The following is a 69,442-nucleotide window of genomic DNA, read 5'->3' on the forward strand; positions in this document are numbered from 1 at the left end:
TGTTTGTTTGACGTAACTTCTGCAACACAGCCTGTAATGTCCTAAAAGGTAAAAGTGACATAACGTGTGTGGGGTGGAGGAGGAAAATGACGTTACATCACTTCCACTGGCTTTCTATTGTCCCCCCGTTGTGCTGTTCAAACGGGCTCTTTCACTGCCTCCTTTCCTGGACTGGACCGCACGCTGGACCCTGCAGTGGCCTGTTCATTCCCGTCAAACACAAGCATGAGTCACACAGGGCAGGGACAAGACAGGAACAATCCAATGGTTTATTTATTTGAGGAGCAATTCTCGAAGACAGCGTCATTTCATTATCATCATAGTAACGGATATGAGGTAGTTGAGAAAGATGCGTGTCAAAGTGATGAAAAGGGGCAGTTACGCACAATAGGTAACTGAGGAAGCTACTGTAAGTGGCGAAACGTATTCACTCTTACGTTTGATCAGTTGACACAATTCTTTTTTTTTTTTTTTAAATGTCATTAAAAGTTAAATGTACAATTCTGTGCTAAAATACAAATACAGGTCTATTGAGATTAAAGGGACAAACGTTTGACTTGAAATGGCTGGGGAATGCTGTTAATTGTATAGCAACTGTTCCCGTAAACAATAAAAATTGTCTGTTCATCGACTGTGTTTGTCAAATACTCAAATTAAGTTTGATAATAATTTTAAGTGTCAAATGCAAACTTTTTTAAAACAGACACATTTTGCAGACAATGGTACAGGCACAAAAGGGGATATATCATATGCTAAACTGACATTATACAAACTACTGTTTTTCTTTATGTCTTTTCACTCTCTGTATCTTGTTCTGTTTGTTTTTATTTTGTTCAGTATTATATGTCGAGAAGATGAAAAAAAAGTAAACATCTGCTATATGCCTTGGCATTGAAAGTCTTATTGTTTTTGACATTGCAGTCCCTGTAAATTCTAGAACTTTGCATCTGGGCCTCAAAACCCCCATGGACACAATCAACAAACTGCACCAGTGATCAAGGACTGGACTGACATCAGACCAATGTAAAAAACAAAACATGAATTTGGAAATATTTCTGCTTAGTTGATGTCTGCTTGTGTTATTATTTTTTATTTAAACTCTCTGGTCGTTTTAAAAAGAAAAAAAAAGAAGGCAAGGCAAGTTTATTTGTAGAGCACATTTCATACACAAGGCAATTCAAAGTGCTTCACACAGCAGGAAAAATGCATTAAAATCACAAAGAAATTACAGAAACAGAAATACAATAAAATTAACTAAATAAAGAATAAAGAAAAAAGAAAATAAGAAAATAAGTAAATATCTAGAAAATAAATTAGGCCTGTAATACTTTTTATTGTTAATATTAGGCAGTTAATGAATGATACAAATATTCTGTTTATTATCTTCAGAAAATATCTAGCTAGCCTAATGTCTGTGTTGTTTATCTTGTCGTCTTCAAAAGCCGCAAAAGCACTTCCGCTTTCAGAAGTTTCACACCCTGGCTACTTGACTCAACTCAAGATTCAATACAAGGCCTATTGCTTATTATTTTTAAACTTGCAATTGAATTTACATTTTGAGCTTGGTTTTGAGGTATATGTTTGCACACATCTTTTTTTATTCGGCTGTTGAGTAAAACGTCAATTGGTTTCCTTGACAACACTTAATGGTCATTAGCCCCGCGCGCGCGCTCCCGGCCAGTGCGCGCACGCGCCTCTGTGTAGGTGTTGTGGGGGATGTTGTGTTGTGGGCGGGGCCTGGTGACGTCCGCTCGTTTGCAGCGTAGCGAGTGTTGAATGCAGACGGAGCGGCGAAGGATGGAGCAGAGGCGCACGGAGAGAACAAGATCTTATCCCACACTCACCCCAGACACATTTCCAGCTCAATAACTCATTTGAGACATTTGATTTGATTTAAAATTCCCTGACGTTGACATCCGCCCACCGGTCCACTTGAGCACAGCCTGTCAAAGCTGCCACACCGGGATAGAAGGGAGGAAAATCATCCAAACACGCGTGGTTTTTGAACGGATACATCTTCTGCTGGGATTTTCCTGTCACTGCCTTGGCCGAGATGGACGAAGACAATCACGGTAAGGCTGTTTTGCGTCTCACCTCCTGTTTGGTACTTGTGAGATCTGCATGGCACTGAGCAGGAGGATGGGTGGAGGAAGCGAATTGGATGTGTGAGTCAGAAACTGGAGGTATCAGTGTCTTCAGGCTTTCACACACCTCTCATGAAAAAGCAAACCCAGCTGTTATGGTCAAATTCTCCAGAAGACAGACTGTAAACCATTGTATGCATGCTTCTCATTTCTAACGTTTCATTGGTACTTCTTATCTCCCATTTATTGCCAGGCTGCCTGACTCCAAAGTTGGTGTCTGGTCTCTCTGAGCTGTTTGAAGGCTGGATAAGATAACTAGAGGCCATTTTTTTGAGACAAGTAACATCTACACTCCATATCTTATCTTATCTTATATATTGTACATTACCACATCTGATTGGGTGCAACAGGACAAGGAACCCAGTAGAATCCAAAAATCTAAATTGTTTAGATCAATTTACTGGTAATATGCATTTTGTTGTTTGCAGCTACATGTGGGATTAAAGAATCCATGCCAGCTGCAGAGTGCCTTATCTGCCATTTATGGTGGTGAAACGTATTTGCTTTAAGCCTAAAGAATGATAATGCAAACTACCCTTAAGCCTTGAAGCCAGGCTATAGTGTAAACAACAAGTGGCCAGTATCTGATAACTGTTTGTCGGTTAAACTGTGGTGGATCAGTGAAGCCAAGAAGACGCTCACCTCAAGTTCCTCTTCTAACTTCCTTAGAGCTTAGAGTCTTTGCATAAATAACACTTCATTTTCCTTAACATTTTAGTGGTTATATTTTTTTAGCCCACTAACCTTTTACTTGTGGTAGTGTTGTGGTTATGCCGTCATATTTTCTGCGGAAGTCAAATTGGGTGTTTTCTATGTCATTGTCTTTGTCATTGTATATATCGGTTTCACTTTTTGCAATCACCGATATAGTGTAACCACGATATATATTTTCAGATTCCTGCCTCATTGGACTGAGGTAGCGCCAGTGACAGGACCCTGCCGGTCACTGTGGGTCATGTGACAGGATATCAAAGAGAGCACAGATGAGAGAGCTATATCAGCATATCTGTACTCGAGTGCTTTTATAACGGTGTGACAAATTAAAATAACTTACCGTAAATGTGCATACAATCGTGCACGCCGATTGCTTGGTGACACGCAAATAACACCTCACTTAACATACTTGACACGAGCACACCTCGATAGGCAGGCACATATCCACACAGGCAGTTAAAATCAGTCACATACAGCAGCTGTAGTCAGAGTCACAACCCGGAGGAGCAGATTTAACCTGGTTAAAGCGATCATTCTCCTCATTGCTTTTCATCGCATTTCGAGACGAGATGTGCATTGTAACTTTAGAGTGCCTCAGTGGGCTCCGAATGCATGTAATATCTTCATGCATGTAGAAAATGTATTATTATGTCGTGTATATATATGCCTGGCTCAGTGCACATTGAGAGCACATTGGAATTAGTTGTGTGTCAGTGCGTAAAGTAGAACAATGAAGATTTTAGTACTCATGTCAATGAGTAGGTGTTTTAATTGTTAAGAAGATCTTGAAAAACATGCTTTCTTACTGTGAGCGGGTTCACCTCTCCAAAGATCTTACCTGTCATACCGCGTCACCTGCTTGTCTCCATAGAGTTTGTTGTGTCATCAAAAAGTCATTATTAGGCTTGTAAATCCTTTGTCTTTTTTGTAATCAAATGGATTTAAATTGGCTAGAACTGTATCAAACTGTCTGTAAAATAGTATTATTGCCAAAGTCAAGACAGTTGCAATCAAAGATCACATTTTTCTCCTATCATGGGTTCCTTATCTATCTCTGTATCTACCTGCGTTGCATCAATGGAATTTCCCCATGTGGGACAATAAAGGATTATCTTATCTTATCTTATTCTGTCATAACTCTTTTGTTATGATCGAAATAAAAACCTCTGTAAATTCTAGCTGACATATTGCCCGAAATTTGCAAACTCCAGTCTAAATTTAACAGCCAAGTGAGTGTGAATTGAGTATACGTATGTAAAAATATTCCCATGTCAAACCCACTAAAACTCAGTATGCTGCTGACTGGCGGAAAAGCGCATATGTCCGAGAATAACATTCCTCGCGTAGGGCTCTACACGTCTGAATTCAGCTGTAACTTCTCTGTCTGTCGCACTGCTCTGGTATGGCATTCATTAAATTGTGTTTGCGGCGTCACCTAATCAGAGTTGGCGCGTCCCGGTACAGTTTACATGCCACGGAACAGGCAAGGCTCGACCTCGGAGTGCGGCAGAAAATAAGCAACAGGGTAAAAAGCCAAGTGTTTTCATTAGTCATGCCTATTTTTAGCATCTTTCTATAGCTGGACGAAGAAGTGGAAAAAACACAGCAGCAGTGATCGCTTCATTGGACGTCTGGATGGCGGCCACAAAGTGCTGGGCTTTCTTGTGTTCTGTGTGACGGAATTAGTTAATGTATGTGTACCGAGTTGTGCATGCAAGGTCTTGTTTAAAAAGAAAATGTGATGACAGAAATACAAACTATTATCCAATCAGATGCAAGAACAGCATGTCTGTCTAATTTAGGTTTGTTGCCATATTGTATATATATTCTTCCATTATCTTATTGTAATAACTACTGTCGTGTTTACATTAATCAAGCAAGACAATAAAAAGTCTTCTAAAATTTACTAAAGTTTCACCACGTAACTGTTATGGAAGAGTTTATGCCACTTGCTTGTTTCTATGAAAGTGTGTAATGCTATATGGCATTAAACGTTTCTATCTTAAGCGTCTTAAGTGTCCATAAAGTGTCCATAAAATCAAATACATCATTATTTTCATTTGTGTTATAAGCTTGCATTTATTTAGTTACAAGTGTTTTAATTGGTAAAATATACTTTTACATGAATTCTACTGTGAGCGGGCTCACCTTTCCACAGATCTGGGGTCTCATTTTTAAAACTCTACATAGATTTCTTACTAAAAATGTACGTACGGACAAAACACAAACTTTCCCAAACCTCCTAAAATACAGATCGCCTTTTTCCTCATCTCTGAAAGCCCATACGTGCAAAGTTCAGCGCTCATTTTCTCGTCAAGTTCCATGTCTTTTTATACATCACAAACTTAACGTAGAAAGTCAGGCAGGTAATTTTTTGGTTTGATTTTGTATTTTTATTTAGGTGCATAAATGAAACCACTGACCTTTAACTTCACCTGGTGGCAAGAGGGCACCTTTAAAAAGTCTGTTGAAAGTCATGCTGCTTCACTACATATGTGATTTTCCAAGCGTGTTACCCAACAAAATTAGGTCAATAAATGTTAGCCATACACTTTTTAAACATGTCACAAAATGTCCCCTTACTGCCCCCTTCCGTGAATATGATTAAGATGAAAATAGCTCCTACACTGGCATGGCGTAGGTGTGCTGTGAGACAGTGGTCAGGTTCAGATTTGGTTCCGTTGCAAGAGAAAGTGGAAGGGTTAGTCCCTTATCAGCTGCCATTTGTACAGCCTCTTCATTAAGTCATAGCTAAATGTTTCCTGTGTCTATAATGTCTATAACCTCTCTCACTCTGTGTCGATTCACACTTGAGTTTTGGTGTGACTATGGGAAATGCCAAATCTGTTTCCTTCCATTCTTCTTTGCAATCAAGCATTTTCGATCCGACTTTATTCATTGTGCCACTTGAATACTGCTTGTACCTATATATCCGCCTCACATCCAAAGCCATTTACCTATAATTACCCTCCGCCGACCTTATAGACATCTAATTGTTGTGTAATTATTTGATATTACCTTTCTCACTGGCAGGCATGAAACACGAGCTGAGGTGGCGATTTGGAAAAGCTGAAGGCGTTCTGTGTAATTTCTTTCCTGGCCTTTACCGCAGTAAACGTGAAAGGGATTAGTTGGGTAGAGGAGGAAGTTTAGAGTGATTAGAATACGCTCTTTGTTGTGGCGGCAGGATGGGTGCGTGGGTGGACATCAGACAGTCACTGGGGGCGAGCTGGGAGGCTGAGTTAAGTGGCTGGTGCTAAATGACTCGACACACTGAGCTCACACATCTCTTTCTCAAGCCTACAGTCTGCAATGTTAAAATATATAGATTTGGATTTAGCTTCATAATGTGCATATCAGAATGGAAACACTGGCTCAGTTAAATTGCCAATATTGGTCTATTGATTGGAGGCGCTGGCTATATAGCTTTGTCACATCATATGTGAACAGAAGGGTCCTGGGTAGATTCACATCTATGCTTGACCATGAGTCTCACCCCCTGCAGGAGACTGATCCACCCTCGCTGTGTGAAGGAAAGGTTTCGCAGGTCTTTCCTTCCTGCTGCTGTCAGACTTTATAACAAACACTGTTAGTCCTGAACACTCGCAATACTCTCATATTCATGTGCAATTACTGTCGTGATTCATGTGCAATTACTGTGAAATTCATCTGCAATCCATGAGCCGTCGTGAACTATATTCATGTGCAATTACTGTCGTGATCACATGCAATGGTATTTATGTATTTATTTATTTATTTTTATCTTTATTATTTTTCCCCCTCCATCCCTTGTTGGGAAATGGGAGGTTTTGTCTATGGGAGTTTTTGTTTATAGGAGATCTTCTACTGAAAGTGTTTTTTCAAACTTCCTATAAGTGATCTGTTCTTCTGTATCTACCTCTGTATCTACCTGTGTTGCATCAATGAAATTTCCCCATGTGGGACAATAAAGGAATATCTTATCTTATCTTATCTTATCTTATCTTATGAATAGGTCTGACAGCATGGCGACAAATGACAAACAGAATACTGTATATTTCACAAATTAGATTACATGCCATATGCTAGAAAATATTTACCAAATTAGCAGTAACATATCCAATCTCCTAGGTCTTATATCTTCACTGGTCCTATTTTAAAGGTTGAAACCTGACCAGAAAACAATAAAATGCTCATTCAGTAACAAAGCCACATTTTTATTGCTCCTGTGCCCCACGGCTGCTAACCTTTGACTGTTAACCCCATTTGGCCTTAGCATGACACTCTCTGTAATGATAAGCCCATGTCAAACCAGGAAGTAAATAATTGGGCAATAAACTTTTCAAACTAAAGGGCAGACTTGTCAAGATTTTTAGCAACATCCTAAACATAATTATGTCAAAGGGACTGGACATGATTTCTTTAATGTTATCATTTTTCGCCCCAAACAGTACAGATTTATTGTAAAACAGCTCTTAAGGGGAAAAGGAAAACGCTGTGTGATGTTTGCGTCTAATTATAAAGCGTTGTTTTTCTCCACAAAGCAAAAAATCAGGTACAGCATCTTTAAATATGTTTTAGTGAAGTGTCATCTCATATGCACTTTGGTTTAAGACCTGGTTTGAATCCTCTTTGATTACTTTTGGTTCGGTCCTGGTTTGATCCTTTAAATTCTCTATAAACTTGCAAGAGAATACTGGCGTTTAGACCTCAAACACCTCTTATACCATGTGCTACTCTGCATTTGACTTCTCATTTATATTCCGACACCTGGCTTTCGTTTGTTCAAGCTTGTAGTCACTGCTTTAGCCAAAACACCTACTGCTTCCACACAGATTGCCAGAATTTGTGTTAAAATTTACCCAGTTGACCCTGCTGGTTGCTTGTGCGGGGCTTAAGAAGAGATTTGGAACATGCACGGGAATCCATTTTTCCTGCCAAGATTATGTGTTTGCGGTACAACATTAGAGGATTAAACATGTAGTGTGTTATTCAAAAAGACAATGTTGACTCATCATCATGCTAGGATTAGAACTCTGCGTTAAGAAGACAACTAGCCGACATATGGATCTGATTAGGAGACATTCTGGGGAGTTTTACCGGCATGGTCTCATCCCCATGGCTCTGAGCTTGGGTGCATCTGTGGGAAAGGCACTGTCTGTTGCAAATGGAGTTAGCGTTTGTTGCCTGGAATTATTGCCTGAAGCTGTCGAGAAGGGAGTCTCTTAAAACGTGGGACACAGAGCAGATGGGGGACTAACAGGACGGCAAATGAAATCAGAGGCAGTTTGGGAGGAATCAGGAAGGCTATTAAGACCAGAAGTGTGCTTGGTACTGCACACCTGGAAAAGCAAGGAGCTTGAAACAGACAGGAAATATGGTGTTTATAGAAGCAGTGAGGTAGCTGGGTTGTGTGTATTGGCATCTGCTTGAATGGACTTGGACAATTCTCTGGCTTCCATCTTGTTCTCACCTAAAATGTGTACGTTTTGTTTCATTTCCAGCTTTGCCCGTTTTTCCTATTCGTTTTGAATAGAACTCAAGTTACCAAGTTAGTTAATTAACGTGCTATGAAAAGAAGCGCAATCCTCACAGTATATATGTATATATGGTGGTTTCTTGGTTTCTGCACAAGGGTTGTTCTGGCAAAACCTTATCTTTTGCCGGCACACTACACTGTAGGATCCTGACAGCAAATCTTCCTGTCCACACACACACTTGAAGTAACTGCCTCTGATTTTGTCCCCCAGTCCTTTATATCATTTCCCTGCTGACGTCTGCAGACTGTCAGCTTCTCCAAGTTCCTCATTTGTGTTGTTTGTGTACCAGCACCAGTACCAGGGTGGAAAATTGCTCCCAAGCGGCAATATTTGTCCTCATAGCGGTGGCTGTGTCGGTATCAGAGAATATCGAGGGTACACAGTATTACATTCATCCGTGTGTCTGTCAATCAAGATGAAGCCTGCAGGATGCTTCCAACGTCCCTGACAGGAAATAATGCTTCAACAATGTCACCTGTAATATTATTTTATAGACTTCCATCCAGTGCACCTGGGAACCGTGTTAATAAAGCTGGGATTCAGAGTGTTAACTTTGATCACAGTCAAAACATATAGGCCATCCCATGTCAACATAAGAGGAAATCAAAACACACAAAGCTTTGAGATGTATTATCAGTATATGTAAATGTGTTCTAAATTGTATCTAAATTGGCCATAATGAATGAAAGAGAATTATAGCAATTGCAATCTAGCTGTATAAAACAAGCTTGAAAATATTTACAATTACATTACAAACATGCTTAAATCTATGTGACGCTGGTATGAATTTAGCAATTCAGATTAGGGGGGCGATATTGGCAAAAAATATTATCTTGATATTTATTTGGAGTATTGGAGTAATTGTGTCAATCCAGAAATGGGTTAAAATGTGTTAAGTTGAGGTTGAAGTATTAGACAAACATGAAATAACACTTTATACCATGAAAGTTTCCTTTTATTTTATCTTTTTGCTGCAGCTTTTTTATATAAAAAAAAAAAACACTTTACTCGATGTCAAATTTTGCCTACCTTCAGTATATTTCAATTATCTGCCATCTAATTTTGGCATACTTTCAAATATTGATACTAGTTGAGTTTAAAATGTGCACTGCAAGCATAATCCTAAAGTAGATTTTTACATATTGATATAAACATTTAAAAAGATTTATACAAACGTAGACTAAAAATGCCACCCTATAGCATGAACTCATCACTTTTATGCTGTGAGAGAGCACGGTCGGTTTGCTTTAAAACATCTTCATGCAAGACTCTTCTCATCCCCTGAAAAGCCCCTCATCCTGCCTTTGCGCCAGAAGAAACAATTTCCCTGTGATTCCTGCTCAGTCCGATCACATCACAGATTACCCTGCGTTTGGCCGCTGGCATATGGCCGCACAGGACGTCCAATCCTCCATCGAATCAACTATTGAAATAGTAGATGTGATGCCCAACAGATTTGTGATAAGAGGACACTGTACACAGAGACCACCCCCTTTGCACACTCGGAGCTCCACAAATGCACCACAGCAGGAGGTTGTATACCCGAAAACTGCAGCTTAACACAGCAATCAGCGTCCCCTAAAATCCAGATTTCCTACTGACGAGCTGGTTCTACAACCCCAAATCTTTCCTCTCCCGCAAAGGGGCTACAACTGAATAATTACTGAGCACAGGCTTCAGTGCTCTGAGTAATGAACCATTTCACTGTCATATGGATGTTTAGACATGCACCACTTACACTTGCTGTACTTGTTTCAGCCAGTTTGTGACTTAAATAATTTAGTCTAATAATGCACTCGCAGCTTTGCAGTGCGCTAACATGTGGGTTAGTTTGAGCTCAATCTCTTTCATACTTTAGGTTAAGTCTGTTATATCTGCTAATCGGTGGGATTTCCATTTACAGATGCCAGGGCAGATGTTAAAATCACTTGCTGTATGTAATGGTAGAGATTAGTTGCATATGTGCTCAGGCATAGGATCAAAACAGTGCCAGTGTTTCTCATGTTGATCCCAATTTTGATTAGTTTTAATGTTTTTGCATTTAAACAAGACAGGCTAGTTGTCCTCCAAACCACATGCTTTTACTGATTCAATTCAAAACACACAAGCGGATCACAGTAGTAAACATGATTAAGATGGACACAGTCAATAGTCCTCTTAAGAACAATAGACAATTTTGTTAAGTGACCCATTGATTAGAAAATGTCCCCTCTCGCCCACATGATTTAGGCCTATTTATATCAGTAGTCAGTCAACATCTCCATTAGTATACAGCGTTTTATCCTTTACGAGCTGAAGGATTTTTGAGCTTGTCCATGTCCAACCCGCAACTAATACCATCAGGATTGAGAACGGCGGGCGGCTTTGTAGATTAAGTAAACTTTTCCTCTGTTTTAGCTTTCTTACAGTGCATGTGTCACAGCATGGGGGCCACCCGGGGTAAAGGGGTTATGTGTTTTTAAGCTTGTCCACTTTAAAAAGACAGTACAGTGATTTAAGTCTGTATTGCACAAATCCTTAGTAACACATGTACAGTCAAGTTGGTTAAAACCTGGAGCCCCGACGGTCTTAAGTGAGCATGAGATTTTCCACCACCTACAGCCTAAGGTACCTCGCTGTATGTTTTTCTGTATGAATGCTGCCTTTGGGAAGTATTTGAATCACTTTTTCTTACTTTAACATGTATGCAAAGTAAACAGAGTTATAAAATGGAGGCTTTCTTGGGCCCGTTGTGTGTCCGTAGCCTGTAAAGTGTGGCAGCATTAGCCGTAGCGCAGTTAAAGCCGTTTTGCAGTGGGTGGCCCAGGGACGGTTGTTGGTTTTGGGTGCGAGGAGGGTGCAGTAAGGGATTTGACTTAAACTAGATTTTGAGGGATGTATTTTCAAGGGGCAAAGGACTAGTGCGTTTTTACTCCCAAGTCCTATAAACCGTTTGCACCCGATCAACTGGAGCAGCTTTATATAGATCACAGAGATAACCTACTTTGGATTTATTAGGATTTCTATTTTTGGGAATAAAAGTTTTAAAGCTTAAATTTAATCTTTGCTGTCAATAATTTCCACTTCTATATTGTTGTACAAAATGACATCACCTTAACCGGTTGCTTTTGTATGTGTGATGCCTCTGAGGCCCTTCCTAAACCTGTGAGATGACACAAAATGACATTTATCAGCCACCTATTATTAACACTGTTAATATTTTCTTGAAGGTGTTACTGCATATTTTATAACAGAACCATCGTCATGTTTCCCACATATTGGCACAAGTGATCCATTTTATTTAATGTAATTTATGGAATATGTCACTTATTGCCTCTCATAATAAAAAAAAACAGTGATTACAGAATACATTGTCACTAAATGTTCATGGAAATACCACAACCATAAAGTGTAATTTGTATTACCAATTAATGTTTAGTTGTTTTTTGGATTATGGGGACAAAAGTTAGACAATGGGGCCAGCATTGTCTCCTCTGTTAATGGGAAACACTGCCTGTCACAGAAGGACACTGGTGATTATTAATAATGTCATTGGGGGACCACCTCTAAGATTTCTCACTAAACACAATATGCACCTTTTATGTGGTATTAGATTTGACAGAAGAAGCCTTCATTTGTGGATAATTGCAAAACCCAACCATTAGCAGTGATAGGATTCTACTAAGGGCACATCATCATCTTTATAATGAATCTAGATTGTGATCATCCAGTCACTCCATTAGCTAATGCACTGCCTCGGGCTAACAGCATTATAATCATGACGTTATGAAAGTATCCAGAGCAGCTAAAACCCATGACATATCAGGCTATATTGTCCATATTTGTACAGAGCTATTGTAAATGTGGCTACATGTAAAACGTGAAAGACAAAAAGGTCACTAAAGGTTAAAAGTCTGAACAGAAAATCAATAGCTTTGTCAATGAAGACTCAATAAAAATGTTTATGGTGCTACGCAAATTAGGATGGGTCTACGCACTTTTGACATTTGAACCTTTGTATTGGTCGTTTGTTAAAATGGTGTGCGCCTTTTGTTAGACACTGTATCCGTCAAAGCAAACAATAAATTAAATGGTACATCAAATCTAAAACATCAAATTTGTTCTACAATGGCAAAAGTGACTTTGCACCATCATGTGTTCATAATTAATGAATTCACCACGAGTTTTTAGTTGTTGTTGAGCACATTGCTCAATAGTCCTCTTCCGTCTCCACTACATGCTGCTTTGCTAATTTCATTTCCTTACCATAGATGTCCCTCTTTCCAAGCAATCCAATGATTTTATCTCTCTTCAGGGCGTAAGATAATTGTAGACACTGCTTCTTTCCAAAAATATAGGATAATATAATAACACGAAAAAACAACCCAAATGAGAAAGATTTAACCAGTAGAAATGAACTAAGCACTAACTTACCGTTAGCTACGGTAAGCTAGGCAGAAGCTAACCCAGCACTAGCAGTATACTGTATCTATTTTTATAGTTGCTCCTAGTATATTTTCTATACTTTTTAATTATGCCTAACTTTTTTACATTTAGGTCTCCACTTGTCCTGGTTTGGTCCTGATTTAGCGCACTTTGAGTCCTGGTTTAGACTTCATTTTGGCACTGTTCAAATCATTGTCTTTGATCCATATTTTGATGTGGTGATTGTGTATTGATTAAATTCCCGAAACAAAACGGGCACCATTTTAAGAACTATTGACTATTGAAAAGGTAGATTATTGTGTTTTGAATTGTTATTTTTTTGTGCCTATAGTGCACATTTTTGGAAACAGTATAAATGTGAAAAAGATTGGGAAAAGCAGCATACAGTACATTTCTCCTCCAAACAGAGATGACTGAAGGCTGTGTCCAATTACCAAATGCGCATTTAATGAAGGAACGCTTAATCAGGATCGGTTTTATTAATAGATTTTCCCCTAGGGCTAATGCAGAAGGAGGCAAGGGGCAAAACACTTTCAAGTGGAATACTCTACCTCCTACTTGACTTCACCAGTTAATTAAGACGTTGGTTCTAACTACTAGCAGTTGCACTTAGCCTAAGTACGCTGTTCAAACAGAAGATTTACATCCTTGTCTCTTCTTTTCTGTAAACTATAACGATTTTTTTTTTAATTGATTTTTTTCTATTGTCTATTGCAGTTCCTGAAGATTTGTCCTTAGAGGAGCGAGATGAGCTATCAAACATCCGACGACGGAAAAGAGAACTACTAGACGATATTGAGGTAGGCTTTTGCAAGTGTTTGTTATCATTTTTCCTATAAACCTTTTACTGCTGTAGCGATTTGCATGTGGAAGTTATGCAAACGATTCCTCTGCGCTGCTGTTCAAAGGCACGTTCAGTTGTTGCTGTTATGTGCATATGAGGTCGCTTATCTATGCTCATTTTTCAAAGATACAACAAAATAGTGAATTGAGTAACGCTTTTTATGACCTTACAGAGGCTGAAGTTTGAGATCGCTGAAGTGATGACGGAGATCGAGCAGCTTACATGTGTGGGAGAGAGGTAAGGCAATGAGAATATTCGATTTCTTAAAGAACAATATACTAGCATGTTTATTTTGTTATTATCAGTAGCTTGCACTTTATTGCTGATGTTTCTGCTGAATTTGGAGTAAAACATTAGGGCTGACGATGCATGCAGAGTCTGATAACACTTGTACTTGTTTTGCAGTTGTTTTATTATAAATTAGAATGGTCTAGGCCATAGATTATATTCAAGTTTAGAAGATTTAGATTTAAATATTGTACTTATTTTACATTTACTATCTGTGGTTATGATGATGGCAGCAAAGTTCTATATAGCGAGACATCAGACATTGCTAGTAAGGATATTTTTGGTATGTTTTATACATAATTTGGCGAACAAATTACAAACATGTTCGCTACCACAATGAAACAAATAAAAATAAACTGTATTGTAACTCCTGCGACAAGTTGGCCACTGTCCAGGGTGTACCCCGCCTAAGGCCCGAAGTCACTGGGATAGGCTCCAGTCACCCGCGACCCCGAAAGGGAACAAGCGGTAGAAAATGGATGGATGGATGTATTGTAACTGAATTTGTCTATTTACACTCAATATACAATGTTTGATGAGTCAGTGAGTCTGCCAGCGAGACTAGTTCTATTGTTGGATTCACCCGAATATCAAAACTATGAATATGATGTGACTGGAAATGACCAGCTTGGTGCTCTCGATTTGTATTTACACCATCATTAAAATGAGGGGAAAAAAACACATTGTTAACACATACTTAATACAATGATGAACGAGTTTTAATAATGCCTTGACTCATCGCTATTTTCTATGTTCTAGCAAAACCACACAGAGAAACAAACAAATCGCCATGGGCAGAAAGAAATTCAACATGGATCCCAAAAAGGTAGAGACAATTACAATTACTCTGATAAAAGCTTGTACATTTTACATACGCTGCAGTAGCAATCTCGCTATAAGCCTCTGTCCTTGTTATAGCCATTTTCATGATTGAGATGAACATGCCATTAACTGTCTCCTCCTCTGTTCTCTCCAGGGAATCCAGTTCTTATTGGAGAACGACCTCCTTCAGCACACGCCAGAAGACATCGCCCAGTTTCTGTACAAAGGAGAGGGCCTCAACAAGACTGTCATAGGAGACTACTTAGGAGAGAGGTAAGAGAAGGAGAAGTCTTGCTTAAAAGGGATTTAGTCCCGGTAAGTCATTAGAGAAGAACATTATGGGCTGGCTTTATGGGATAAAGAGGGCAACTGACCTTCTCCGAACATGAATCTTTGAGGGCTCAGGTCAGAAGGCTGTATAAGGAAGAGGGAGGAGCAGTTTATACATATAATCTGCTGTTATATGAAGGTGATTTGTGGAAGTATAATGTATTTACAAGGTGAACTTGGGACAGACGCAAGGGGTAAATCGAAAATAAATAAATGGAAGCACACAGCAATTTGCATGAAAAGGTTTATTGTCCAACTGTCAGTGTTGGACAATGAGTAGGCATACTAAATAAGGCGTTGGTGGGAGCTGCTGTCAACCTGGAAACCTGGAGCTGAGCTGAATGATTTGTTGGGAGGAATATCAATTTCAATGTTTTTCTGAAGTATTTAGATTAGCTCAGTTCACAGTGCATATATTTGAAATGGGTATTAACATTTGAGAGAAGATATGGACTGCTAGACTTGTACAATATTCACATGCATGTTGGAACATTAAACTACAGCATTATCAGCAGGTTTTATATATAGTTTCACAACATGGAGACAGGATATTTGGTCTGTAGATAACTTTGCATTACTTAAATAATTGCTGCCTTTATGGTGTTAAATATTCAAATAGTGACTTAATCTTGTAGCTCTATTGGAAAGCAAGCTTCATAACTTTATTGTTTTCATGGGGACATCATAGTAAACAGGTGTAATATGTGGGAAACTTAAGGTCAAAGGGTCAAATACCAAGCCAACTTATTCCTGGTCCGAAACCCATTTAATCCTAGAAAAATAAACGCATCCGTGGTAACTGCTCTTAATGCGTTTTGCGATTTTCATCTCACAATATGCCTCTGTTGTACTCAAATCAAAATGAATCAAGTTGATGCAAGCGTTACTGGCCTATTTAAGAGTGAAGTTGCCTTTGTAAACATAATATCAGAGAGACAGAAGCTGAGAGCACCAAAGTCTGTGAATGGATCTAACAGTTGGGAGGAGGAGCACCCCGGGGACTCATGCTCTGCAATAGGCTTTATTCACGGAGGATCATCAAAGGGGCCACCTACCCTGTGGAAATCACACTAAACACGGGCTCGGTCTTCACTTCAAGTAATTACCACTAATTGAGCTTATGTAAGGAAAAGAGAACCCATCATTACGTGGCCGGCGGAGAGTGAGATGAAGAGAGAGAAAACAGGAGGCAGGCACACTCAGAGGAGATAGTGAAGTTTAAAAAAGTGCTTGACTCTTAAATTACCTCAGCAGACGTAGGCCACATGGGGAACATCTGTTTGTCGCTTCCTGTTTAATACAAGCAGAAGAGCACAACATCACCAAAGCCTGCAGAAGTGAGAAGTGTACGTGTATCTCCCGTGCATTTGTTTGAAAAAATATATACTACAGTACAAATACATCACGATTATTATTAGTAAAATATAGTTTGAGCTTGTTTTGTTTCTTTACATCTAGAGACACCGTTAATATGTAAATATGTGTTAATATTTGATGAAATTCATACATAATAATGCCCTTTAAAGTTATAAATATATAAAATGGAAACATGCCGACTAAATTGCACAAATGGAAACTAGTAGTTGCTCACAGCTTGCTCCCTCCAACCTAAAACATGTATGTAATTGAATTGGTCAGACTTAAATGCCTCTAATGGATAATTGTGAATGGTTGTCTGTTTGCCCCTAATCCTGCAACAAAATGACAATTGTCTTTTGAATACCTGTAGCCTCAGGCCCATAGTTTCTAGACCAATAGAGTTAGTGCATGGTTTTGAATTTGTGTCAAAGTCTTTCGTATAACACAAAAAACATTGGCCTTTATAATGTATACAGCCTTGATAATGTATACAATCCACAATGGAGCGTCGCTGTTGAATTAGCTGCATACTGTAGACAAGAAAAAGCAAAAGAATATGAGGAAAATCCCCCAGTGTTCGGCCAGATAATCAAAAGAATGTTATTGCAACTAGAGTCTGCGTTCTGTTTGTAGTAAAAAAAAAAAAAAGAAGCACACTTTGTACTTTTTCCTAAGACTCCTCCAAGTCTTTCCACAAAAAAACAAAACTCTAGGATTGAAAAGTTGTTTTGACAGCAAAAAACTAAAAGGTTTCAGTTTTTTTTGCATACGCCAAACATGTGACAGTCAGTGGAAGCGTGCGTGGGTCTGGTCAGGATGGTTTTGATCAGTCACTCGGGCCTTTGGGTGGAGAAACGCTGGCCAGCTGTTTAAATGTCTTCCAGGCTGCTCTCCTCGGTGTCCGTCCGGTATGAATAAGAGCAAAAACATGAGAGGAATGCTGGGGAAGAGGAATTCAAGTTGCGGAATAGTTGGGATGAAAGGAAACATGGTCTTTAACCTGCACTTTCCACAAATTCACGCTGAGTCTCGAGTCATATTTCTTTGTATTTTGCCATTTCAGTGTCTCCTAGATGAGCTATTGCTTCCCTATCCTAGAATAACAACAATTACTTTTACTTGAAATGAAACAAATTGAACATTAAGTAGATCCCACACATCCGGATTACATTTGTTCGCTAATATGCAGAAACGTTTCAGACCACCAGGACCATCATGTGCTACTAACCATAGTTGTCCTCTGCATCTTAAAACCTGTTTCACAATGTTATCGTTTGAGGATTTGGTCTAAAATGCTTTATTGTCAATGGTCAAAACGACAAAGAATAATAGGTTTGATTGATGAAATGTAACCAGGTTATTTTAAGAGTGGTGCAAGAACAAAGAGAAGTGATTCAATACCACTTCCAGTTTTGGTTATACTTTGCACCATCATCTCCTGGAAACCTGATAAACATATTTCTACTGAACCATCATTTTCGAAAGAACCAAAATTAGATAAGCAAGAAGATACGGACATCTTTGATTAACCAATTATTTTAACTTTTCTTATTTAACAGGGATGACTTCAACATCAAGGTGCTTCAGGCTTTTGTTGAGCTGCACGAATTTGCCGACCTCAACCTCGTCCAGGCGTTACGGTAAGAGCCATACAGTTGAATGCAGTAGAGTCTGACTTCATGGGGAACGTCAAGCAAACAAGCCTTTATATGAAAATAAAAACATCTGCATCCGCTTTTTGCACAAAGGAAAGTTTCACTTCTATTTCTCGCTTCTAGACAGTTCCTGTGGAGCTTCCGTCTTCCCGGAGAGGCCCAGAAGATCGACCGAATGATGGAGGCATTCGCTTCCCGCTACTGCCAGTGTAACCTCGGGGTCTTCCAGTCCACAGGTCCGACACGCTGTAGTTAACAGTAATCGGTTATTCATATGAGCTGGCCCATTATGTCGGGGCTGAGTCAATATGTTCACTGACTGGAAAACTGATGGCTTGTTTTAATGCGCCCCAATCATTAAACCATTAGTGTAGAGTGTAACTAAGTCTCAACCAGGATTAACCGGATTACAACGCACTACAGTGGATCATAGGAAACTTAAGAACCGTCAACAAACAACATAAATACATTATTTAGTAAAGACTCAACAAGGATGGGATGTACACAAACTAGAGAGGAACAAGACAAACAATGACAATATATCTCAATTATTTATATGGGCTGTGTAGGATTGTGTTATGGGCCAGTGGATAAATGGGCTTTCGATTTGATACATATAAACGTATAAATTATGTAAATTACAGTTACACACAAATTCACTTGAAGGCCTATTTTCTGTGTTTTATTGTGGGGAGTACATAAACATCCCTCTACAATGTTTGATTCCTGTATAAGAAGTTGCAGACTGGCAGTGACGCTGTGTACATTTATGTGATTTGATTTTATTTTGGTTGTGTGCCACCATCCAAGCGCCACTCCCTTATATAAACTTCTATTGAGGAGTTTAATGCAAGCTCGCTTTATTGTGGTCTTGTCGGGCGCTGTGCACAATCTGCTTTTTTGTCAACTTGATGGTTTGTGTGGCAAGTGGGTGGAAGACTGTGCAATAACTGTCAACTATAAAAAACACAGAATAGCGAAGGGGCTTTAATTATTGCTGCATATCCGTGGACATTATTTGCTCATCACTTCTTGACTGCGCCGTCGTTCCTCCCACAGCCTCAGCGTAGTCTCTTTTTATAGCCCGTGCAAGTTAGGCGGCAGACAATAGGCGGCGCAGGACGGCCCGTGGTAAGTGTGTCAGTGAGACGAGACAGACAGAGCAGAATGAATGATTCATTCACTGGCAGCCACTGAGCCGTGTGTGTTAGCATTAGCACACAACGCAGAGTTCCACCCCACCCCCACCGTCACAGACCCACCATCGTCGTGCTTTTATTATAATTACAGGAGTAGATAGAAACATGCAATCCAGATGACATTATACAGTGATTTCCCTAAGTTAAGTTAAATATTTATGTGAGTATGAATACGTTTAATTATGATACTGCACATTATGATCTGTCTATGCTATGCCCAGTTTTTGCACTTACATTTTCACGAACACAAACAAAACTACAAATGCTATTTATTCAGTCAAATGTAAGATAAACAGATTTATATTGTCTTCCAAGTGTTGAGTAGCAAAAATATGATACAAATGTAAGTCAAAGCTTTAAGGAGATTTAAAATGACTTAAACTAACTTCCATAATGACACTTCAATGATCAACCAACAAATTGACAAACCTATAGTCTTCACTGCAATCTTTAGAATCTGATTAAACAGCTCTAGCATTTAGAAAAAGCGTAATGTTTTTTAACCACGTTAGAGGCTTTTGGAATTTTTATGTTTTTTCTGGTGTTGGCTGGTTGTTTTGTTGTTGATCGTCCCAATAGCAGCTCAGAAAGAAATGAGCCGATTCAGAACAGAGAGTCGATTTAGTAAAATTATAGAGCCCTGTTCTTTGCTACTTGTACTGCCTGGATTGGATGTGTTTTAGCTTGGAGAATGTCCCCGTTGACCCTTGATTACAATCATTTTACCGCAGCAATTTCTGTAAATTATAATGTGTTTCCTTCTCAGATACATGCTACGTACTGTCATTTGCCGTCATCATGCTGAACACCAGTCTGCATAACCCAAATGTCCGGGACAAACCCCCCGTAGAGCGATTTATCTCCATGAACCGAGGCATCAACGAAGGGGGAGACCTGCCGGAGGAGCTGCTCAGGGTGAGTGCCCATTGGCTTGTGTGTTTGTTTTCCCTGGCCTGTATGTCACACCTACAGCATTACCAATGATGTATTCCCCCCACTGTCCTCCCTGTTGATTAATAGTGTCTCTCTCTCCCCGAGTGCAGAACCTTTACGACAGCATCAAAAACGAGCCGTTCAAAATCCCAGAGGATGATGGGAACGATCTGACGCACACATTTTTTAACCCCGACAGAGAGGGCTGGCTCCTGAAGCTAGGTATGTCACACAAGTAACATTTACTATATTGATTTATGATAAACTCCTTTTGACAGTGCGAAAAGACAATCTGTTTGTTTGTGTAAGACTTTTCAATGGAGTGAAATATTTTTGTAAGTTCTATTAGTTATTATTGTAGAGTAGGAATTAACACCATAATACTTACGAATTATGACCAACATGGCCCCAGTTTGCCTTAGCTGGATTAGGCTATGACTTTTGGCTTTTGAACAAGACAGACATTATGAGCACAAGTGAATATCTTCAGAAAATATAAAATAAAATGTTAAAAACGTCATTGTTGGGGAGATTCATTCCAAATTGAAAGTCACGTATTGTGCTGAATCCTGATCAATTTATGATTATGTGGAGGGACAAAGAATTCTCAAAAAAAATGAAATTATACAGTAATAAAAATGTGGATGCTTATAATATAAGCATATAATAAGCATAATATATATTGTTCTAATGGCTGTAGAAAGCAGCTTTCATTCAGTAAAATGTAGGACGTGATAGAATAATTACAACTAAACCCCCCCAACAGTCAAAAATCCCTGGTGTACATTAGTGCTGACTAGCCCTAAGACAAGCCTGTAATACAGTCTAATTTGGTTTTCCTTTTTTAAAACACTCCGCATTCCCCTGATAGCTAATTAGCGATCACCAAATGTTATCATAGATGCTTTCTGGAGATTTTCTGTCTCACCAGATGTGCATTAGCTGGAGCAGTCATAATCATCTGTAGCGTTAAATCAAATTATACATGTGTTGAGTGGTGTCTATTTTTGACCCAGAAAATTGCCAGCTCTCAGAAATGTTGCCAAATTCGGTTGCTAGGAGACTTGTGGCACAATAACAGCCTCTTTCTTCTCGCTGCGCTTCATTTGTGTAACCTGGTTTTATTTGTTGTATGTGATTTTGGTGCTTGTTGTTTGTGTTGTTTTTTTTTTTGTTTCGTTCCTGGCGCTGTGTCTAACTTTTCATACTGTCACCCTTTGTTCTGTTCTGTGATGGCTGTTCCTCCTTATATCTCGCTTTATTAGGAGGTAGGTAACGCAGCTTCTTCCGCATCAGAGTGCTTTCATATTGCACTGGCTGACATTCCTGTACTGAGCATATCATCATCAGCCTCCACATGCAGCTAGCCAGTTTACCGCAAGGTCGTTTTGAGTTGGATATTCAAGATATTCTGTTTCTCTAAACAAGGCGTCCCGTGCAAGGTATCACTAGGCACGGCTGTGTACAAATCCGCGCGCACTTATACATATTGCAGTTTAAAGCAGATAGAGCATAAACAACATTACGTTTCTTGAAACTCAACTTCAAGTCCAGCTTTTAACACACATTTAAACACGTGTTTCTCACCACACACATCGACTGGACTTTGGGGTGACGGGTCTTGCCCAAGGATACAATGACAGCGTGTGCTTGCGGGAGATTTGCACCAGCACATAAATCAGCGCAAAATACGTCCTCAAGAAAACCCATATCCTAAAACGTCAGGTCATTTTTGGCTGTTCCATCTCGGGTTACTGTATGTTGTTTATGTTCTATCGTCTGTTTTGCGGTTGCTCTGTGGATTTTAGGTGGTCCGCTCGCCTTCACGCTGGGTCCAATCAAAAGACCAGTTGTGGCCACAGCCCCCGACACGCTGTCACACTCCAGCTCCCCTCAATGCCCGGCTTTACTCTGCTTTGTGCGAATGTGAATGGGCTGTACCTACTGTAGCCGCGTCCTGGCTATCGCTGGGGCCCATAGCTTTCTTTCATTTGATCACCTCCTGATGCTTTTCACTCACCTTCCCGCATCCTTCTTGCCAGATCAAGTGAGGCCCTAAATCTTGATGATAACAAAAATTGCAACTCTAGCTTGAGTACAGGCAACTTAACAAGGGAAGATTTTTACATTCATTAGTACTGGGCACTCAGCTGGCCGGTCAGGTAATCGATACGGGGATGGGAAAGTCATTACACAGCATCGCTAACAGCAAGGCTTCTGCTACGACTGCAGTATTAACAATGACCAAGCAGGCATATTAGAACAGTACAGATAGGATTTTCTACCTTTCTAGTGTCTCCATGGAGATGTTCTTGCTTTGCCTGGGATGTTCCACACAATGGCATTAACCTGATCTATTTTGCATGTATTCAATTTCATGTTTTCATATTGCTATGCTTGAGTTGTGGCAACCAGACTGATATAGATCTGTATGAAAAATTCAAATATATATCATTATGGAATATTCCAGGCAAAGCAATGTCCATGAGACAGATTCTCCACCAGAAACATTACACAATGTTTAAGCTGTGTCAAACTTTAAGCTGTGTAATATTTTGCACTTTGACATAACTCGTATAATGAGAGTTTACATAATATATAAATGGACTTTGGCATGTGAAAAATGCAGGAGTGAGAGCCAGCGTCTTTATGGAGGGTTTATCTTCTCGAATGATTTCCATTGTGCTTTAGGACCTGAAAGACAACATTATTTTACATGAAAATGTCCAGTGTCCATATAAATAATGAATATGCCAGACATACAGTGCATGGTATAGCACAAAAATATGGGTCAAGTAAACATTACATATTGATTACATCAGTAACGGCCTCTGCTTGGTGCACTGTCAGCAGCATGCTCTCATCCAGAACATAATGAGCACTTTTGAAGATTTGATTACACTTACTGGATGTTCATTCAAGCACTTACAGTTGAATTAACCCACCCCACTAATCCTAATAATCTACTTTTATCTGTTGATGAAGTCATAAGAAGATTTCATGGAGACAATTCTTCATGTGTCATTACAGATGCAATTTGATTATTCACAAAAAGACTAATAAGAGTTATAGTATTTCTAGTAAATAGATGTATTTGAATGAATATGACTGAAGTTCTTCTGACAGAACTATTGATTATTTTAGTTGTCTCATTGGCGTTCTAATGTGGTTTTCCCCCAACACTCGTTGATATTTCTTTACAACCTTCACAGTTCTACGTCAATTGATATTTTATGTGAACCAATATCTAAATTCATAAAAGATATAGAAATTCTTAGCATTTTGGTTCAATACTTAGATAACAGGAGATGGCAGACGACCCTCCCCCATTGGACAGTCCAGCGGAGTGTGTCTTGCTTCACTGAACCATACCATACTAATACATGTGCTGGAATTATAAACCCAATTCCTCTGTTTTTTCAAACCGTACGTCTCCCCCAACCCAGTCCCCTCTACCCAGATGGGGTCAGGCTCCCAGGGGACAGCCGGAGAGGGAGGCTGGTATTGAGGTCTAATATCACACTGGGCTGATGATCAGGTCCAGATGTGGCACGTGGGACGGGGGAACTGGGGTCTCCTACAGGTCCAAAGTACTTGAAATATGCCGTACCATTAATGTGTTTAGCTCAATGTACTGCGTGCGTGTGTGCGTGTGTGCGTGTGTGCGTGTGTGTGTGTGTGTGTGTGTGTGTGTGTGTGTGCAGGTGGCCGGGTCAAAACGTGGAAGAGGAGGTGGTTTATTCTCACAGACAACTGCCTCTACTACTTTGAATACACCACAGTAAGTAAAAAACCTATTAGCGTTGTAATATAAATACTGGTGCCTGTTGCTGCTATTTGAGGTTTTTTGTTTTAAATTAAGTACGATTTTTAGAATTCTTACTGAATTGAAAATACGGGATTTGTGGCTCAGGAAATTTAACCTTGAACTAAACTTGCTCTTTGCACTTATTATTGTAACACTGTGACAAAGGCCCAATGTCTTGATTTTAAAGTGCATATGACAGGTTCATGTTCATGTTTTTCTAATTATGACTTAGTTTGGTGGGATAATCACTGTGGTAAATATTTATTAACGTTTCTAAAGAAGAAACCCCAATAAGTAACATTTCATGAAAAAACAGGGAAAATGTACTCATAACTAGCAGATTTAAACCAAATAAAGCTGTTATCAGGTATTATTATTTATCAAATCATAACTATTATGTAATTTATATAGATTACAATATGGTTGCTAACTAACAGTCCAGTCTGTAGTAGATTAGTTTCTGCCTCTCCTTAAATGTTTGACCCTTCTCAAACCACTTCACTGTGGTTAAATCAAGCTGTCATTCAGAAAACATGGTGGAAAAAATGGAAAGAGTGGAATGGGAAAAGTATTTTAGCGTGTTTTAGCATAGAGCTGCATTTAACAGAACAGCACTAAATCACAATGTTAGTTTCACCAAAATAGCAACTCACTGGGATGATATTACATTTGATTATTATTGCCATCTCTAGTTCCACATAAAGTATTTCAAACAGTTTTTTTTAACATTACTTCCAGACCAACAGCCAGTAGTTGCTCCCCTGTTCGTGGATTAGAGTGTAAATGGGGACCAGAGATGTTCCCTGCAGCAGCTCTCTTCACCAGACAAAGCCCCTTTGACCCAAATGAACCTCACTCGAGCAATTAACATGCGGCACCATCATGGGAAACATCTGTAAAATCTGCCGCTCACATCTGGCGGCACTAAGCCATAAGCCAAGTGCCTTCACCGAACCGACACGCGGCATCCCAATTCAACAAGGGCCCCTCCCCCCTTTGCCCCCATGCAGGCAGACAGGCAGCTATCCTGGGGCATTTCCTCCCCCCGTTGTGCCTCCTCATTAGGATGAAGATGGCAGGCAGGACAACACCTCTGGAAGGGGCAGACAGCGGAGCGCACACTGCAGGATAGAGAGGGTAGAGTTACGCTTCCCTCGGGCTGCGCCTCTGATGTGACCACCGCTGACACACGGACACAAAGGGCCATTATCAGTGCAAATCATTCTGTTTGCAACACACACTGACTTTACAATCATTTTAGGTCATCTTTTAGACTTTGATATTGTTGAATTGTTAGATGGAGGGCAGAGGTCAATCTATAAGTGAGACTAAACTGAAATTGGTTGGGATTGAGTCCAGAACTTTGTGTCTTAAAATCGTATCATCTGTCAATAATCACAAAGCCTAACCTTTTAATGCCATAGTGAATACATCATTTATCTTGTTGTGTTTGGGAATGCAGCTCTTTGATTTCTGTGCTTATTGCCATTTTTAGTTGTTTCTCGTTTTTAGATAGTTTTAGATAGTTTATAGTCCTATTAAGTAAACATATAGAATATTTCCAGTGTGTCTGGAATATTTTCTGTTAAAGCAATTGTTAATGCAATGCAATTGTATCAAACAGTTTCTCTGTATAGCAAAAACTATAAAATGAAAAATGATTCATGACTCATTTGCGTTTTCTGTATTTTCAGGACAAAGAACCTCGAGGAATCATACCTCTGGAAAACCTCAGCATCAGAGAGGTCGACGAGCCCCGAAAACCTGTAAGAACAATCATGCAAATTTGAGTAATATAACTAAACTTGCAATACTATCATTTTCAACACCACATACGTTGACTTGCAGAACTGCTTTGAGCTGTACAACCCTAACCACAAAGGCCAAGTGATCAAGGCCTGCAAAACAGAAGCGGACGGGCGTGTTGTCGAGGGCAACCACGTGGTGTACAGGATATCAGCGCCCACGCCGGAGGAGAAGGAGGAGTGGATCAAATCTATCAAGTGAGTCTCAGACGTTTTAGCGCGGCTCCATTTACACTAAGAGGGCACTTAAGCGAACATCGCTCTGCTCCCCTGTGCCACTTTCTCACGTCTGACCTTGACTCCAAGAATGTGGCACGTACCCATGACACCGACTGTTTCTCACACTCTCGCGCTGATAACACTCGGAGGCGACTTCTACTTTGCTTGATGATCTCACTTCCCTACGGTTAGGGCTTACTTTTATTAGCTATTTTACTTCTCCTTGCGCTTTTAGGAGTGTGGGGTTGCTTTTTACACGTTCTCAGTTACACTCAAATGTGCAAACCGAGCGCGCCTGTGAATTGGGCCCGGTGTGTAATGGATCAGCCCCGTCTCGCCGTGAGTGGTAAATAAGATCAATATCAATCACAAAATGGTATTACAAAATCTATGTTCCACTGATGGGCCAAAAACTGACTTAGCATTGACTAAGTGAATGCAATTAGTTGTAACTATTGGAAACTGTCCAGGTAAGGCAAGCCCATTTGGAAGAAAAGCTAGGTTAATTCTCTCATTTGGAAAGACAGTTGACCTTGACATGACACCCATTGTGTTTCTGAGTTTAAAGCCCGGTGTGAAGCAGAGGAGGGGTTTCTCTGTGCGGTTGTGTGCGTAGGCCTCTTCCTTTAAATGTGTTGATGCTACAGGCAGATCAGACAGAGAAAGGCCTTGAGTCAAATGCTGCCAGTGCTGACTGACGAGTGGTTAAACATCCAAAACTGAATGCAAAGTCAACACAATCCAATCACCAGACTGCTACTAAATGGGTACATTAGCTATATGTTGCAAGCTATAAAATTTTATTTAGATATTATGAAGTTTGAAACTTAGTTTTGATACTGAGGACAATGCTTGATACTCTACAATGATGATTTTGAGCCACAAAATTACATGTCAGTTTAAACCAGAAACAACTGTAGTTTTTTATATGTTCATGTGGTCTTGTAAAAGTTTTTACATGTATTTATTTATTGACCATTATTTAACCAGGAAAGTCCCCCTGAGATCTCATAGATTACCGGTAACTACAACACAGGTTTCAAATAAGTAATTTAAAATGATGTGTATCAAGAATTATACCTAACCTGATTGGGCAGAAAGAATGGACTCGGTATTTTTTGACAAGCCATAATCCTTTATATTAAAATCAGATCTCTAGTTAATGTCAGCGCATAAAGTACACATATATTGTTGACTGCATTTTGTTATTATTAATAAAACGTTCTTGTTTATTTTTGTATGGGTAAGAGTAAAAAACAAAAAACAAACGAAATGGTGATTCTTCTTCTTGTCCTCTCTCTACAGAGCCAGCATCAGCAGAGACCCATTCTACGACATGCTCGCCACCAGAAAAAGAAGGATAGCCAATAAAAAATGATCACACTTTCCTCCACCAAACTTGTCCGCAACCAGCGTCCCTGTGTCTTGTTCTGGGGAGAGATGATGAAGGAACTATATTTTGTCAAGAGTGAAGATGTTTGTACCTCAGTTCTTGAATGAACTCTAATGAATCAGAAATGGACAGAAAACAGAAGACTGTAAAGTTTGGCGTCATTTGAAGCTGTGATCGTTCTGCCCCCTGCTGGACACAGGTGTATCAACTTCATTGGAAGATGGAGAATTGAGTCCAGAATTCTCATCTTCCAATAAAACTAGACTGATGACGCCAAATCTAATTCGTTTTTTGACTATTGCCCATATCAATTGATTAGAACTACAAAAGCCTGAAGTTTGAATCAGCTGGTCTGATTTACCCATCCAATAATGCATATGGTTTTAAATGGCAATTACTAAGTTTCAGAATATAGTTTTAGTATTAAACTGGAGATGATACAACTATGGAATTTGTTATACTTAGTCCAACCCACCATTGAAGTAATTTATATTGACCATTCTTCTCAATACTCATTTATTTTTTTGTATTTATTTTGTACCATTTTTTAACAAAAAGGCATAATGCATGTATGGTATATAATGTACATGTTTTTTTTCTTTGTGTTTATGTAGCATGTCCGTCATACTGACCGTAGCCTATACCCGTTCATCTTTTTAGTTTCATACAGTTCTGTGAAGTCTACCCACACTGTTATACTTCGATTACTTAGATTGTATAAATGGAAAGACCCAGTGTGTAGACCAAACATGTAAAAGGACTTGTCCCGTTCAGTATACACTTGAAGCCAAGCGCAAACTGGAGGTGGACTTTTTGTCAGCCACTTCTTCAATCATTTCATAATAGTGTCAAGGTTGTAAGCAGCTTGATCTCCTTCCAAGTACAATAAATACAATGAAGATTTTTTTAATAATAAACATTTAAAAATGTAAATGAAGTTCTTTCCCTTTGGATAAAACAATAACCAATCATACAGGTCTTTGGTTGTCCGAAAAGGGAACATTGTAAATTGCTATAAGGACCTGTATACATTACTCTTATTATAAGGTGGTGTACAGTATGCTATTTTTTTAAAGAATAGTTTAAAGGCCTTTGGGAGACCAGAGTACAAGTCATCCATTCTATAAAAAACAAACAAAAATGTTTGTCGGTTTTTCCAGATGCATTGTTCATTCATAAATTCATAGAGCTACAACACAAATTACAATTTCTGATAATGACAAGTTGTTATTGTTAAACCTTAGGATAATGTAGGTACACGCACATCACAGTAGGTGCCAGGCTACTGCAGTAAACATGTAAAAAAAAAAAAAAAGACAAGAGAAGCCTGCACTCCGCTTACTGTACTCAGTGTGTAATTGTGTGTTTAAATCCAACTGCCTGCTCTTGGATTGGCCAACCAATCAGTGGGCAGAAGTTATATAAGGGGGAGGCACACAACTGAAAGCTATGACCTGAGGAAGATCCATTTGGATCAAAACGTTATTGATTACGGCAAATGTAGTTTTGGAGTAAGTGTGCAGGCTTGTCTTTTCTTTCTTTACATTGTTAAACCTTATCCAATATAGAATTCCTGACATGCCAAACTTAACTTTTAACAGTACTTTTCCAACTTTTAAGTTTGAAGACATCTAAAAGAAAAAAAGTGATCATTTCCAGAAAGTATGGTCAGAGTGTAGATCTAAAACAAGCCAAAATAAAATCAACTACATATAATCCTGATACAGGATTGTCACATACAAACATATAAAAAATAACTGATAGTACAGTTCAAAATCAACTTCACAGTATTCCTTATGACGCGCGAAGACACAATCAAACTGTATTTTCATTAAAAAGCAAAGGTCTGGTCCACAGCCATAACAAATCAAAATGCTTCTCTTTTTGAATGTGGCAAAGTAAAAATGTGAGAGACTCCACTGTGAGAATCTATAAAAGTAACTTTTGTAAAAGAAAACGCAGGCAGTGTCCTCATGTCTGTCCAGGGTTAACATGGAGGTATCCATCAGTGAAGCCTCGGCACTTGTGTCGGTCCTCCACATCCTCCAACAGTTTGTCTTCACCCACAGCAGCTCTGAGACTCTCACTGACTCATTGTAACTCCACAGATATGGGTCTCACATTTTAATTAGTCTCATTTGAAGAAATCGGACGCATGATAGATGTTTCAAAGTCCTGAGTACTACTGATCAGCAGCTGAGATGTTAGAGCCCCCGGCCTTTTGTGTTTATACAAGTATAAATTATTCAGTCTTTGACATAAACACATGTGAATGTTGATAGTAAATCAAAGCTATAAAACAAAAAGCTTCAATGTTTGTTGTGGTAAAAACACAATTGAAGAAGCACCATGTTAAAAAATGTTGATGTCGCTCTGGGGGTCAAATGTTCTGAAAGAGTGAAATTAGATGGTACCTTCTCATTTCCTCACTGTAGGTAATAGATGCTCATTCAAATCTGCTCCTTTTCAAGGCTCCAGTTTAGCCATTCCCTGCAAAACAACAGTTAGGATGTGGAGCCCCCGTAAAGTGTAAATTAAGTGTGGTGAAAGCTGCAGTACCTGTGTGTCCTTTTAGGTGGCGCTGAGACAAACTGGTTGAATGGTGTGATGGAAGGACATAGGAGGGTCATACTTTGTGCGCCGACGTTTCTCTGGCGAACAACTGTTGTGTCCATTATCATCATGACGACGCTTACGGCGTTCCCTTTCCTGGCTGTCATGCCTTCTCTTTTTCTTCTTTTTTCTTTTTGTTTCAATGTCTTGATCCGAATCCACATCAGAGCTTTTTAAAGATGACAATAAATAAATAAATAAATAAATAACTGCTTTTCAGTAAGTAGGAAATAGAAAAGGGACACTTACCCACTATCACGATGTCTGTCTTTGTCTTTAGATTTCTTCTTCTTCTTGCTCTTTTTGTGTCTTTTGTTGTAACCACCATCAGAGCTACTGTCCCTTTCCTTGGTGAGAGGGACATAGGTTCGTTTGTAATTCTGTTCGTCTGTTCTGTTTGTGGAGGCAGATGTAGACCCTGAATGAGCAGCTCTGCTTGGTGAGCCCTTGGATCGGGTTGAGTTGTCAGTCCCATTGGTTGAAAAAGTGTTGTCCTCTTTAGAAGAATAGTAGTCTCTGTCTCTCCCATTGCTCTTGTCCTTCATGCCCCTACAATCTTGACTTTCATGCCACTTCCAGCGGCTCTGATAGTCATCTCTGTAAGCATGGCTGTGCCTGCGCTCACGTTCCCAGTGGTGACGATAGTTGGAGTTGTGGTAATGGTGCGCACATCTGTCTCGGTCTCGCTCCCTCGGGTGGCAAGTTTTTTCCCAGCGCCGGTCCGAATCGGTGTCCCTGTAGGAGCGATCGTAGACAGGAAAGCGGCCTTTATAGGAGCGATCTCTATAGTCCCGCCTGGACCTGTGCCAGTCTCCATCACTTTCTCTTTCATTACTGCGGTCTCTGAAGTACTTGTCTCTGGTCCACTCCGAGGCATGCACTCGGTCCCGTTCTCTGGACACCTGTCGCTCATGGTTGCTTCTGGAACTGCTCTTGTGATGATTCGGCTCCTTAGCAGCTGTGCGTCTATCAGACGCTACAGACAGGCCATTGGTTTGTAATACATCTTTTCCATCATTCACAGCTTTTTGTGGAGGACTGCGGCTGGAGCTCTGGGATCCCTCAGGGGTAGAGGGGCCTATAGCAGCAGACTTACTATGATGTGTGAAAGAGGGCATTTTTCTGGTTGGGTCTGAATCAATATTGTTGATTTCCGGCTCCAAGTTAACGGCAGAGAGCTCTACGTGCTGCTGGGACGGTGGTTCACACTGAGATACTATCTGAGCCCTTGTATCAGAAGTGGAGATGTGGACAGTTTCAGCAACTGGGTGAACTGTCTGAACAGAAGTGGCTGGTGCATGGTCTTTAGTGTTGCTGTGGGAGAGAAAATCTTTAGTTTTGCCAACAATGTGTGGATAGTTTGTCTGCATTATTTTTGATCTCTTTACCTTGTGTTGTCGTCTACTTCATTACCAAAACAGTCAGAGGATAAACTGCTAGGATTACTGCTTAACATCTAAATTAAATTAAAAGAAACAATGATTAGTAAGCAAAGTTATTTAGAAGCACAAGAAAATAATAGCCAATACTGCACAAACTATACCTGATCAGGACTTCCATCGCCTTTGTGGTGCCCATTGTGATGGCCATTTTGGTTAGGTTCAGAGATATAGAAATTGGCTACATTTAATCCGTCCCCATTATGAAGCACTTCAGTCTCCCCATTTGTGTTGTGTGAAGTTGCAATAAAATCCCCACTGGCTCCATTGTTACTGATGACGTGAGATTTGCCATTATCTAAAGTGCTGCTGTTCTCCTGATCGGACTCTTCAGAGGACTCCTGGCTGTATGGCACCAAGAGAGACGCTCCATTCCCTCCAATTTGATGGTCTCCGTTGACCCGCGAAGTGCCATTGCCATGGTTTAGCTGACGTGGAATGAAGCGATCATCTGACGAGACATCTGAGGTAGACTGTGAGGACGAGCTGGCAGCGGAGGACGAGCTAGCAGCAGAGGACGAGCTAGCAGCAGAGGACGAGCTGGCAGCAGAGGACGAGCTGGCAGCAGAGGACGAGCTGGCAGAAGAGGACGGCTGACTCTGAGAGAGGGACGAGGGTGTGGGCCGGATGGGTTTTCCTTGGCCAATGAAAAATGAAAGTTTTTGCCGTTTGTCCAGGTCTGGGATTGTTGAGGGCCGGCTAATGGATTGGGAGATGGAGGAAGAGGCAGCCGATCCGTGACCACTGCTGCTAGGTTTTGAACTGGGAAAATCCCTCAGAGATCCATTGCCATTGACATGAAGTGAACTCTGTACAACAAACATGCAAATAATGAATGAAAAGTTGCAAATCTGCAATGAATATCCTGGGGCAGTATTTTGAAATACCTTGTTAGGTGGCAGCTGTGGCCCTATGAAGCCCACATTGTTACCACGGACAGTGGTATTTATGCGCGGTATTACAACAGGCCGGGGTGACGACTGACCAGGGATACCGGTGTTATGGTTCATGTGGCTGTAGTCAGCTGTTTTTTTCACATCATTGTTCCTAGGGGCAGTAAATAAATGAGTAAGTAACAACCAATGATATACAACAATTAGCTTACAATATACAATAAATGTTAAATACAAAAAATATAAATATAAAAGAGACATGCTTTAGGAAGTCAATAAGCACATACATTTAATTAAAATGAGAAATGACTGAGTTTGTTTGAGGCTGTATAAATAAGACATGGGCCAAAGTGAACTAAATGTTGAAACTTTAAAAAAAACAAAAAACTCACCTGATGTAGAACAAAACGTACGCTTGTTGGTTTAGAACGGACCGTATATCACTGACCAACACAGAGGAGTCATTCATATGATACCATTGGCCATTGCTAGCCTGGAGAAAAATATGAGAAAGAAATATATAGGTGATTCAAACCTTGTGGAGCAATGGAAAACCCATATTGGTCGAAATTAACAGTACCTTCACATAACAGAAGTAGTGTCCTGCGTGGCAGCTGAACCCTGAATGGACCAGTACAGCATAGAGTCCATAGACCTGAGCCTCTCCTTGTGACTGAGACATGTAGGGGCGCAGGTCCAGATTTTCAGCATATTTAACATCCTATTTGAAGCACAAACACATTTTCCTTCAATACTTTTTTCCATGTTCATATTGCTCTATTACACCACAAAAATGTACCTTTGTGATTTTTCCACCAGTGAAATTTGCAAAGCGTTTGAGGGAAAGGGTAAGTACATTGGGGTTGCGATGTATGGTAAATCTCTTTGAGGCTGTGACCATTTTCTTGCACCTATTGGGAAATACATACTTTTTCAAGAGCATATTTCATGATACCGTATTTTCCGGACTATAAGTCGCATCTTTTTCATAGTTTTGGCCGGGGTGCGACTTATACTTATATTTATACTTATATACTTATACTTCGGAGCGACTTATATGTGATATTATTTGTTATTTTGACCCTTGCAACCACATTTCATACTCCGGTGTGACTTATATATGTTTTTTTCTTCTCTATCATGCATTTTTTGGCTGGTGCAACTTATACTCCGGTGCGACTTATAGTCCGGAAAATACGGTACATCTCTACTGTTTTATGTTCTCCAGTAATTATCTTACTTTGTACATTTGTACGCATTTTCTCCATCCAGCTGCTCTGGCTTTACAAACTGCTCTATAGCTTTTGAAACACTGAGAGCCGTCTGGATCAGAGAAAGAGAAAAATACAATAAATCATTTAGCCAAAACATAAAAAGCAATTTGTCATTCATCATTACCTTAATTTCCAGAGGGATATCCAAAAAAGGCTCAAATGTATCCGAAACTGCTTTGCAGTTTAAACATTTTACTATAAAAGCAAAAATAAATATTAATATTTAAGAAAATATTCACAAAATAATTTTAACATAACTATTTTACCTCTGGACCGTAAATATCCGCCAAATACTTGATGGATGAAGGTAGTTGCCTGCGTTTGCCTGTCCAATCTACACACACAAACCTCAGGTGAGTTTTAAAATAGTACTTATTAAAACACAAATAAAAAGTACAAAAAACATACTTAGTTCCAGGCAAACAGGACTTTTGCATAGCATCCACTGTGTAACGCAGAAACTCATGGGCATCCTCCTGGCTTCCATAGCGGAAGTGCTTTGCAATCCCTTTTGAATAACAGATACACAATTTACGATATATATTTACCTTAATAAACAATAAACATAATCTCCTTAAACTACTGTCCAAATTTAAATAAGTATTTAATTGCTCCAAAAAAATACATTTTAGAAAACAACAAACACTTACTTTTAAGCTCATTGAGGACACCAATAGGTTTGATAACATTCCCAGAGTTAGCAAAAACTTGTATGATGTGGTTTTGCATGGTACACATCATACAAAAGCCCAGCTCATGACCTAAAACCAAAAAGTGATTAGTAAGTCTACAACCAATAGTGCACTACTTTAATTTAAACAAGGTGACATACATAATTTGGAGTGCTCCCGTGTAAGCATGTAATTAGCAAATGGAGGTGTGTAGGTGAGACACTGCAGGGCTGAGTTGAGGAAGCAGGTGTTTCCCATGTTCTGCAGTCCTGCCCCAATTCGATGGCCTTGGGTCCATTTAATGTTGAGGCGTTCAAGCGGAAACAGGACCTTCTGTGGTAGGTCTATGCCATCTCCTTTAACCAGAACTGACACAGAAGACATGACACTTGCCTCTATTCCTCTAACCTGACATATATATATTCATATATATTTTTCACAATTGCTTAACAGGATAACAAGCATTCCAAATGGCCAGAGTCAAATGCTCAAAAAAGGATGAAAACTTTTGATTCATAATCACAAATGAACATCTACTAGTACTATAAATGCTTGCAAACACAATATCTTACTCTTACGGTAATAGTAATCCTATTTTTATCATCATTGTTATAATACTATTAGTAAACAAATATAAGTGATTAGAAGAAGCGAGCCATGACAAATATAGGGGTTTGATCTTCTGCAGTCTGAGCTCTTACCTTGCTCTTTGGGTCGCTCCACACATGTGCCATTATATACGGCAGCTCCGGGTGTAGGGCCCATGCAACCCCCGGGAGCCTTGAGTCGTGGAGAATCACTGGGCACAGAGGGCCCCACTGCCCAGCTGCTGGAGCAGCTACTGTCCATGCCCACGTCTCCACTGTTGAATGGGGAGCGCTTACACCCGACTGACTCGTAGTCAGACTTTTCTGAAGCTCTGTCAACTATGGTCATTGTTCATTGCTGTAAGACAAATCAATATTTATTTATTTCAGGGACAGTGTCGGTGTAATCCCTCATTCGTCCAGGCGTGTTCCATAGTAGAAAAAGCTTCAGTTGTAGTCATCTGGACTCAGTTTCAGGGACAGTGCATATTAATTAATATTTCTGTTAATAAGCCAGAATTAGCCAAAAGGCTATTTTTCATCTGTAGTCACATGGCAGCTGTTACGTTCAGGCTAAAACAGGGAAGTAAAAAAACAACAACAATAAAGCAAATATGGTACATAGGAGTTAGAAATATATACAGTTACAGACCAACAGATACTAATAGAACAGACACACTCACACACAGACACACTCACACACAGACACACAGACACACACACACACACACAGACACACACACGTGCAGTAGAGAGAGCAGGTATAATTGGTCTTGGCAGATCTTGTTTTCAATGAGCCATTGTATTAACTGTATTTTGAAGGTGTGATAAGAGTTTGCATTTTTGATAGTTGTAGGTGTGATATTTCAATCAAAGGCAGCGCGGACAGAAAAGGTGGTGGTTCTCATGTTTTGCTATAAGATCAAATGTGGAAACATTCAAACATAACATGACTTAGCCACTTATTTCAGAAATAAGAGCATGCTAACTATTATGTCCTCCATAGGAAGTTAGTCAAAAGTTTCACGCTTAAATGTTTCTTCAATTGTATTAATATTTTGAATGTGGCGATTAATATGCTTTAACTGTAAAAGACGGTTAAGCTAAAGTGGCATGTTGTTTCTTTACTCTCCATAGGGGTTAACGTTGTGAAATGCGCTGTGGTTCATTGATGAATCTTTTCCCCGGGAACTTGTCCTGGTCGGAAGCACGTTTACAGCAGCTGTCCCCTCCCACCTGCTTCAGCACACTACGGCTAACAGGCGACGGGAAGGCCTTTAACACGCAGTGTGAAAAACACGAACACGGAGCCCGACTACGTCTCAATTTGTCGAAGATTTAAGTCAATGTGGTGTCAATTCAAACAAAACTTGAGAGAATTTTGTGGCAGAAAGACTCTTGAGACCTAACCCGCTCTAAAACGGAGGGCTCCATGGAAACGCCGAATGGAACAGTGCTACAGAGCGCGCGCGGCTAACGTTACGTGCGGCGACATGATGCTAGTGCTAGCCTGCTCGGCTTAGCGCGGCTGAATGACAAAGCATGGAGACAAACTTATTCGCATCTGGTACCGGGCCAGTTTAGCTTTCAACTTTAACACAAGAACAAAACGCAGCGGGTCGGGTAATGGGACAGTTTGCGGGAGGTGAAAGGAGGGGGTCAGCGCCGGTGGTTGTGCGTATTGCGCTGGTCTTTCCGACATGACAGAGAACCGGTGTAAGGCTACTACAGCTAATCCCAGCCTCCCAAACCAACTAAAACATAACTGATGTGTTGTTAAGTTCCCATTAAACCCATAAGACAACGGCACGCTCACCTGGTATTTGTTATGAACGCTCTAAAAGCTATTGTAAATCCATTGCTTATTTCCAGCGGGTGTCCGGCGGTGAACAATGACGTAGCTAATTGCCTACGGGTACATCCGGGTACCTGTGGTGAAACTAGCGCTCTCATTGGCTCCTTCTGCCGTTTCCTCGTGTGGAACAAGTTCTCTGTACTGTACCATGGACCTACAATATTTCGCCAACTTATTTTTTGTCTTCCGCACAACTTCCTCAATTGAATGTGTTGTTTTTATTTTTATTGAGTATTTTGCACCGTATCACCAAAGCAAAATCCCATGTTTGTGAATTATGTTCATTGACAATGGCAATAAACCTTTTCTGATTCTGTTTTTTTCTACTTTAAACATTACAATCCTTTAGTTCTGAAGGCACCTTGACTTAGGGACATCCTGATCACTTGTTATGAGAATACCCAAAAGATTAACTCCTTTTAAAAACTATGATATGACCAGAAAGGTAATTTTTGGAAAGATACACGACACAGGGGTGGGCAAACTACGGCCCGCGGGCCACATGTGGCCCGTTTGTCTTTATAAACCGGCCTGCCAAACATGTCAAGTCTGAGGAATAAAGTCTGGCGGTAATGCAACAATTGGATGCCAACCGCCATAAAACAACAACAACAACAACAACAACATGTCAAGTAATATTTAATTTTTTTGCCCTCAGGCATCTGTCTGCACTTGTATCCTTAATAAATATGACGTGAAATGAATTAAATACTAGATGGAGTCAATAGCCTATATTTGACAGAAAAGTGATATTTTATTGGATATTTGATTTTCGTGATTTTAAATTTTTTTTCACACCAATGATCGCGGGCCGGCCCTCCGCTACTTGCCTGGATTCGAATATGGCCCTCGGAGGAAAATAATTGCCCACCCCTGCACTACAATGAACCTAGTCAGTGGCCAGAGAAGAGTTTCTTACCCGGATTGGGAAGTGAAGACCTTTGGTTTGTGAGACAGACTTCGCTGCTCACAAAAGAAACGACACACAGAAAAGACAATTGAAGCAAAAATTTCAACTCAACTTGAGTTGAAATTACTATAGTAGGGTTTTATGGCGGTTAGTATCCAAGTACAGCACAATTCGTGGGTTTGGAACTCATGTGCTTTGAATTCGTGGGCTTTGAACTGGAGAATGAAGTCTAAAGAATAAAGTCTAAAGAATAAAGTATAAGGAATTAAGTCTAGCGGTAATGTAATACTTGGATACCTAGCCGCAATGGAATAAGAATTTTTAAGGACTACGACAAAGTCTGAGGGGAGGAAGAACTTCTATAGGATACAATGACAAAGGCATCTCATGACCTCTTGGGCTTTGTCAAAGCACTGGAAGTCAAAGCACTGGAAGAACAACTTTTAGGACTACGACAAAGTCTGGGGAATAAAGTCTGGCGGTAATGCGACACTCGGGTGTCGACTGCCATAAAACAATAACAACAGCAACAACAGTCTAAGGAATAAAGTCTGGCGGTAATGCAACACTCGGATGCCAACCGCCACAAAACAACAACAACAACAGCCATAAAACAACAACGGGTGCCGTGGTGGAATGAAGCATGTGGTTATGCTGTTAGGGCAAGAAATGCGGCGTTTCGCCGGCTAAGGGTTACCCACACTAAGGGTGCCCTCATTGACTACAAGAGGGCCCGCGCTGTTGTGCGGAAAATTGTAAGAACGGCCAAGAGTGCCTGTTGGAGGCGGTATTGTTCCAAAATTGGGAGAGAAACGCGTCTCGGGGATGTTTGGGGGATGATTAAGCGGATGCATGGAGTTGAGCGCCGTCACGGGACCCCGGTCCTAATACAGAATGGTGTTGAAGCAGTCAGCGACGTTGACAAAGCTGAACTGTTGGCCAGCACCTTTGTGTCGGTGCACAGCTCTGACAATCTCTCACCTGCGGAAAGGCACTACAGGGAGAGTACTTTGGCCCAGAATTCTGAGCTGATTGGGCACCAGCCTTCGACTCAAGATGACCTTGACCTTCCGTTTAGTTTGTTTGAGCTAAGGAGAGCACTTTCTAAGGCGAAACAGACAGCCCCGGGTAATGATGAGGTGTGCTATGACATGCTCTCTCATTTGACTGATGACACGCTTGGGCTAGTCCTGGGTCTTTTCAACCGTGTTTGGGATTCAGGTTGTGTTCCATCTGCGTGGAAACAGTCTACGGTGGTGCCGGTTCTGAAGCCGGGTAGGCCAGCGTCTGACCCTTCAAGTTATAGGCCGATTGCCTTGACGTCGCAGCTCGGGAAAACGATGGAGCGCATGGTTACCGAGCGGTTGGATTACTTCTTGGAGAGTCAGGGTTTGCTTCCCGCGCACCAGAGTGGTTTCCGTAGGGGCAGGAACACCATGGATTCCGTGTTGTGTTTGGAATCTGATATCCAGCTGGCCAGGGCTCAGAAAGAAAAGGTTATTGCGGTGCTCTTTGATGTGGAGAAGGCGTACGATATGGTTTGGAAGGATGGGCTCCTCATTAAGCTGCGGAAGTGTGGTGTGAAGGGTAAACTGTTTAACTGGGTCCGGAGCTTTCTGTCTGGCCGGCGTATTCAAACCAGAGTGGGCGCTGCTTACTCTGGGGTCTATGAGGTAGAGAATGGGATCCCGCAGGGGAGTGTGTGTAGCCCTATCTTGTTCAATGTTATGATTAAGGACATCTTTGACGACGTGGATGGGTCTGTTGGGAGGAGCCTTTATGCTGATGATGGCGCTCTATGGGTGAGAGGGAGGAATCTCCGGTTTTACGAGGCGAAACTGCAAAGGGCAATGCAGCAGGTGGAGCAGTGGACCCTGAAGTGGGGGTTTAAACTGTCCGTATGGAAGTCTCAAGTGATCTGTTTCTTCAATGGGCATAGGAACGTCTCCCTTCGACTGCATGGGCAGGTACTCGAACAGGTCATGGAGGTTCTTGGGGGTCACCTTTGACGAGAGGCTTAGTTGGCGTCAGCACATTGATGAGGTCAGTGGTAAATGCAAAAGGGTGAATAACTTGCTTCGTTGTCTATCCGGCCAGGACTGGGGGGCCAGCAGAAGGTCGCTCCTGGGTATTTATCGGGCCATCATGAGGGCGGCTATTGATTATGGCTGTATAGCCTACATGTCTGCGACTGAGACTAACTTAAAGAAGCTTGATGTGGAGCAAGCCCAGGCCTTGCGCATCTGCTGTAGGGCTTTTAGGACCTCCCCTGTCTCGGCGCTGCAGGTTGCGTTGGGGGAATTGCCGTTACGGCTCCGGAGGCTAGAACTTCTGTTGGCTTACTGGGTGAATGTGCAAGGTCATACGAGCTCTCACCCGGTGAGGGACTTTCTCAGGCTTGATGTGGGGCAGAATGAGGCTGGCAGTATGTTTTTTAGCCAGGTAGGAAATGCGAAGGTGCGGCTTGCGGGGGTTGGTGATCTGCGTGTGAGCCCGTCGGTGGCTTTGTCTGCTATAGCTCCGTGGAAGTTTGTCCCGGCTCCTGTTGATGTTAGCTTGCATGGCAAGCTTAGAGGAGTCGCTGGGAGGGCACCGCACTTTGCCGTTCAAGCGCTCATCGATAGGCACTCAGGTGATGTGTTTATGTATACCGACGGGTCTAGGGATCCTGAGAGTGGGCGTACTGGCGCTGCTTATTTTGTGCCTGACCTGGGGCTGGCGGTCAAGAAGAGGTTGACAGATTGCCTTTCTGTTTTCACGTCGGAACTCATAGCGATACGTGTGGCATTGGAATGGGCGGAATCTGCTTTGCAGTGTTGCGGCATTGTGGTGGCCTCTGACAGCCTTTCTGCATTGCAAAGCATTAAATCTGGGAAATCGGATTGCAGACAGGATGTGTTGAATGGCATCTTCTGTCCAGGAAGGATGTGAGGGTTTCCTTCATTTGGGTCCCTGCGCATGTGGGGGTGGATGGTAACGAAATGGCTGATACACTGGCTAAACGTTCCCTTAGGCGGCCATCAATTGATGTGGCGGTTGAGTTAAGCAAATCTGAAATCAAGCCCGTTATCAAGAGTCATGTGGTCGGCCTTTGGCAGGAATTTTGGAGCCACTGTGTTACTGGACGGCATCTCTATCACATACAGGGTAGTGTGGGTCCTTGCAGGTCTATGGGCAGGAACGCGTGGGAGGAAAGGGCCTTCGCCCGCATGAGGATTGGCCATGCTGGACTCAATTGGTCACTGAGTAGGATAGGCAAACATCCGACCGGTCTGTGTGGTCACTGTCGGGTGCCAGAGACTGTCGAGCATGTGCTGATTTGCTGTGAGGCTTATGATAGAGAAAGGGCCGGCCGGGTTGGCCTTGTGGTTTCGGAATAATGGGCGGGAGTTCAATCTGCGGAACGTTCCGGCGATCCAGTCACAGGGTTTGTGTCTGGCTGTGGTTGCTTACTTATGTAGCACAGGGCTGGGTAAACGTTTATAGAGTTGGGGGGTGTTGGAGACTGAGCCGAGGATGAGGAGCAAGAGGATGTTCTAACGCGCTTGGACTTCATGGGCCTAGAAACGCCAAAGTGATGGAAGAAGGACTTCTAAAGGATAAAACGACAAAGACGTCCCATGACCTCATGGGCTTTGTAAAAAGTCTGGCGGTAATGGGACACTCGGCTGTCGACTGCCATAAAACAATAACAACAGCAACAACAGTCTAAGGAATAAAGTCTGGCGGTAATGCAACACTCGGATGCCAACCGCCATAAAACAACAACAACAACAACAAAGACGTCCCATGACCTCATGGGCTTTGTACTTCCAAAGCAATGGAATTTTTAAGGACTACGACAAAGTCTGAGGGGAGGAAGAACTTCTATAGGATACAATGACAAAGGCATCTCATGACCTCTTGGGCTTTGTCAAAGCACTGGAAGTCAAAGCACTGGAAGAACAACTTTTAGGACTACGACAAAGTCTGGGGAATAAAGTCTGGCGGTAATGCGACACTCGGCTGTCGACTGCCATAACAACAGCAACAACAGTCTAAGGAATAAAGTCTGGCGGTAATGCAACACTCGGATGCCAACCGCCAACCGCCGGTTGGTTAGCTCTCTTGCCTCCCAAGAAGGAGATCATGGATTTGATTCCCGGACTAGACCAACATCACATGATCTCTCTGGGTGGGGTCTGCATGTCCTCCCTGTGTTACTGTGGGTTCTCTCCGGGTTCTCCGGCTTCCTCCCACCGTCCAAAGACATGCATGTGTTAGGTGACTCTAGATTGGCCCTAGTGAATGAATGTGAGAGTGAATGGCTGTCTGTAATGTCTATGTCTCTGTGTTGGCCCTGCGACGAGTTGGCCACTATCCAGGGTGTACCCCGCCTAAGGCCCGAAGTCACTGGGATAGGCTCCAGTCACCCGCGACCCCGAAAGGGAACAAGCGGTAGAAAATGGATGGATGGATGGATGGATGGAAGGTTCCAAGTGTGGAGGTTCCAGAATTAATGAGAATACCCTGGTTGTGGATAGAGGATTTTGTACTCTTTATGGTGGATGTTATAAACTGTGCTGCTCAAACTCAAAAGAGAACTGACAGGGTCAGGATCATTGCTAAAGCTGCAGGAAGAGTCCTTGGAACAAAAGAGCTTGAATGGGCAGAAATAGAAAACAGGCTAAAGGCGCTAAATGGGAGTCGGAATGACAGAAGTCTACTTTTGGGGAATCAGTGATCAGAGTGAAGAACTGGAGGTGGGTGCGGTCTCCTGTCCTAAAGAATAAAGCTGTACGGTGGAAGCGCCGAACATTAAAGAAGGAGAGGAAGATGAAGAGTCAGTCCTGGAATGAAGCCGGTCGGACTCTGGAAAATAAAGTCTGAAAAATAAAGTCTGGCGGTAATGCAACACTTGGATGCCATGAAACAACAACAACAACAACAGCAGCCGCAAAGCACTTCATACCATAAAACACATACTACAACTACAGTAGGTGGCAGTAAATGCACCTTTTTCAGTAGGCTGCCAACCGCCATTAAAAGTAACACAACAACAAAACTCTTGGCCTTTATGATATCATGATTGCCAGAACAGGGGCCTGGTGACTGTGATGTCATAAAACACCAAATAATAACAATAAGAATGTTCAAAAATAAAATGTTTGGACTAAGAAGAATTGAGCACTATCGATAATTCTACAGCCCAAACTGTTTGAATGGTCTCTGGCCCACGAGGCTGCAGTACAGCGGAGCGGCCACTACATTCTGTCATAGCACCCTGATATTAATGTTCCAAGTCTAATTAAAGGTGTGGAGGCCCATTGAAACTGTGTCCAATACAAAATGATTCACTTCATTCTCGGGTTGTCTGTGGCCCTCTGCTCCTTATAAGTTTCAAAATGCGGCCCTCTGTGAAAAAAAGCTTGGACACCTCTGATTTAACCCCTCTTGCATTGGGGCTTATTTTTCCAAAAATGCCTGATAAAATGATCCCTATTTAAAACTGAAGCTGTTCCTGAACCCTCTGGAGCACAAACAATTGGCTGGAGCCTTTGTGAAGCTGAGATGCTGTAGTTTTGGACATTGTTTCTACTTATTAGAGTAAAACAGACACCAATCTCTGCACAGAGGAAATAATTTTAAATCCCACATAGATTTTGTGTCAAATATATGAATGAGTGAAGCTGGTATCTGGATGGATCGGCTGATTGACACTAAAATGAGCATCTGCTGGGTTTTGACAATTATCTTTTAATAGCTGAAGATAAATTCACTAAAAAACAGTTTTAGGTACTTTTAATAAAGCATCTATATACAAATCCTATTATTTTTTCATCTTATTTTAGGCTCATATTTTATTTGTGGGTTTAGAGTACAAACTGATCCTGATGGTTCCCATCGGGGACTGAAAATAAGTGGGTTACAGGTTTATTTTTATGTACAGCATATCAAGCAACTTAAAAAGAAAAAGTTGGACATTGGCTCAGGACACAGGGCCATCTAAATAAATACAATGCACATACACATCCGAGATGGCTTACCCTTTATTATCAGGTAAATATAAAAAGGGGGAAAATAGTCATAGCCAATCCCTTACTTCCAATCAACACACAATCAGAGGCATACAAGCAAACAATATATAAATATGTATCCCTATATTACATACTGCGAAAGCAATAGCATTACCATGTTTCATTTGATTCAGACAAAGAAACACTAGAACTTTCAAGTTCACTAATTCTTCTTCTTAACTGCATAATTTCCTTTTCTTGTTCTTGCACTTGTTTCTGCAAACCATGGATCTGTTGGCAGATAGGTGAAAGCAATGGAGATGATCAGCTCAAGTCATGTTAGTTATTACACTTTAATAAAAAAAAATCCAAACAAATGAATGTTGTATATTCTTTTCCATTTTATGATATGTTAGTCATTTTAATTATTTTCATGTTGAGAATGGATACTTATTACTTACCATATCTTTATTACTAAAGAGTTCACTCTGAAGAAGCTCTCCAGCCGTGGGTCGCATACTTGCATCTTGATTTGTCAGTTTCATGACATGTTTGGCAAGGACTGGCCATCTGTGGCCAAAAGAATCTGGGATTTTTCCATCTTTAAGATCCCCAAGACACCGGACTCGTTCCATTTCTGTCCCAAAAGGCTGGAATAATTCGAAGGCCAGTATACCCATACTGTACATGTCTGACTGTAACAAAAATAAAACAATCATTTTCTGTGTATTGAACTTAAAAAATAATTCAGTGTCGTGTTAGCATTTAACATTAAATGTACTCGTGTTGCAATAATTAGTTTACCTTTGAATCATAATGTGAGCCCATGAGTTGCTCTGGCGAGGCATACACAAATGTACCCACACCGGTGGTATGTGAGGAATCTGCAAAGCATGTCAGAAACGCAACTGTACCATCTACATGTAAGTATGAGACTGACATCGTCTTGAGATTAATACAAGTTAAAATGTGAAATATTACCACTGCAGGGAGAACCTGAGCCTTTATGTCCATCCACAATTAGGTCTCCACAAGCCAATCCAAAATCCCCAATCCTTACATGACAGTCCTGACCATGGAGGAAAATATTTCTAGGCTGAAAGAGACATAACAAAATAGGAATGGAAAATCTTTATTAGAATTTGTGTTTGTTTACAAGATAGCACATACATATGATTAAATACAGTCAGGTGTCTAACTGAGCTGGTTCTTTTCTAATAATAATAGTAAGTAGTTTGAGGGTGTTTCTCAAAGTGGCCCCTTCAGAGCAAGTTATCAGTTGGACCAGGAAGCTTGTATATCAAACTTCAGAACGCAACACTAACAAAGAGATTAAACAAGCACCATTTTGGTGTACGGTAAATTAACTGTCATAGGACCAATCATAACAGGTCCAACCAAACCTGAAGAACAAGCTCAAACCTGAAGTAACGATCACACACCTTGGAGAGTACACACGGTATACGGTAGGAGCAATAAGACTTGGAATTACTTTACCATACAACTACAACAATCTTTTATTTTGCTGCTGTTATGGATGAAGACACTGAAGGTATAGAAGGGCTGTCCTCAATTCAAGGAAGCGACTCCTTGATTGAAATAGCCCATGTTACGCAAAGGAAGGTTTTCAGGAAAGTAAGTGCAAATTGCCTTTTTTAATGTAGTAAAAATGCATGCTTTACTAACAAAAATAAAAGATGCATCATTTGTGACACATTTCGAATTAAAAGCAATTCAACCTGCAGTTTACAGTGGTTTAAAGCTTACATAGGTTGCCAATGCATTCAAGTTTGTCTCGTCTTGCCTTTGCCTCAGGCGTGTTCTACCTACCCTCTTCATCTTGCTGCAATGAACAGAAACCTTGAGAGCATGAAGAGTTTGTTGGCCATGGGAGCAGACGCAGAAAAAAGGTTAACAATTGCAGTTGCACATTTCTCAATTTAGGAAGAGCATAAACTGGAATGAGGAACTACAACATTCACTAAATGGCATTGATGTGTCTTTGTGTTACAGGGACAAACAAGGAAGAACATCACTGCAATTAGTAATTATGAGCTGGCCAAGATTACAGACTACAATCAAAACATCCTCAAATGTTTCTCCTTTTCAAGCCATTTTGATGCGTGTTCGTGCAAAGGCAGAGGCCTGTCTACAACTCCTCTGTGACCATGGTGTGAACATAAATGCGCAGGTAATTAACCTTTGAAATTCAACCGATGATTGAAAAAGAGTACTGATATGACACCGTTTTTCACTTTAATGCAATATTTATAAGCACCTTTGAAATAACCGTGCTACATTCAAACTTAATTTTGTATTTAGAGCAACCATTTTCTGAATGTTGGTTCCTGTTGTGGTTTCTTTCAAGGTGGCCGGTGTCAATAAAGAGACAGCCCTTCACATAGCAGTCTCCTATTCAGCTCTATCTGCAGTCAAGATTTTGATAAACTATGGAGCCAATGTCAATGTAGTGGACGGTGTGGGAATGGTCACCCTACACAGAGCTGCAGGGATACTCAATAAGGACATCCTTTTGCACTTGATCAAGCATGGAGCAGATGTAAATGTGGTGAGTTTTTTTCTCATTGTGATCACAAAATACGAATTTCACCATCTGTGGGCTAAACATGTTGCCATGATTTAGGGAGTCACCGGGTCTGGGAACACCCCTCTGCATATAGCAGTAAGCGTTTGTACGACAACGATGGCGAAACTTCAACAAGACGACCTGGAGTGCATCACAGAGCTGCTGAAGCATGGCGCAGACCCAAACAAAGGCAACCACCAAGACAGAACGCCTATACAAGAGACATGCGTCATGGGGTGCACTGAGCTGGTGGACCTGCTTCTCAGCTATGGAGGAAACATCAACAAGCTAAACAAGGATGGAGAAAATTGTCTGTTCATGTTCCTAAACAGAGGGGTTAAAGTGACAGACAGCGAGCTGCTGTCAAAACTATTTGCATTAACCACACCAATCATCTTTCGCAACATAAGTGGCCACCTGCCCTCATCACTGACACTTCCATGTTCTTCTAAACTCAAGCAGCCAATACTGAGACTTTCCCAGGAGCCAAGATCACTTAAAAGCATCTTAAAATCTTTTATTTACCTTCATCACATTAGAAACAAGACAGAGTGGCAACAATTACTGCCAGCTGTTCTGTATGAATTTATTTTTAATGTGTGGGACAATTTAGATGAACTGCTTTTAGATGTTGAGACAAATAACAACATTAATGCATCTAACACAGCTTCAATTTGACTCTGTTGGTATGTGGCACTAATGATGCAACGAAATACTTCAAAACAGGCCTTAATAAATAGAAAAGCATACCTTAAGGTCCCTGTGTATGATTCCTCTTGAGTGAATGTATTCTACCCCGTCAAGTATGTTCTTCAGAATGTTGAGAGTATGTTCAGTATCCACAGATGCAAATGGACCTGTGCACAGGAAGACTGCGATGAAGCTGTGCACAGACACTAGCAAAGATTACGGTAAGAAAGAAATAAGTAATGTGTTTACATTCTAAGGTATTCTGGTGTTTTGGGTAGGCATTTCTTTCAGAAATCCAGTCTTTTAACGAACGTTCACACAGCTGCATCTGAATATAGAGCATTAGGTGAAACTGTACCTGCAAATGGGGAAAATAAAAAACATATTTTTTAATAGTATAATAGAGCAAGCAAAGAAAAATGTCTGTGGTCAAGTACATGTTTTGTTATAATGAGACCATCAGAATCTAGGCTGATTGGTCAAGGTTAGACAACATCCAGTAAGATTTGTTTTTAATCATGTGCCGCATACAGGTTCTTACTCTGCTCAAACAACTTTCTATGATTGTCACTCACCTCTTTAATCATTTTTGCACATGTTTCCATTCTCTGTTGGCATTCTTTTCCACTGCAGGAGCCTTTGCTCAGTTCGTTATTGCTGCTGGACTCCTCTTCAAAGATAACAGAATTGTCCAGACCCATGGCCGGACATTTTGAGTCCTTGATGGGAGACCGCTGACCAAGAAAAACACAAGGCACATAGTTCTCTGGGACTCGATGCTTAGGTTTAGAACACATCACATGGTCCTTTACTGAGGTGGAAACTAAAGCCTCAACTGCACCATTTGCAGGATCCACCTTATCACTCAAGGCGACAGACAGTTCTTGAGAAAGACTTTGGAATACGATTGAAGATCCTGTGCTATTATTGTGATGATTTTCATCAGAACTGAAATAGATAATATTAGGTGTCAGTTTGGTGTCAGTTTTGTATTTTACACAATCTCAAAGTTTACCTATCACATTGTTCTGGAGACCCTAGTGCAGGTAGATAAGACTGAGGATCTAACAAAGAGATATATGCTTATTTGACATTGTAGTTGACATTAGAACTATATAGGATAAATTCACAGCAGACTTACATGCAGCTGGTTGAACGTGCTCCATCCATGCAGTGTGGTAGCCCACAACATTCACATGTTGCAAGCTTGAGAGCATCTTGACTTCTCGAAGAACCTATAACGATGTGATGTACTAAAATGTTTACATTGCGTTTATGATAATTTACTTGGCTCTGACAAGGAGACTCACCTTCATACAGTCTTCTTTTGAAACATTTTTAATGAGAATTTTCTTCACAGCATAATTCTGTCCGTCAAGTTTATTCAATACCTAAAGATTTGTCATAATAATAATAATCATAATATTCACAAAGAGAATAAAAAGAGAAACATTGGTAACATATTGTAATACCTTAAAAACATTTCCATAAGATCCTTTTCCAAGTCTGCAGATTTCTTCAAACTCACTGAGATATCTTGAAGTCTGTGCTTGAAAAAGTCCCATAGGCCTGTAGGAAACGTGATGTACATTTACAACGGAATAACACGTTACATATGTCAGAAAGAAGACAAGAAGTCAACTCACCTTACAGTAGAACTATGAGTATTTGTCCCAAGCCGTTGGCTCTTTATCAAAATATAGGCATAAGCAGAAAACAGCTTTTACTACTACAACTACAACAACAACAACAACAACAACAATTTGGCAATTATGCCTTTTAGACATACTTGTGCATAAGACACAGTACCATGCAGAGTAATCACCTGTGGATAGAGAGAGGAGCTGGCCGCATGAAGCAGTTCAGTGAAGGCCCGGTTGTGTTGCAGTCTCACTGTGCTGAACTCATCACTTATTGCCAAAGGTGAAAGGAGATTCATAGCTGCCAGTCGCTGTCCAATGACTTTCACAAAAGCAATTATAAATGCAAGCATTAGTACGCATTTAGATAGTATTGGGGTCAATCAAATTTATAGGGTCAGGATTGCAAGTACCTTTAAACAGCATTCGTGAACGAGCTGGGTTATTCTCGTAGACAAAGCATAGATGCTCCAACAGGGAGCCCAAAAGGAGGTGGTTGGGGATAGCGGAGGCAAACTCTTGAACAGACGAATAAGACCTTCCAGCCATCAGCACTTCTCTGTCACTGTCTGTGTCAGAAGCTTAAAGAAGAGTGACTGTTGAAAGCATCATGCTGTGTTTCTACGGTCATTAGTACACAATACAGCTGAATAAATATCGTAATTTTCAACATTTAACTTTTGAAATTATAAAACCTTACCTTCCTCAATAACTTTTGCAATCATCTTAGCTATATTTTTCTCCAAGTCCATTTGTCTGGCTTTTTGGTTAAATGTACTTATTCAAAGCTGTACTTATTCTCATTTGTCCACCCACAAGCTAAAAACAAAACTCATCTTGTTAGCACATTTGGGCGTGCACAGAAATAAACCTTATCTGAAAGATCCAGCATAGAGGGGCCCTCCCCCAAAGGGATTGATCCAAAATTAATGCATTATGACTAACTAACCAGTGAATTATCTTAGTATGAGACTTACTGTTTTATTTGCAGGGTAGCAAACAAATACACTTTTGAACTAGGTTGAACTGTAAGCCAGTAAAGTTGAGCTTTAAGTGTAAGCTATAAGTGTCCCACTTGACTAAACCAGCTGACGGGGCTGACGGGGCGGGGGGAGCGGGGGGGCGGTAACGTCATGTCACGTTGTTCAAGATGTGCAATAATAGACAGAAGACACCTGACGACGTCTCTGAAACTAACACATGCATTTACAGAAATGATATCAAAGCAGCGCATTCATTATTGGGTTAAGATGGCTTGGTATGGGACTAGTAAAAGCACAAACAAAAGCTGCTTACTGTCAAACTGGACGTCGTCGTCTTCTTCACTCGCCGCACTGAACAGGCCGATGCTCTCTAGCCCTTCGCCCAACATCGGTCTCCAGAGGCGGGTGTGATGGCGAAGCTCCGCGCCGCTACTAGAACCTTCCTCCCCCGACTGCAGCGCTCCGCCACTGGACGTTGTTGTAGAACAATTCATGTCAGCGGCTGTGATGACTAAAAAACTGATTTACAGCCATACTACTTCAAACGAATAACTAAGGGTACCCCCCAACTCGCAAGAAATGTTAGTCCATGACTCTTGTATAAACTGTAGTAACACAGATTTACACCTGCTCAATGCGTCAAAGGTTCAACTTCTCACGTTGAAGGCAGTCGCCATGACAAAGTGTGAGGGACTGTCTGCAGTTACAAGACCAACGAGATAATGTAAAATATTAAGGCTAATATGATACAGGATATTGTATTAAGAGATACTGAAAACGCAAATTGATTTGCAAATTGAACGAATGCTATGACGTGTCTCTTGTTGTTTCTAAAATTAGAAGATAAATGTTATTATTCGTTTTTTACAATCTGGCATATTGTCCCGTGTCCCTAATTGGAGGTCCAAAACAGACGGAAGTCCAAGAATGACGAAATACTATTGTATTTGGAGAATTACATCACATAGTGTGTTTTGAAGGGTATCTTTATTTGCTGCAAATTCATTACGTTATGTTCACGTCTCTGTGAGGCATAGCTAGCCCACAGGTAGCTCATAGAAGTTTGTTTTCTAATTTCTTAATTACTGTGCAACCAGGACCTGTAAGGACGTCACACTCGCTGATACTTGCTGCGCGGTCAACCTACAATTTAGTGTTTTACTTCAGATTTCGGACAAAAGGTCTTTACTAGAATGCATTTATGCACCTGATATGCAGAACAAATATGATACATATAACGCTTTTAGCCCATTTGTTGCGTTCCAGGAGATAAAGAACCACATGACTGAACAAACGAAATAGTTTATGAAATGTCTGAAGAATGGTAAGTTAGCTTGAGAACCATACCATGTTTCTATAAGGCTACAAGTTGTGTGGAATCCCCTACATTCTTCTCACCAAACTTTAAGTTGTTAAGCTAAAGGCAAGATAACTCGAGTGAGATTTATTTTTGTTTAGCACGTCTGAGCCTGCAGGAGCCATCAGGGCCATTGACAAACACTCGGTGCATCAGATCTGCTCAGGCCAGGTGGTGCTGACTCTGGCCACTGCTGTCAAAGAGTTGGTGGAAAACAGTGTGGATGCAGGATCTACAAATATTGGTGAGCAAAAACACTAGTAACAATATTTGTTTTGTTTTTATCTGGCTTATTGTTCCTGTCATAGAGGTCAGATTGAAGGATTCGGGAGCAGAGCTTGTGGAAGTTTCTGACAATGGCAAAGGAGTTGAGGAACCCAACTTTGAAGGACTTAGTAAGTGGTTATTTTTTACCTATTGTATGCAACCTTTCCTGTTGGTTGGATGTCCATGGTTGGATTCCTTCTTCATATCTACAGCACTGAAGCACCATACTTCAAAAATAAGGGACTTTTCTGATCTCATCCATGTGGAAACATTCGGCTTTAGAGGAGAAGCCCTCAGCTCTTTATGTGCACTGAGGTAGATACTAAGCCAAACTGTCGCACAATACAAGCTAAATGTGTGGTTGATAATCATTGAGACCTACATCTTACAGTGACCTCATGGTGGTTACTTGTCATGAGTCCAGCCTAGTGGGGACCAAGCTGGTGTTTGACCATAAAGGAAACCTGGTTCAAAAATCACCTCAACCTAGACAGCAGGGCACTACTGTTAGCCTCCAGCAGCTCTTTTACACTCTCCCTGTCAGACATAAAGAGTTCCAACGCAATATTAAAAAGGTAAAGTATAGTATACAAATATATCTGTAAGTAATATGACTAAACTAATCTGAGAATATACATTTTTAGGAATATGCAAAAATGATCCATGTCCTGCATTCCTATTGTATAATATCTACTGGAGTGCGCATAACTTGCTCAAACCAAACTGGGCAGGGCAAACGCAGCACAGTCCTCAGCACCAGTGGAAGCCAAAGTATGAAAGACAATATAGGATCCATATTTGGACCAAAGCAGGTTTGACTTAAAATTTGATTTAATACTGTAATAGATCTATATTGGTTTGATTTGTGTTTTCTTACACTGTAGCACTGATTTCTTCTACAGGTCCACACACTTTTGCCGTTTCAACAAATACTTCCTCCTGAACATATTATGAATGAGTATGGACTGAAGGATACAGACCTACCAAAACAGTTATTTGTGTGGGTTAATACACATAAACCACATGTTTCTACTGTTTAAAATCTGTGCATAATATTATGCATAATTCTCTTTATTACAGCATTACAGGATTTGTGTCCCGAGCAGAACATGGAGTTGGGAGAAGTGCTACAGACAGACAATTTTTCTTCGTCAACAACCGTCCATGTGATCCTCTGAAGGTATTTTGAATAAAACTGGAAGAGATATCCAATATACATTTATCTAAATGTGTTACTTGTTGCAGGTGACTAAACTTGTGAATGAAGTTTATCATATGTATAACCGACACCAGTATCCATTTGCTGCCTTGAACATAACTGTAGCCTCTGGTAGGAAAAGGGCAGTAATAATCAGAGAACTTAAGTTCTAATAATTATAATAAATGTCATTATTTTATTATGTTTCAGAATGTGTGGATGTAAATGTCACCCCAGACAAACGACAGATTTTCCTTCAGGAGGAAAAACTCTTGCTGGCAATTGTAAAATCATCTCTCATCAAGATGTATGAGGCTGGAGTCAATAAAATATGCTTGAATTTTATACACAAACCAGCATCAAGTAAGTACAGTTTATCAATTTTTGTCATGTTGTAGCAGTTAAAACATGTTTTGATATATATGTTTTTCTGTCATTAGATTTGTTATCATCTGAACTCTGTCAAGTTGTTCCCTCAGATGAGAACTTACCAAAATCTGGAGAGGACAATGACTTGGTTAGTCAAAGCCCAAAGTCTTCCCTTAAGTTGGCTGGTCTAAAGGCTGCTTTTTCCAGTCATCACAGTTCTGCTAAAAGTACTGCTGTTTCAGACAATACCAAGGGCCCAGTTCAGAAAACATTGCAGTCATTTCTTGAAAGGGGTGACAAGCCTTCCATTTCCAGTACAAACACAGGGTCTAATTTAAAGACAAAAGACTATAATAAAAGCTCTGTTGTGGGAAGAAGTGTGTTGGACAGTTTCAGGTTTGGAAAAAAACTGGACGGTAGAATTGATAGTTCTGTTCCCAGTTCCGACTCGACAATGAAAGAAAACGAGACAGGTTCCCAATTGGAGACTGAAAATGAAATAATCAATGTTGAAGACGATGAACCAAAGGAGGAAAACAACACATTTGTGGATTCTAAAGCAATAAAAGAATTCTGTCTGCAAAGCCCTGGTCCCAAAAGAGCAAGAAGAGAAAGTCCACTGCTCTTGACAAAATCTAAGGCTTCCTCAATTGAGAGTTCTTCCCCATCGACAGTGGATGCCCCTATCTCTTTACAAAGAAAGACAACACCTGTACAGTTCTCCTTACAGCAGCTTACACTAAGGATAAAGAAGTTGCAGCAACAGGAGAGATCTGAGGATGAACTTAAGTACAGACGATTCAGGGCCAAGATCAACCCAGGAGATAATCAGAGTGCAGAAGATGAGCTGAAGAAGGAGATCTGGTATTTATTTCTTCATTTATTCTGTCTTTTAACAAGTTATAGATTTGAAAGATGTGTCCAAATGTGTTTTATTTCTTTGTGTTTTAGTAAGGACATGTTCAAAGAGATGGAGATCATTGGTCAGTTCAACCTTGGCTTCATCATCACCAAACTAAACTCCGACATCTTTATGATTGACCAACATGCGACAGATGAGAAATATAACTTTGAAATGCTACAGCAACACACCGTGCTTCAGGGACAGAGACTTATAGTGTAAAGATTTTAAGCAAAGTTTGCTCATTTGTATTTTTGCATGAAATGTTTTGATTGTATGCTTCTTTTAGCCCCCAAAACCTTCATCTTACTGCAGTCAGCGAAAACATATTGAAGGAGAATATTGACATTTTTAGGAAAAATGGCTTTGAATTATTGGTTAATGAAGACGGTGAGATATTAATAATTCTGATCATTAAACTGAAAATAATTACCAAAAAACCTCATCTCATCTATTCTTGGTTGCAGCTCAAGTAATGGAGAGAGTGAAGCTGGTGTCTCTACCCACCAGTAAGAACTGGACATTTGGACCAGCTGACATAGAGGAGCTTATATTTATGTTGAGTGACAGTCCAGGCGTCATGTGCCGACCATCTCGTGTGAGGCAGATGTTTGCATCTAGAGCTTGTCGCAAATCGGTGTGTACATTTTAAAATATACCGGGTTCATTTGTTTGTCATATCTTAAATTTAATTTATTTGTTGTACTCCTTTTGTAAAGGTGATGATTGGCACAGCCCTGAGTGTCAGTGAAATGAAGAAGCTTGTGGTTCACATGGGAGAAATTGAACAGCCATGGAATTGTCCACACGGAAGACCAACTATGAGACATCTGGCCAATTTGGACATTATTTCAATGGAGTGAATTTAGCCTATATTTTGTTATTTGTTTTTTTATATGTTTGTATGTTTTTAAGCTATTGATTGCTTTTAAGTGTGAGTGTAATAGAAAAATAAATTAACCAAAGATTACATTAAATGTGTGTTTTCTTGATAAATTGCCGATTATGTCCCTAAGCTTTCCGTAGTTTTCAGCGTCCATCCTGTTGCTATGGAGACAAGGGAACACGTTCCAAAACAATGGGTTTTGATCGGCATTGATAACAAACATCTAGCGCTTAAAGAAAGGAAATTATCCAAAACTAAATTAAAAGACTAGAACCACGCTTTAACGAGTAATAACACTAATGGCGACACCGGAGAAGACGCTGGATCCAAAAGCGGCTATGGACCAAATCCCTGACTGCGCTGATCAAAAACAATCCGACCTGGATGATTTCAGCAAAAATCCTCTTACTTTGGACTTGGTTATTCAAAGGTACGTAACTTGTTATATCTGTTACATGTAAAATCCAACTAAACTGATAAAATATTGTCCTTTACAGCTATGAAGGTGGAACTTTTGAAGGTCAACGTAGCGGAGAAGGAGTGGCATATTTTGAAGGTGGTCACAAGTATGAGGTGTGGAAAACAGAATTAAATAGAAAAATACGTGTATAATAAAGCGAAAAGAATGTAATGTACAACTTCCTGCAGGGTATGTTTTCCGAAGGACATATGGATGGGCATGGTGTTTTCTCATGGGCAGGTGGATTCAAATATGTGGTAACTAGATGTTCTATACATTTTCCATAATATATTGGCTTTTTACTTCATGCATATTTTATTTTTAGGGGACATTTGTCAGCAACATAATAATGGGCAAAGGGAGGTACCGTTGGCCTGATGGGAACACATATAATGGCGACGTTCATTATGGCATAAGACATGGAACCGGATCATATTATTGTGCCAAAAAGGGTGTGTTGTACATAGGCCAGTGGCACCAGGGCAAAAGACATGGAAAGGTAAGATTTTTCAGATTGTATATGTTTAAAAGATATTTAAAGTAGATTTGGCATAGTGTGTCCCCTTTGTGTAACTTGTTTTTTTTTTTAGGGTTCCATTTATTACAACAAAGATAAGACCAGCTGGTACAAAGGCGACTGGGTGATGAACAAGATTGAGGGATTCGGAGTGAGACGGTATGTGCTTGTGTTTAATGAAGTAAAAGCACAACACAACATTGATTTTCTTTAATCATATTCAGATATGTCTGTGGCAACATTTACGAAGGTGAGTGGAAAAACAATCTAAGACACGGAGAGGGGAAAATGAAGTGGCTCCTGCATGGACAACACTATGAAGGAACATGGTACAATGGAGTAGAAGTAAGTAATGAAATGGTATTTACTGTGGTACACAGCACATGGTAAAAACAACAACATTGATATGCTCTTGCAGCATGGACACGGTAAACAGACATGGATCCTATTGCGAGAAGATGGATCCCGATATTCCCAAAGTAACCAGTACATTGGGAATTTTCAACATGGTCAGAGACACGGTCAAGGAACATTTTACTATGCAGATGGTGCCGTCTATGAGGGAGAGTGGAGGAACAACAGAAAGCATGGGATGGTATAACTCAATTTTATTTTGGGATTTTATTATTGACAATCATTTTACTAATTTTATTTCAAAGAAAAAATTTACCTTTAAAAATGGGAAGGTTTTCCGAGGCGAATTTGTGGATGATCAGATGCTGGAGTTGAGAAATGACAGACCTCTCCCACTGAAGGGTAATCAACACAACTGGAATTTACTATTTAGGGTTTTTGTCCAGTATATTTGGTTAGGATTGAAGTCAAGTCCCAAACCTCCTCACTGATTATATTCTTCATCCCTTGTACAGCTTCTGATAGCTCCTCTCTGCTAAGACCAGACATGGCCCTAAACATCGACTCGATTCTGAACAGCATCTCTGAGAAAAGACGCCAAGCAGAACTAAAAGGAGTCAGTCCCTCTTTTAAAGCTAATTGTGCCAATTAAAACCCCCTTATCATTCTTATGTTATACTTATTGTGCTCTAGGTGGAGTTGGTGGTTTTGAGGCACAGCACTGAACTGAGATCTATCTACAGTTTCTACAGCCGACTTGGACACGCTCGCTCCCCAGACAACACCTTCATGCTGACGCGTATGCAGTTGGGGCGTTTGCTCAAAGACTGCAAAGTCCATCATCACAACATCAATCTGAGCCGAATTAATTTGCTGATTAGAGGTAGGACAAATATAAGATGGCGTTTCTCAAGGAATAAGATCACATTTTTTAATTTGCCATTTTCTTTTTACCCATTTCATCCTCCAAAAACGTGTAAGTGGATATAAGCTTCATTTACATATTTATTTTTATCAATATCACTTGCCCCCAGATGCAGCACTAGATTGAGTAACAACTCTTTTCTCTTTCCTTTAGGTGCTTTAGAGGATGCCACTTCAACAGAGGTCCAGTCGCCTTTCACCAGGATGCTGTTTTGCAAACTCCTTTCCTGCCTAGTGGTCGTTGCGTATCACCTTTATCATAAAGACATGGTGTAAGTATTACATAATGATTAAAGATGGATATACTGATTAAATGTATGTTCATTTTTTGTTCCATCAGTTATCAAAGTGAGGTTCTAGCAGCTTGCTTTTCCAAATTGATGACAAACAACATATTACCTAATGCAAAAAATGTAAAAGGTATGTAATCTAATTATTATCATCAAAGAAGTACAAAAACATATGTGCATACTAACACATTTTCTGTTATTGTAGGTTTTTTGTTTCAGCAGCAGGAGCTCTCAGAGGTTGCCATGCGATACTGTAGGAGGAGCTGGGAGGTCTACCAGGCCTACAGCACACTTCAAACCTCCTTGGAGGACAAGACAATGACATGTCGAGACCTGCTGTTCATGTTTAAGGTGCAACCCACATTTATCAGGATCTTTTTTAAGATATTGGAAAGAAATGTGCAACTTGCTTTTTCTTTTTACTAGGATTTACATCTGCTTGACAACACACTTACTGCATCTAATTTCATGAAGGTCATTTCTGAAGAGAGTCCTGACCCCAGCAACACATCCTCTTTGCTAAATCAAGAGGTCATACATTTTTGGAGTTGTATAGAGATGTATTTATTTAGTTTTAGCGTGTGTTCATATAAATACTCTCCTCTTTCTAGATTACATTTCTGGAGTTTTTTGATACAGTGCTTGGCTGTGCCGAGGTCAAATGTAAGTTGCAGCGTGATAAACTAGATCAACTTATTTTCAATGATGACAACCATGAATCTCAAATAACACCAAGATTCAAGTTGATCTCACAGTGCAAACGTTTGGTAAGTTTTATTTTCGTCTGTAGTAGGACTTGTCACTATACATTACAGGGCTGGGCTAAATATCCAAGTCAATTTGTCAATCAAATTGTAAAGGCTTCAGTCATTTAGGTATAGAATAGAATGATCTTTGGAGATAATTCAAACTGTTTAGTTTAGACTGCTACAAGAATGTTCCAAAATGCATTGTATTAAAATGTAGTCTGTAAACCTGATTTGAAATCTAATTGCATACTTGTCAAAGTTATTGTGGACCACAGGAAGAATACTGTAGTTGTTGCTTTGGTAAGAACTATTTCTGGTATAACCAGAATAAAACAATGCAATAAAATCATGCTTTACCTTATACTTTTATATTATAGATAAGAAAATCTATAATATAAAAGTTCTGTTGTTATAAAACTGTTGTTTTTGTTTTATTTCATCAGCAAAATAATTCCTACATTGCTTTATCAGGTGGATGCTTCAAGAGATGATGATGGCACCTCAGATGCTCGTATTGAAAGTATGATGGGTGGTCTTCAGTTGACAGGTTTGCCTTGTACATGCTGTGTATTATCAAATGTTGACCCAAGTGAGAAACTAACAATGTGCTTGATTGACATACTGTGATCTACTCCTTGTCGATCAGAACCCAGAGAAGAGAGAGGTGGAGGAAGAGAACGGTCAAAAGTCAATCCGGAATACCAAAAGAACTGGGAGCAGAAAATCCACACTTTTTTGGACCAAGTTTTCTTTAATGCATTTGAGCAGCACCAATTAGTGAAAAAGAACATCAAGGAGAAGAAGCTCAGCCTTAAAGCACAAGCATACATGGTTCTGACCAAACAAAAACAGAAAGCCTCATAATACACGTGGTGTCACCACTAGAGAGCAGCGATGTCTCCGGTCATGCTGTGTGATGGGGTCTGTTTGTTTTCACCATGGATCTATGCCAACGACCCGCATGACCGGAGACATCTGTTTAAGTTTTTTTCTTGCACTAATCAAACACACTTGTGTTTAATTTCATTACATTACATTATTACATTATTCCGGTCTAATAATACAAACCGTCATCTTCCAGCAACAACTAAACTGCATACATTGTAGCAAAACAGAAATACACAATTTTATTTTTAAAAGCTATAGAAGTACTTTTGAAAACTATCAAAAAATATTGCTAAATATTACAGGGTGTTTTTTAAAATATGTTTTGGCCCGAAGACTTTATTGAACAGGAAAGGTAAGCATGAAATGGTGGAGGTGCGAGAAGGGAAGACATGTAATAAATTGTCAGATTTGAACCCCTGACACTGTGGCTGGCTGCATTTGGCACCTTTGGCATAAGTGTGCTGTAAATAACCACTCGTTTTATACTTTTATACAATTGTTTAAGCATAATTCCTTTTAAATGTGAGTGTAATAGAAAATAATCAAATCTAAGATGACAAATTAAATGTTTTCTTGATAAATTGCCTCTTATGTCTCTTTGAGCTTTCCGTGGTCTTCAGCATCCATCCTATTGATATGGAGACACAGGAACCAAAACAATGGGGTTTTGACTGGCACTAATAACAAATATCTAGCGCTTAAAGAAATGCATTTACCAAAAACTCAATTAGAAGACTAGAACCATGCTTTAACAAGTAAGACCGGAAAAGAGAGCTGTCTGGCTGCAGACCTTAATCCCCTACCCACAAACCTTGACCAGGAGAACCCTCACGTGATTTTCCTCCATCCAGAGGTCCCTAAGGCTGGAAGTGTCAAAGTCTCAAAGTATCATGATGCAGGACTGGATAAACTCACAGGAACACATGGTGGAGCGTCATCCTACTGTTAAAACTATCTTGGCATGTTGGGAAAGTGGAAAGTCAAAGACTTCATGTTTGCTTGGACAGCAGGTAAAATGGCAGGGGAGATGAGAATTCAGGGGAGAAATTATAGTCTTGCTTCTGACTCATTAGCAGCATTAACTACTAGTCATGCTTTTTCAGCTGACTGATTGCCTTGCAAAGCAGGCTCTAAAGCAAGAGGTAGCCCACAGTAAATCAGAGGTGAAAGCTATTATCAAAACTCAAGTTGTATCGGAGAGGCTGCGGTGCTGGGTTGAAGGGGAGAATGGGAGACACTTTAACAGGTTCAAAAGAAGGGAGGGAGGGTGAAAACCCTGGGAATGAGTAGAAGAGAGCAGGTGGCTAGTACGAGATTAAGGTTAGGACTGAGCAGGACTGTGAGTGTGGAGCAGAGCCAGAGACGGTGGAACGTGTCCTTTTGCGCTGCAGTAGGTACAATGTAGAGGACATTTTTAATGGGGATTTTGTAAGGAGCAGAGAGGAAGTGTTTAGTTTAAATAATATAATACAAATTACAGATGGGGAGTTTAAGACGTTATTACAGTATTTAAGGAGACAGTCCAAGGCCCAAAGTCACTGGGATAGTCTCAAGTCACCTGTGACCACTAACGGGAACAAGTGGTAGAAAATTAATGAATGAATGAATAAAACTGTTAAAGCAGATTTGAAGAAGATAGTGGAGATGCTCTTGCCCACACTCCAGTACAGTAGGTGATGGAAAATGCCCCTAAACATTGATTGCCACCCGCCAGAAAACCACAAGAAGAAGTAGGGAGGGTCCAAGATGACAACATAACAGCGTGCTAGGACACTGCACACCAAACTTTTACCAAAAGGGTGGATAAAAAGGCTGAATGCGCATCAGCACATGAGCTGTTTAGCAGTACTTCCGCACAGGTAGAACAAGTTTTGGAGCAAGAATGGGACCAAAGTGTCAACACTCTTCAACAAAGCACTCCTTGAATAATAGAACGACTACCTTGAGCCTGGTTATCCGGGCGCTCTCTGCATGTGGACATGATTACATGCTGAATTCTGATATCAGCCCTATGGACAATTTTACTTCGTGGAGGACTTTCCACCACTCCCATTTATACCTTCCAGATCTTCTGCCTTTAAGAAGAAAGCATGGGAGGCTGTCGAAGTTGGAGCCGGTCCGGCAATGAACACGTAACTACATTTCAAATTTGTGAAACTCACCAAGTTGATAAATGAGAGGGCCGATGCTACTGATGCAAAAGTGACTATTGCTCCTGCAGTTGCTATTCTTCCTGGGGTCTCCTCAAATTCATTACATACATTTCTTTGTATACCCCACCCACCCCTATACACACACTCACACATACAAAAGCCCATGGCATGTATATATATACCTACCTACCTACCTAAATATATATATATATATATATATATATATATATATATATATATATATATATATATATATATATATATATATATATATATATATATACCTGACTCCATCCTTGAAGCGAATTATTGCATAAAAAGGATTAGTTTTTGATTAGGATTTACTATTTGATTAGTTCTGCAAACAGGCAGCACACAGCTTATATCACTATTTGTCGTGTTCCATAATTGTGAGTATCTGAGAAAAAAGTCAGTTTGTCATAAATTACTGCTGGAATTTTTGTTATAATGACATGTCTAATAAATGTTAATAAATAGTTCTTGAGCCTGCTTTTGACGGTCAACCAGGCTAATTTGTTGTGCATTGTTGTTACATTTGTTCTGTATGGGCAACCCAAGACTATTCGTGCTGCTTTGTTCTGAGCTACTTATAACTTGTATAAATTATTTTCACACGTGTTTGACCAAACAACAGATGCATAATCTAACTGAGAAAGTGTTAATGACTGAACTAATTGTTTGGTTAACCATTTTGGACTACATTTCCTACAGTGTTTGATCATGCCCATATTCCGATCCATATTCCTCAATACATTGTTTGTGTGACTGTTCCATGTTAATTTAGAATCTAAAGTCACACCCAATAATTTTGTTTCTTCCACTTGTTACTACAGTCGCTCCAATGTTTAAGTATAGTTTAGACATTGTTTTTAACATGTGTTGTGACCCAATTAACATACATTTTGTTTTTTCAAAATGTATTACTAATTTATTATCTTGGATCCACTGAACTACTGCATTCAACTCCTCCTATAAGATATTATTCAGATGATCTGCTGTCGGTGCAGAGGCATATAATGTAGTGCCATTTGCATATTATAGCCATGGTTGCATGTTTTAATATAGATGAAAAATCATTGGTAAAAATAGAAAATAAAAGCGGGCCAAGGCAACTGCCCTGGGGCACTCCACAACCCATCCCCTCAATGTCAGAATAGTTATCATTAAAGTAGACTCTATAATCTCGATTATTTAAACAACTTCCAGTCCATTTTAATGCTGATGACTCGAATCCATGACAGTTCAACTTGTCTAATAAGATATTGTGGTCTAAAACGTCAAAGGCTCCACTCACATCTAGGAATATTGTCCCTATTAGATTTTTACTATCAATTTCCTGCAGCCAGTGATCTGTGATCTGAGTAAGAGCAGTTGTTGTGGAGTGACCCATTTTATATGCATGTTGATAAATGGTATTTAACCCATTTTCTGAGAAATCATTTTAAATTTGATCATGTGCTACTTTTTCCATAATTTAGCTTAATACTGGTAACAAACTAATTGGTCTACTAGATGACTTGGAAACTTACATGAGACTTTGGAATGTGAGATTGGCTGGGGTGTCAGAAACTGACCTGGAGAATTTCCTGACCGAAGTCATTAAGATCTGCCAAGAAGCAGGGCCGGCCCAGCCTATAAGCGAACTAAGCAGCCGCGTAGGGCCCCGAGGCTTTAATAGGGCCCCCAATCTGGCAACCCGTTTTATGCGAAGTGCAAGCGCAGCGTGCGCCACTAGTGTAGTAGCGCTGCTGGCGCGGCAGCGCACACAGCGGTAACACATAACGCACAAACCGCATTTATTTGTAATGACAATCTGGCAACCAAGGCACCAAACCTGCGCTGATTGGGCAACTTCATTGTGCACGAGAAGAACGAGAGCAAAACATAAACACAACAGAACGTGGTCCCTGCGTGGTCCTCATGTCCAGAGGAATATATCTCCTGGTGCCGAAAAACGAAAGAAGAAACTTCTTGAGATGTAAAGAAACTGCAAACTCAACAACACTTTCCAGGTATTGAACTTCTCTTACAAAGAGACGGTTAATGCTGCTGTTTGAAACAACACGATTCTGTCACGTTCGCTCAGGCTGGAGGAGACGAGAGCTCTGCCCCGCGCATAATAATATGTGAATGAAAGATAATAAGCTTCACATTTACACCAGCCCCGTAGTGTCAGCTGCAGGTGAGGCCGGTGAGGGGCGTCTATGCCCCGGGTCACTAAGAGGCGGAGATCCGGTCCGGACGAGCGCCGTCTCGTCCAGAACCTCTGACGTGAGACTTTGGAGTGAACAGTGTGCTGCCCTGTCCCGGGCCCCTGTCCCGGGCCCCTGTGCAGCCTCAGTCAGAGATGAGCGGTTTGCGTCTCTCTCTCTCACATCACCATGTGTGAGATCAATCGTGACTCGTGATGTCTGTTTTACTTTGACTTCTTAACGTGGAATGAGAGGAACGTAAAGGTTTATGCACGTAAGGTCCATCAGCCAATCACATCGCAGCATTATTTCATGCAGGAGTCCAGTGTTTGATGTTCTGATCAGAACAAACATTTATATTGTAATTAACTTTTAATAGAGCAATAAAACATTTAAATTTATTTAAAAAGCATCATTAGACTATTTGTTATAAATTATAATAAATTGATAGTGAAAAATAACCAGACATATTATAATTACGTCTGTTATAGAATAATACTATATATTTTTATACAAAAGTGGCAAAGTTGCAGAAACGCAGTCTCTTCACAATAGCTAGGTTTGGACCTTCACTTTTAGTTCTGTTCATTCTCTGGGAATAACATGTTTGCACTGTTTTATCAGTGTTAATTGTTAATCAAGCAATGCTTATGCCATTTGTTTAATTTAATATAACTTGTTTTGTCACTTTGGCAAGAAGGAACAGTTGGGAGCTGTAAAAGATAAATTAGTAAGGATAACTATTACTTTTACATTTTCAGTTAAAATGAATCAATTTGACCATAATTATTTTTCATAGCCAATATTGTATTGAGTAATTAAGTACACTAATGTATTAATAACTGGCTTTAGTCATTTTCTCCTGGCACAGTTTCATCACATCATCATTTTATAGCATTACAACCTCAACATTTTACTCTTACTTTAGCCGGCTGGACCACATTAAAATGCAGCAGAAGACCCAAAAAAGGTCTGAATAATTTAAACTAATGTGCTAATGTGGCTGTCGACCCTTAACGCCCACAAATACGCCCAAAAACATATCTGGGATGTGTGTTATTTGTACAGGGAGTAGAGGTGATGTCAGCGGAATACCAAGTTGCATTGTGGGATTTAAGTTATCAATATTTGAATTTGTGAGGTGTTGAGAATAAACTAACTGGCAAACAGATGCTCTGGAGTTTTGTTGCGCTTTGTTTGCGTTGAAGAAAGTTCCCATATGTGAATTGTTCACTGACAATGGCAATAAAACTGATTCTGATGACGTGGTGAGGGGCCCCCAAAAATGTTTTCGCTTAGGGCCCCCTGAAGGCTTGGGCCGGCCCTGCCAAGAAGTGGTGTCAACCAGGAAGAACAAACTGCAGGACGACATCGACACAGTGCGTCGCCTTGGAAAAAAACAGCGCGCCAAAGGGCCCCAGATCTATCATTCTACAATTTGTCTCCTGTGTCTGCAAGGACGAGGTCTGGAAAGCTGTGAAAATAAAATGTGTTAAAAATAAATAGGAAACATTTTTTGTAGTTTCTCTCTTTAATTTTTATATGTCAAATAGCTGAACGAAGATCATATTTTTTTTTCAAGAATCTCATTTACTTGCAAAGGATATTAATTTTTGGAAAGCCCAATGGGACAATGACATTTGGTTATCTCATGGAACAGAACACTCTGCAAGAGGAGTAAAATTTAATGGGCATATCTTATACATCTATATTCTTATTGTGACAGTGATGGTCATTTTATATGTATGGTCATTGTCCCTGTCCCCAAGAAGCCCCGGATCACTGAACTTAATGACTACAGGCCTGTGGTGCTGACGTCTGTCATCATGAAGTCTTTTGAGCGCCTGGTCTTGCCCCACCTCAAGTCCTTCACCTCCCCCCTGCTGGACCCCCTGCAGTTCGCCTACAGAGCCAACAGGTCTGTGGACAGCGCCATCAACCTGGCACTCCACTTCATCTTGCAGCATCTGGACGCCCCGGGAACCTACGCCAAGATCCTGTTTGTGGACTTCAGCTCTGCATTCAACACCATCCACCCCAGGTGGACCTGCAGGTAGAAGTTATCTCAGACACTCAGACTATCAGCACAGGAGCTCCACAGGGCTGTGTGCTTTCTCCTCTGCTCTTCTTCCTGTACACAAACTGCTCCACCTGCCACGACTCTGTAAAACTGATCAAGTTTGTGGACGACATCACCCTCATCGGGCTCATCTCGGACAGGGATGAGTCTGTGTACAGGAGGGAGGTGGACAGGCTAGTGACCTGGGTCAGTGGTAACAACCTGCACCACCATCACCCAGGACCTCAAGTGGGAGCTCACCATCAGCGCCCTCATCAAGAAGGACCAGCAGAAGATGTACTTCTTGCGGCAGCTAAGGAAAGCCAAGCTCTAAGCGCAGATGATGGTGCAGCTTTACGCGGCCATCATTGAGTCCATCCTCATCTCCTCCATCACCGTGTGGTACGCTGGAGCCACAGCCAGGGACAAACAGAGACTACTGTGCATTGTGCGCTCTGTTGAGAAGGTACCCAGCTACACACTTCCATCTATGCAGGACCTGTATGTCTCCAGCACTCTGGGACAAACAGGTCGGACCACTGCTGACCTGTTTCACAATTTCTCACCCACTTCCTTCTGCCGTTGGACTCATGACCACTTAACACCTGCCACTTTAAAAATACTGTACTCAACCTATTCTTGCACTGTTCACTTTCTGCACTATTTCCAGCCATCTGTAAATCTTTGCGTATATGTCTTTGTACATACTGAGATCAAGTTTATCTTTTACCTTATTTTATTAGTTGAGTCTTAATTTATATTGCCATATTTGATTGAATAGACGTTGCTATTGGTATTTTATTATTCATTGTTTTATGTTGCACCTTAATGCCGAAACAAGGTCCTATGTTTGCGAACTGTGTCCAATGACAATAAACTTTTTCCGATTCTGATTCACGAGGAAAGTGTGTGCGTGGCCAAATTTCTGTGCAGTTGCTTTGCGCGTGTGTCCAGTTCTTGTGTGCAGTCGACAGCGTGCGCATTTCCGCAATGTCGGGCTGTGAATCGGGTTTGTAAGCTTTTCCGGCTCGGGTCGGGTTTGTATTGAATTCGATTGGGCTTCGGGCCAGTCCAGCATAATTTGAGTGGCCCGATTGGCTGGCAACGCCTATGGATGGATGGATGGATGGATGGATGGATGGATGGATTGTGTGAATGTTTCTCACAACCAAAACCCCATTTATTAAAAACAGTAATGTATAGCGTAACTTTTTAATTTTAATATTTTTTTTTTATTTTAGTTATTGTTGTTGTGTTCTTCTTCTTTTATGTTTTATGGCGGTTGGTATCCAAGTGTTACATTACCGCCACCCACTGCAGTTAGACTTAAGACTTTTTTCTCCAGACTTTACTCTTGGTAATTCGTCTCCCTATCCGACTAGATTTTTTTAGGCTTTATTCTTCTTCTTCTTTGGTGTATTATGGTGGTTGGTATCCAAGTAGACTTTATTCGTTAGACTTGTTGTTGTGTTGCTTTTTAATGGCCCTTTGAAGTGCTTCCATGTGAGCAATGTTTTTTTTTTAACATATTTTTGCTTTGAAGTGTGTATTTGAACGGCTTCTAGAAGTGGTCTGCGGGGTAGGGGACTCGAGACTAAGGAGTAAAGGGTAAAGTCTAAAGCATAAAGTCTGGTGGTAATGCAACTCTTGGATACCAGCCGCCATAAAGTTGAGGACAAAGCACTGGAAGTCAAGGCACTGGAAGAAGAACTTTTAGGACTACGACAAAGTCTAAGGAATAAAGTCTGGCGGTAATGCAACACTCGGATGTCAACCGCCATAAAACAACAACAACAACAACAACAGCCGCCATAAAACACCATAGAAGAAGAAGAAGAAGACTTCTGTCAGAGAAGAATAAAGTCTAAATAATAAAGTCTAAAGAATAAAGTCTGGCGGTAATGTAACGCTTGGATCCAGCAGCCAGACACTCTTGGGAGAAGACGCTGGATCCAAAAGCGGCTATGGACCAAATCCCTGACTGCGCTGATCAAAAACAATCCGACCTGGATGATTTCAGCAAAAATCCTCTTACTTTGGACTTGGTTATTCAAAGGTACGTAACTTGTTATATCTGTTACATGTAAAATCAACAAAATTGATCAAATATTGTCCTTTACAGATATGAAGGTGGAACTTCTGAAGGTCAACATAGCGGAGAAGGAGTGGCATATTTTGAAGGTGGTCACAAGTATGAGGTGTGGAAAACAGAATTAAATAGAAAAATACGTGTATAATAAAGCGAAGGGAATTTAATGTTGCGACTTCCTTTGGCTGCAGGGTATGTTTTCCCAAGGACATATGGATGGGCATGGTGTTTTCTCTTGGGCAGGTGGATTAAAATATGTGGTAACTAGATGTTCTATACGGAATGTACAACATTTACCATGATATATTGGCTTTTTAGTTCATGTATACTATATTTTTTAGGGGACTTTTGTCAGCAACATAATGATGGGCAAAGGGAAGTACCGTTGGCCTGATGGGAACACATATAATGGCGACGTTCATTATGGCATAAGACATGGAACCGGATCATATTATTGTGCCAAAAAGGGTGTGTTGTACATAGGCCAGTGGCACCAGGGCAAAAGACATGGAAAGGTAAGATTAGTTAAATTTTATATGTTTATACGCTCTTAAATAAGACATAATGTGCTTGTTTCATGCATTTACTATTGAACTATAACATAAGTAGATAATATATTTTCACATTGTACACAGCGATATTGATCTAAAACTTCTAATAATATAAATTAGTCCATTGACTTCCTGTTCAAAACTGTAGAACGGGTAAGCCCCACCTCTTCATTGTTTCATTTGCATTTTAGGACTGTACATGTAACTCGTCTTAGAGTCTTAATTTTTCAAATAATTGCAACTAAGTACAGGGATATGGGCGGGGATAGGGGGTAGGTGATAACAGGCATTTTCTGAGCATTTGAGCCTCTGCTGTAGGACAATACAGGATTACGCAAACATGCAGGAATCAATCTACCGATAAATACAACTCTGAGTAAACTAATGATGAGAAAACATTGTTATAACAAGGTTAAAAGCTCTTTAAAGTAGATTTGACATAGTGTGTCCCCTTTAAGGTGTAACTTGCTTTTTCTAGGGTTCCATTTATTACAACAAAGATGAAACCAGCTGGTACAAAGGCGACTGGGTGATGAACAAGATTGAGGGATTCGGAGTGAGACGGTATGTGCTTGTGTTTAATGAAGTAAAAGTACAACACAACATTAATGTTATTTCGATATATTCAGGTATGTCTGTGGCAGCATATACGAAGGTGAGTGGAAAAACAATCTAAGACACGGAGAGGGAAAAATGAAGTGGCTCCTGCATGGACAACACTATGAAGGAACATGGTACAATGGAGTAGAAGTAAGTAATGAAATGGTATTTACTGTGGTACACAGCACATGGTAAAAACAACAACATTGATATGCTCTTGCAGCATGGACACGGTAAACAGACATGGATCCTATTGCGAGAAGTTGGATCCCGATATTCCCAAAGTAACCAGTACATTGGGAATTTTCAACATGGTCAGAGACACGGTCAAGGAACATTTTACTATGCAGATGGTGCCGTCTATGAGGGAGAGTGGAGGAACAACAGAAAGCATGGGAAGGTATATCTCAAACATTTTTATTTTATTTTATTATTGACAATCATTTTACTATTTTTGTTTTACAGGGAAAATTTACCTTTAAAAATGGGAAGGTTTTCCAAGGCGAATTTGTGGATGATCAGATGCTGGAGTTGAGAAATGACAGACCTCTCCCACTGAAGGGTAATCAACACAACTGGAATTTACTATTTAGGGTTTTTGTCCAGTATATTTGGTTAGGATTGAAGTCAAGTCCCAAACCTCCTCACTGATTATATTCTTCATCCCTTGTACAGCTTCTGATAGCTCCTCTCTGCTAAGACCAGACATGGCCCTAAACATCGACTCGATTCTGAACAGCATCTCTGAGAAAAGACGCCAAGCAGAACTAAAAGGAGTCAGTCCCTCTTTTAAAGCTAATTGTGCCAATTAAAACCCCCTTATCATTCTTATGTTATACTTATTGTGCTCTAGGTGGAGTTGGTGGTTTTGAGGCACAGCACTGAACTGAGATCTATCTACAGTTTCTACAGCCGACTTGGACACGCTCGCTCCCCAGACAACACCTTCATGCTGACGCGTATGCAGTTGGGGCGTTTGCTCAAAGACTGCAAAGTCCATCATCACAACATCAATCTGAGCC

General features: G+C 40.4%; 7 protein-coding genes across 8 annotated transcripts in view; 5 read left to right on the forward strand and 2 right to left on the reverse strand.

The window, feature by feature from the left end:
* Nucleotides 1–1,776: 1,776 nt before the first annotated feature.
* Nucleotides 1,777–27,772, forward strand: LOC140369048 (cytohesin-3). The gene is made up of 13 exons (XM_072456269.1): nt 1,777–2,072; nt 13,520–13,602; nt 13,819–13,883; nt 14,694–14,760; nt 14,911–15,029; nt 18,005–18,085; nt 18,224–18,336; nt 20,066–20,214; nt 20,343–20,454; nt 23,937–24,013; nt 25,735–25,806; nt 25,889–26,043; nt 27,370–27,772. The coding sequence occupies exons 1-13, from the start codon at nt 2,054–2,056 to the stop codon at nt 27,440–27,442; spliced, it is 1,185 nt and encodes a 394-aa protein (XP_072312370.1). The 5' UTR covers nt 1,777–2,053; the 3' UTR covers nt 27,443–27,772.
* Nucleotides 27,773–27,972: 200 nt separating this feature from the next.
* Nucleotides 27,973–36,866, reverse strand: usp42 (ubiquitin specific peptidase 42). The gene is made up of 17 exons (XM_072456260.1): nt 36,751–36,866; nt 35,049–35,292; nt 34,509–34,715; nt 34,327–34,437; nt 34,085–34,184; nt 33,943–34,010; nt 33,801–33,871; nt 33,643–33,725; nt 33,202–33,313; nt 32,983–33,123; nt 32,795–32,895; nt 32,397–32,556; nt 31,614–32,318; nt 31,459–31,526; nt 30,320–31,384; nt 30,017–30,239; nt 27,973–29,947 (listed from the first exon to the last, which is right to left on the reverse strand). The coding sequence occupies exons 2-16, from the start codon at nt 35,281–35,283 to the stop codon at nt 30,029–30,031; spliced, it is 3,438 nt and encodes a 1,145-aa protein (XP_072312361.1). The 5' UTR covers nt 35,284–35,292; nt 36,751–36,866; the 3' UTR covers nt 27,973–29,947; nt 30,017–30,028.
* A 6,844-nt stretch (nt 36,867–43,710) lies between these two features.
* Nucleotides 43,711–50,273, reverse strand: eif2ak1 (eukaryotic translation initiation factor 2-alpha kinase 1). 2 transcript variants are annotated; one of them, XM_072456261.1, is made up of 15 exons: nt 49,909–50,273; nt 49,026–49,193; nt 48,798–48,934; nt 48,619–48,659; nt 48,445–48,541; nt 48,283–48,363; nt 48,114–48,207; nt 47,988–48,036; nt 47,548–47,920; nt 47,222–47,330; nt 47,033–47,139; nt 44,677–44,791; nt 44,500–44,579; nt 44,157–44,390; nt 43,711–43,986 (listed from the first exon to the last, which is right to left on the reverse strand). In XM_072456261.1, exons 1-15 carry the CDS (start codon nt 50,087–50,089, stop codon nt 43,867–43,869), a joined length of 1,986 nt encoding a protein of 661 aa, XP_072312362.1. In that variant the 5' UTR covers nt 50,090–50,273; the 3' UTR covers nt 43,711–43,866. The 2 variants fall into 2 exon arrangements, with proteins under 2 accessions (XP_072312362.1, XP_072312363.1); XM_072456262.1 differs by lacking the exon at nt 49,909–50,273 and adding an exon at nt 49,313–49,420.
* On the forward strand, nt 45,193–47,148 carry LOC140369047 (ankyrin repeat domain-containing protein 61-like). Its single transcript, XM_072456268.1, has 5 exons — nt 45,193–45,330; nt 45,511–45,605; nt 45,709–45,886; nt 46,064–46,264; nt 46,340–47,148. Exons 1-5 carry the CDS (start codon nt 45,229–45,231, stop codon nt 46,958–46,960), a joined length of 1,197 nt encoding a protein of 398 aa, XP_072312369.1. The 5' UTR covers nt 45,193–45,228; the 3' UTR covers nt 46,961–47,148.
* A 461-nt stretch (nt 50,274–50,734) lies between the features above and the next one.
* pms2 (PMS1 homolog 2, mismatch repair system component) lies at nt 50,735–54,575 on the forward strand. Its single transcript, XM_072456275.1, has 15 exons — nt 50,735–50,919; nt 51,054–51,196; nt 51,261–51,347; nt 51,432–51,534; nt 51,611–51,794; nt 51,864–52,031; nt 52,122–52,219; nt 52,300–52,399; nt 52,465–52,549; nt 52,628–52,780; nt 52,858–53,650; nt 53,738–53,905; nt 53,977–54,077; nt 54,155–54,324; nt 54,407–54,575. The coding sequence occupies exons 1-15, from the start codon at nt 50,906–50,908 to the stop codon at nt 54,548–54,550; spliced, it is 2,511 nt and encodes an 836-aa protein (XP_072312376.1). The 5' UTR covers nt 50,735–50,905; the 3' UTR covers nt 54,551–54,575.
* A 306-nt stretch (nt 54,576–54,881) lies between these two features.
* LOC140368772 (radial spoke head 10 homolog B-like) lies at nt 54,882–58,731 on the forward strand. Its single transcript, XM_072455831.1, has 17 exons — nt 54,882–55,003; nt 55,071–55,146; nt 55,222–55,290; nt 55,359–55,532; nt 55,624–55,709; nt 55,775–55,895; nt 55,969–56,145; nt 56,210–56,306; nt 56,420–56,520; nt 56,598–56,787; nt 56,983–57,100; nt 57,169–57,248; nt 57,324–57,469; nt 57,545–57,649; nt 57,730–57,885; nt 58,339–58,456; nt 58,514–58,731. Exons 1-17 carry the CDS (start codon nt 54,912–54,914, stop codon nt 58,729–58,731), a joined length of 2,124 nt encoding a protein of 707 aa, XP_072311932.1. The 5' UTR covers nt 54,882–54,911.
* An 8,374-nt stretch (nt 58,732–67,105) lies between these two features.
* LOC140369392 (radial spoke head 10 homolog B-like) overlaps nt 67,106–69,442 on the forward strand; it is a 4,332-nt gene continuing 1,995 nt past the window's right edge. The window contains exons 1-10 of the mRNA XM_072456722.1: nt 67,106–67,236; nt 67,303–67,378; nt 67,461–67,529; nt 67,611–67,784; nt 68,299–68,384; nt 68,450–68,570; nt 68,644–68,820; nt 68,886–68,982; nt 69,096–69,196; nt 69,274–69,442. The exon at nt 69,274–69,442 is cut by the window's right edge and continues 21 nt beyond it. Of these exons, the coding sequence (XP_072312823.1) occupies nt 67,145–67,236; nt 67,303–67,378; nt 67,461–67,529; nt 67,611–67,784; nt 68,299–68,384; nt 68,450–68,570; nt 68,644–68,820; nt 68,886–68,982; nt 69,096–69,196; nt 69,274–69,442 (1,162 nt within the window). The 5' untranslated portion in view covers nt 67,106–67,144. The remainder of the gene's footprint in view (nt 67,237–67,302; nt 67,379–67,460; nt 67,530–67,610; nt 67,785–68,298; nt 68,385–68,449; nt 68,571–68,643; nt 68,821–68,885; nt 68,983–69,095; nt 69,197–69,273) is intronic.

This window comes from Eucyclogobius newberryi, unplaced genomic scaffold, assembly GCF_026437365.1.
Source record: "Eucyclogobius newberryi isolate DKJ021-1_F unplaced genomic scaffold, fEucNew1.0.hap1 SCAF_20, whole genome shotgun sequence".
NCBI classification, from domain to species: domain Eukaryota; kingdom Metazoa; phylum Chordata; class Actinopteri; order Gobiiformes; family Gobiidae; genus Eucyclogobius; species Eucyclogobius newberryi.

Bases quoted from the DNA above. Each gene is read 5' to 3' on its own strand.
- LOC140369048 (XM_072456269.1), top strand. The intron at 14,761-14,910 runs GTAGAGACAATT...TGTTCTCTCCAG, and splicing joins TCAACATGGATCCCAAAAAG to GGAATCCAGTTCTTATTGGA. The intron at 18,086-18,223 runs GTAAGAGCCATA...TCTCGCTTCTAG, and splicing joins AACCTCGTCCAGGCGTTACG to ACAGTTCCTGTGGAGCTTCC.
- usp42 (XM_072456260.1), bottom strand. From the start codon at position 35,283: ATGACCATAGTTGACAGAGCTTCAGAAAAGTCTGACTACGAGTCAGTC. The intron at 34,716-35,048 runs GTAAGAGCTCAG...CTTCTGTGTCAG, and splicing joins GGAGCGACCCAAAGAGCAAG to TTCTGGTTAAAGGAGATGGC. The intron at 34,185-34,326 runs GTAAGTGTTTGT...GTTATTCAAAAG, and splicing joins TGTCCTCAATGAGCTTAAAA to GGATTGCAAAGCACTTCCGC.
- LOC140369047 (XM_072456268.1), top strand. From the start codon at position 45,229: ATGGATGAAGACACTGAAGGTATAGAAGGGCTGTCCTCAATTCAAGGA. The intron at 45,606-45,708 runs GTTAACAATTGC...TTTGTGTTACAG, and splicing joins GGAGCAGACGCAGAAAAAAG to GGACAAACAAGGAAGAACAT. The intron at 45,887-46,063 runs GTAATTAACCTT...GTTTCTTTCAAG, and splicing joins GTGTGAACATAAATGCGCAG to GTGGCCGGTGTCAATAAAGA.
- eif2ak1 (XM_072456261.1), bottom strand. From the start codon at position 50,089: ATGAATTGTTCTACAACAACGTCCAGTGGCGGAGCGCTGCAGTCGGGG. The intron at 48,935-49,025 runs GTACTTGCAATC...CTTTTGTGAAAG, and splicing joins TTCACGAATGCTGTTTAAAG to TCATTGGACAGCGACTGGCA. The intron at 47,331-47,547 runs GTGAGTGACAAT...CCCCATTTGCAG, and splicing joins GTGCAAAAATGATTAAAGAG to GTACAGTTTCACCTAATGCT.
- pms2 (XM_072456275.1), top strand. The intron at 51,535-51,610 runs GTAGATACTAAG...TACATCTTACAG, and splicing joins AGCTCTTTATGTGCACTGAG to TGACCTCATGGTGGTTACTT. The intron at 52,781-52,857 runs GTAAGTACAGTT...TTCTGTCATTAG, and splicing joins TATACACAAACCAGCATCAA to ATTTGTTATCATCTGAACTC.
- LOC140368772 (XM_072455831.1), top strand. From the start codon at position 54,912: ATGGACCAAATCCCTGACTGCGCTGATCAAAAACAATCCGACCTGGAT. The intron at 56,521-56,597 runs GTCAGTCCCTCT...ATTGTGCTCTAG, and splicing joins GCCAAGCAGAACTAAAAGGA to GTGGAGTTGGTGGTTTTGAG. The intron at 57,101-57,168 runs GTAAGTATTACA...TTGTTCCATCAG, and splicing joins CTTTATCATAAAGACATGGT to TTATCAAAGTGAGGTTCTAG.